The sequence below is a fragment of the Herpailurus yagouaroundi genome, unplaced genomic scaffold (genome assembly GCF_014898765.1).
Source record: "Herpailurus yagouaroundi ecotype Mexico unplaced genomic scaffold, PumYag 196, whole genome shotgun sequence".
In the NCBI taxonomy this organism is placed as follows: Eukaryota; Metazoa; Chordata; class Mammalia; order Carnivora; family Felidae; genus Herpailurus; species Herpailurus yagouaroundi.
The window spans coordinates 12348695-12418199 of NW_024412427.1; the positions used below are offsets into that span (position 1 = coordinate 12348695).

At 47.0% G+C, this 69505-nt stretch overlaps 4 protein-coding genes and 1 long non-coding RNA gene across 8 annotated transcripts in view; 1 reads left to right on the forward strand and 4 right to left on the reverse strand.

Moving 5' to 3' along the window:
- The window catches only part of BPIFA1 (BPI fold containing family A member 1), a 4442-nt gene extending 495 nt beyond the window's left edge, over positions 1-3947 (reverse strand). The window contains exons 1-4 of the mRNA XM_040447329.1: positions 2971-3947; positions 2631-2790; positions 1051-1158; positions 759-908 (exon numbers count right to left, since the gene is read on the reverse strand). Of these exons, the coding sequence (XP_040303263.1) occupies positions 759-908; positions 1051-1158; positions 2631-2790; positions 2971-3130 (578 nt within the window). The 5' untranslated portion in view covers positions 3131-3947. The remainder of the gene's footprint in view (positions 1-758; positions 909-1050; positions 1159-2630; positions 2791-2970) is intronic.
- A 7925-nt stretch (positions 3948-11872) lies between these two features.
- Positions 11873-20991, reverse strand: BPIFA3 (BPI fold containing family A member 3). Of its 2 annotated transcripts, none has more exons than XM_040447331.1 (7): positions 20668-20991; positions 17128-17278; positions 15184-15291; positions 14399-14548; positions 13072-13156; positions 12592-12655; positions 11873-12091 (listed from the first exon to the last, which is right to left on the reverse strand). In XM_040447331.1, exons 1-7 carry the CDS (start codon positions 20780-20782, stop codon positions 12057-12059), a joined length of 708 nt encoding a protein of 235 aa, XP_040303265.1. In that variant the 5' UTR covers positions 20783-20991; the 3' UTR covers positions 11873-12056. The 2 variants fall into 2 exon arrangements, with proteins under 2 accessions (XP_040303265.1, XP_040303264.1); XM_040447330.1 differs by having other exon boundaries at positions 15184-15315; positions 20668-20811.
- Positions 20097-47870, forward strand: LOC121012311 (uncharacterized). Of its 3 annotated transcripts, none has more exons than XR_005782046.1 (6): positions 20097-20601; positions 36309-36553; positions 38972-39090; positions 39264-39398; positions 43618-43792; positions 46619-47870. It is a non-coding gene; the product is annotated as an uncharacterized LOC121012311 (long non-coding RNA). The 3 variants fall into 3 exon arrangements; XR_005782045.1 differs by lacking the exon at positions 20097-20601 and adding an exon at positions 21057-21122; XR_005782047.1 differs by lacking the exon at positions 20097-20601 and adding an exon at positions 21057-21122 and having other exon boundaries at positions 39283-39398.
- LOC121012309 (latherin-like) lies at positions 32066-43188 on the reverse strand. The gene is made up of 8 exons (XM_040447332.1): positions 43089-43188; positions 41773-41902; positions 40065-40169; positions 39037-39186; positions 36568-36649; positions 35872-35935; positions 34673-34752; positions 32066-32158 (listed from the first exon to the last, which is right to left on the reverse strand). Exons 1-7 carry the CDS (start codon positions 43186-43188, stop codon positions 34697-34699), a joined length of 687 nt encoding a protein of 228 aa, XP_040303266.1. The 3' UTR covers positions 32066-32158; positions 34673-34696.
- Positions 47871-56405: 8535 nt separating the features above from the next.
- Positions 56406-66323, reverse strand: BPIFA2 (BPI fold containing family A member 2). Its single transcript, XM_040447333.1, has 8 exons — positions 65566-66323; positions 63489-63633; positions 62719-62826; positions 61633-61785; positions 59204-59285; positions 58061-58124; positions 57151-57231; positions 56406-56595 (listed from the first exon to the last, which is right to left on the reverse strand). Exons 1-7 carry the CDS (start codon positions 65720-65722, stop codon positions 57191-57193), a joined length of 750 nt encoding a protein of 249 aa, XP_040303267.1. The 5' UTR covers positions 65723-66323; the 3' UTR covers positions 56406-56595; positions 57151-57190.
- Between the last annotated feature and the right edge of the window lie 3182 nt (positions 66324-69505).

Sequence of the window (69505 nt, forward strand, 5' to 3'; positions counted from 1 at the left end):
CCACTCACACCCTCATGCAGGTGAACACCGGGGGGTCCAGCCAAAGGGAGTGGCACCCTACACAGCAGTACATACAGTAGGTATGAATAGAATAAGCACACAGTTCCAGCATACAGTAGGTATTCAGTGAGACTTTGTAGAATCCATAAATGGATGAACAGTGCTTAGTACATCGTTGTCATGAGAATTCAACGAGATATGTGTGAAATACAACATACGTGCTCAGTGAATGTTAACCATGATGAGGACGACTTCTGCACATTATGCAGACTCAGTCTCCCCTGTGACAGGTAACTGAAATAAGGAAACCAGGTCGGCTGCATAGCTGTTTTACCCCATACTGGGACAAAGCATTTTCGCACCTGTTGTCTTAGTGGATTCAATCAAGAGCCCCAAAGTGCTTCTGTAGTACGGTGATCTGAGTACGCTGAGACTCTAACTGGGGAGGCACTGTCCATGTTCACACAAGAATCCCTCTACTTCTCCACATGCCCCTCTGGTAGGTGGGCTTGAACTCAGATTTTTGATTGCCTGATCTAGCATAAAACTGGTCAGCCCCACCAAAGAAAAGATAAGTGGCTGTTTACCCATCCATCCATCCATCCATCCATCCATCCATCCATCCATCTATCCATCCATCTTCCCACCCTTCCACCCTCCCACTCATCCATACTCCCATTGTTCTGTCTTCCCAGCCATCTGTCCATCATCTCATCAATATTGTTTCTGGGCAGGAGAAGCCACCCCTCTGGCCTCACCCATCAAGCAGAGAGATTTGCAGTCTCCCAGGGGAGTGAGTGCAGTCACCAAGAACCAGGTGGATCTTCCCCTGTTCATTTTTCACAGCTAAAATTTCTGCAGTGATGTTTAGCTTCACAGCCAGCTTTAACAGACTTCCGACCAGGGGCCTGCAGAGGAAACAGTTTGCTGCATCTGTATCTGAGTTGAAAACTCATATCTGTTAGACTCCAACACCCCTTTATGGCTATGCATTGCATCAGGGTCTCCTTTGGTGAGCCACCCTCCCCTTCCCCCTTGGGGTCCACTCACGTATTCACATTGAGGATCATGCCCAAAGGGATGGTGACATAGAGACGATGGCCATCAGGGCTCTGCACAAGGCCTAGTTCCAGGAGCTGGGGATTAGTGATCTTCAGACTGTCCAAGAAGCAACATTGGAGGGAGGAATATTAGCTCCTTCAGCCCCAAATCTGGAAACCACCTTTAATCCAAACTGTACCCATCCCAGAGGAGGAGCTACTCATGAGATGGGATGGGGGAGAAAAGAGAGGAGTCTTGCAGCAAAGGCCACGTGAGTTCTGAGTCACACATCAGTGTTTCCCAGCCTCTGCACTGGGTCAGATCCTAACACATCATGCCCCTCTCTGCATCTCATGTCTATGAGGTATTCCAGGGTGGAGGCTGTGTCTGGATTATATTTGCATCCTGTATACCAGCTCAGAGTCTTACAAAGAAGGGGCCTAGTCCATATTGGTTGACTTTGTGGATTGATGAGTGGGTGGGAGGATGCATGGGAGAGTAGCTGGTTAGATGGTAGAGAGAATGGACAAATGGATGGATAGATGAGTGGGTGAGTGGATGAGAGTAAGTGGAGTAAGTCCTTCACAAACATTTATGGGTAAGAAGCACTTACTGCTCTGGTTCTTGCCATAACCGTCAGTGGTGGGTCAATCAACAATGGTCACGATCAGATCAAGGAGCAGGAAGTCAGGGAGAATGGAGAGAGGATGGAAGCAAGACTCTCCTCTGAGCCGATCTTACAACCAGTGTGCCAGGTGATTACATCTCTCCTAATCTCCCTGACAGTTTTTCTCTGTGGGTACTATGATCTCATCTTACAGATGGAGAAACCAAGCCCAGGGAGACTGTGTGCCTTGGTTTCCTATCACCCAGCAAGTACATGGTGCATTTGGAAATCAAACTCAAGGCTATCTGTCTGTCTTCAAGTCAGGGCAAGCGCCTGGGTGGGTAGGAATCTTGGAAATGGCTTTGATCCAGCCCTGTCAAGGACCCAGGATTTGCCAGCTCCCCGGCATCAAACTTCCCATTGCCACTTGCTTAGAGAGCTCTCGGGTGTCTCGTGGGAACCCCACATCAGACTGCTCAGTGGACATCCACTGATGACATAATTGAGGAGAGTTGCGTTCACTTTCTTGCTTACATCAAGGGCCACCTGTGTTCTGAAGGATCCCACAGGTGAGGAGAACAGAATTACCACTGTGTGGTGGGAAAGCCTTGGCTTTGGACTTAAGTAAATTAGAGTTAGAGCTCTTGCTTAGCATCACTCTAGTTGTGTAAGCACAGGCAACTTTCCATGCTTCAGTTTTTCCATCTGTAAACTGGAGATTATTACTTCGACCTGAAAGGGTTGTGAGGGTTATAGATGATGCTGGGGACTCAAGATATTCATCAGGACTGGGGGCAATCCCCGGTTCAGGAGGGCTGGTGTTCCTCACCAGACTGTGAGAAGGCTGTCATGAGTCCTGGCCTCATGTTCAGACCACCCTCCCCCCACCTCCTCCTCCAGGGCCACTGCCTGGGGCTCCCAGATCTCCATGGAGGTTATCTGGTGGGGGTGGGGACCAAGGCCCTATTTTATGTCTACTTACTCAATGATGTTGTTCAGGACAGGGACCAATGAAGTCACTTTCCCAAGCAGGCCCCCAAGCAGGCCCCCAGAAGTGTCTCCTCCAGTCTTCAGGATGTCCAAGAGTGGAAGGTTTTGTAGAATGCCCAACAGACCCCCAGAGAGCAGGCCACTGCTGAGACCTGGAAATGGGTGTAGGGGTAGGTCCTTGGGGGGTCAAATCTGACAATTCCAGATCCTCAGCCCCTCTCTCCCAATCATCCCCCCTGCCTCCCTCCCCACACTGAACAGTTGGACACACACACACACACACACACACACACACACACACACACACCTGAAAGTGGTTGTCACAGACTCACCACTTGTTAAGCTTCCAGCAAGATCTGTGGGATGTGGGGCTTGGGGTGGAGTCCCAGCCAAAAGCAGGTTCTGGTCCAGGGGCAAGGGCAGGACTTCCAGCTGGGCTGTGGTATGGGCCAGCAGCCCACAGAGGACAATGAGGCCCCCAGTTTGAAACATCTTCTATCTTGGTATCTGTGGATAGAACAATGGGTCTAATGTAGCCCAGATACCAGAGAGGAATTACCCACCATCTGCCTCCTGGCTCTCGAACACCAGGAAGTGAATGGCAATAGCTAACAACACTACTCAGCATTTCCTCTGGCCCAGGCATCAGGGTAGGCACTCCAGACCTGGTAACTGATTTCATCTTAACCATCCCCTAAGATGTGGGAGCATATTACCTGCACTGTACAGATGAGCAGAGGGAGGTCTTGTGAGTGTAGGTAACTTCCCCCCAAGGTTTCAAGCACACAGTAGGGGTGGGATTTGAAGCCAGATCTGTCTGACCCAAAGGCCTTAAGTTAAGTGACCATCGGATTTACTCTCCAATTGGGCTTGCTTGCAGTGGCCTGCCCCTAGTTCTTGCTGTCCAGACAAGAGAATGGAAAGGCTGAGGGGCTGAACTGCTTTGCTATTATCCCCAGGAAGTCTTTTGGCCCAGGGCCAGCTTGCGATGGTTTGTGGAAACCCTTTGAAATCACAGAGGTCATGTGGCCATGGCCATCATCTCATCCAGTGCTGGGGAAATCCTGGGGCCATTCAGAGTCCTCATTGCATAAGGAGAATCAAGGGACCAGAGAGGGGTAGTGACTTTCCCAAGGTCACACAGCAACTTGATAGCAGAGTTGTAGTTGGAGGTAGGTTTCCGAGCCCCCATCCCCCAAACATACACACTATCTTTTCTACACCTTTCTCTTCTCCCTCAAGCTAACCTGAACAAAATTTGGAGGCAGTCCCTGACATCTGGCTGCCTTTTGGACTGTCCCCTCCCAGATATCACCAACCCTGTCACAGAGCCATTTGGCAGCCAGCAAAGGTGTCAAAAGCTGCTTTGGGCAAAATTCCATCAACTGGCTGATGCGGCCAAAGCACCCTCATTGCTGTGGCTGGCTGGAATCGAAAACGCTTTTTGGTCCCAAGAGCCAGTTGTGGCTCTCAAACTTAGATCGCATTCTCTGAACTCTTTTGGGAAACAGACCTTTTATGAATCCAGAGGAAGCTAAGGACCCTAGCTAAGGATGCTGGTCTGAATCCACAATGGCAACCTCAAGTTAACACTCCTGCCGTAGAGATTTTGATTTAGGGTATGAAGAGCACGCTCCTGAGTGAAGCCTATCATGGGATTTTGGCAGTGTGCAATGGCAGCTGCAGCCATACGCTCCCCATCGCCATCAAATTCTCTTTACATTTCCACATTCAAACCTTGCATCGATGTTACTGCCCTCTCAGGGAAGCAGAGTGAATGGCCATTCCCATTCCCCCGAAAATCCCTCTGAAAGAGACCCACAATGAGTGATCCTAAGTGCAGCCAGCCGGTGCCCACCACACAGGGAGGAGCCTGGCGGCCCTGCCACCCAGGGCCGCTAGCGGGAGTGGGACGGGCGTGGGACAGGCAGGTCTCACCTGGGCTTCTCAGAGGTCCTGGCGGCTCTCCCTGCTCTCCTCTCCCCTCGCCTGCTTGCTCCTGCCGAGGAGGTAGCGTCTTTTATAGTGTGCGAATCAGGAAATGTGCGATCAGATGATGGGTTTCTAGATAATTCAGAATTCTGCGATCCGGTGGTGTCTTTCAGGGCTCTCCAAAGTAAATAATTGCCAATCACATTAGTAGGTGGGACACTTAAGCCACTTGATGGACAAGTTAAACAGAGAAAAACTTGAGATGGGGATGTTACTCAAGACTTCATGGTTTCATGCGCAGGGCTGAGGCTGGGGGCCCACGCCCCCAGGTGGCAGATCACATTTGGAACTCGCGAGAGGCAGCCAGCTGGGGCTCGGGAAGAAGCCTCTCCTAATGAGGCTCTTTTCCATTCCTGGTCCAGTTCTTCTCCATTTGGAGGATTCTTGCTCCCAAAGTGTCAGAAGTTTCAAACTGCCTCTGACTTTCCTACATCTGGGGTCTCCTGTTTTCTGGGTCCCTGTTGCACGACGTGCCGGGGGCTACACATCCTCGCCAGAACCCTGGGAGGGAGAGCATGCCGCCCTGCTCCTTTGCACAGTGGGACAAGCGCCCAGACACAGTGAGGATGGGGCAGAGTCAGAATTTCTCTCCCTGGACGATCACAATAAAGCAGTGTCGACAGCTGACACTTGCCGAGCTCTTGCTGAATGCCAGCCTGGCATTGTTTTTCATATTCAGCAACCCCATGAATCCTCCCAGGGTGTGGGCTGGGAAGGAGTAGCCCTGTTTTACCAGGGGAGAACCGAGGCTTGGAGTGTGAGTGGACACGTCCAGATCTGCACAGCGGGCACGGGGCCGAGGCCTTCACACTCCAGCCCGTTCTCGGAGTCACTGTGCTGAGGCACGAAGACACCTTCCTCACACTCACTTGTGCATTTTGCTTTCCCACATCTCATGCTCTTATGAAATTTCACTTTTGTATCCTGGAAGAGTCCTTCCAGGTTCCCAGGCCTGAAGGATGCTGTGGTATCCTGGTCTCTGCCTTTACCCTTTCTTCTTCCCTCCCCCAAATGAAGTAATAAGGCATCTGTCCCCACCGCTTGGGCCTTTGAATCCATTTTGAAGATGAAACAGCTGAGACGTGGAGAGGTCAAGGTCGCAGACTGGTGAGAGCAGCTCTTGTCCTGTAAAACCTAACATCTTAAGAGCAAAAGTAAAAGAGGAGGAGGAAATGCATATTTATTGAGCACTTACTATGTGCCAGGTGCTCTCCCCACCTGAACCTCATCTTCATCAGCATTGGTAGGTATTGTTGCCCCTCAAATGTCAGATAAGGAGACTGAGGTTCAGAGAGGAGGACTACTTCCCAGGGACACACAACGAGTGAGTGGTGGAATCAGGATTCGGCCCTGTGAGCCATGCTGCCTTCCTCCAGGCCAGGCCCTCCCTGAATCTGCTCTCACTTCCTGTCAGAGTCTGACTGATGCCTCCAAGGGGCTAGGACCCTGGCTCTGGACTGACATATCCAATGAAACACTTTCTAGACTCTTCCCACAGCTTCTATGTTGTCAGTCGTCCTCAAAGTACCGTTTTTTGTTATCTTGGTACAACTCTTATGGGTTGGGTCAGGTTGTTGCTATCTTTGTGGGGAAACTGAGGCAGATAAGTCGAGGGACTGATTTAAGTTTGTGCAGCTAGTTACTGGACAGCTAACAGCCTCTGGTGTGGATCCAGGAGGCTACATATATTTTATGGCAGAGAGGGGATGGGTCTGGGTGCAGATTGCCCTGATTCAAATCTTGTGACTCCGGTCAAATCACTTTAATCCCTTGAACTTCAGTTTTCTCATCTGTAAGGTGGGAGGATAATATCTACCTCTCAGGGCTGTGGGAGATGATGTCTGGGGAGTTGGCATGAATCTCGGTTCATAAACTCGCATGTCTGTGTTTTTCTTTCTAATGTATCTACAGCTTAGTTACCATTTCAAATGTCAGTTTGCTGGGTAGCAGAAACTTCGCCATTTTCCTCTGGAGTTTTATTTCTGTTCCAGGGGTTTCACTTGTATCAATTCCTCTAAAGGAGGCTGCCTTGTCCCTATTTTGACTGGCAATGGAGAGAGATCCACATGCCATCTGGTCCCCCCTAATTGCCAGGAAATCTATGCTTCCCTCCCGCCCAGAAGCCCCCCACCCCCTAGATTTAGCATTTACTTCTTACTCTTTGTCAAACACTCAGCATAGTTCTTCGGTTTCTCAATTCTTTGGGTCTCAGGCAGAACTGTGGGAGTCCACCCCAGACCATCTGCCAAGACCCACCTAGACCCTCTCTGGATAATCTTCTTTCCCTGGGGTCCTATCACCTCTCATGGCTCTGGAAGGGCACAGATGTCCTCTGTTCTTGAATCCAGCACACTGACTGGGGGTTTCTGTTGTCCCTCCTCCAGTGCCAAGTTTTGCCTGGGGAGTAGCAAGGGAATTACTTCTTAGAACCCACTAGAACTGTGTTCTCTTCAATTTCTCTTGGGCTTTCACACTCCCCCAACCTGACATGGAGAATTTTATAGTCTTGGAGGCAGAAAACCTTGCTTCAATTCATTATATATGTGCGATTCTATGCCTTGAGTTTCAAAATTAAAGAACCCAGGCTTTGGATGCCTGGGTGGCTTAGTGGGTTAAGTGTCCGACTTTGGCTCAGGTCATGATTTCACGGTCCGTGAGTTCCAGCCTTGCATCAGGCTCTGTGTTGTCGGTGTGGAGCCCACTTGGGATCCTCTGTCCCAGTCTCTGCTCCTCCCTCGCTCACACACACTCTCTCTCTCACTCAAAAATAAATAAACATTAGGAAAAAGCCCAGGATTAAATTTTATTTTTTGTATTTTTTCTTTTTCTTTTAATTTATTTTTTTTAAAATTTACATCCAAATTAGTTAGCATATGGTGCAACAATGATTTCAGGAGTAGATTCCTTAATACTCCTTACCCATTTAGCCCATCCCCCCTCACACAACCCCTCCAGCAACCCTCAGTTTGTTCTCCATATTTATGAGTCTCTTCTGTTTTGCCCCCCTCCCTGTTTTTGTATTATTTTTGTTTCCCTTCCCTTATGTTCATCTGTTCTGTGTCTTAAAGTGCTCATACAAGTGAAGTCATATGATTTTTGTCTTTCTCTGACTACTTTCGCTTAGCCTAATACCCTCTAGTTCCATCCACGTAGTGGCAAATGGCAAGATTTCATTCTGTTTGATTGCCGAGTGATACTCCATTGTATATATGTACCACATTTTCTTTAAAACCATTCATCTGTTGATGGACTCTTTCCATACTTTGGCTATTGTTGATAGTGCTGCTATAAACATTGGGGTGCATGTGTAAAATTTTAAAAACATTAACCTACAGTAAAATTGGCTTTTTCTCCTTTTGGTGTATAGTTCTATGAATCTTAACGCATGTAGAGTTTTATGTAGCCACCGTAACAATCAGGACAAAGAAGAGCTCCATCGTTCCCCAAGCACCCTCCAGCTGCCCTTTTAGTGTCACACCCTACCCCCACCGGTTGGCAACCACTGCTTTGTTCTCTGTCTCTACCTTTTCATCAAAGTCCCAGGCTTTGGAAACTCACAAGCCTTCTCTTTGCTTCTGTTGGAGTTGCCCTTCCTTGAAGCCACAGGAGCTGCATGTCCCACTGCCCTGGGGAGGGCAAGGGGTTGTAGGGCATCAGAAACGTGGAAGGTCATGCCGCTAACATTTCAAGACAGTGTTTTCCGTGTTGGTGATGTCAGTGCCTTCCCAAAGTGTTTCTCAGAAACTGTAGGTGGTGCCCTTTGCTTCCCACAGATCAGGGGGGTGCTGGTTCTGTGGCTCAGGAGCAAGATCAGGTTGGAGGCTGGGTTCAAGGGAGATCTTCAGGTGGCCTTGGAAACCCCAGTGGTTTTGTTGAGGGGCAGTGGCATAAAGGGTTCACAGGGAGCTGGGGGCCCCCACTTTGATGAGAAAACTATATTTGGTTCAGCAGAGTTTGCTTTAAGTTGCACTTACCGTGGAGATTAATTTCCCACCTACCTTTGCAGTTAATGATAACTGTTTTTTATGAGAGCCTAGAGCACTGCATCATCTCTATACCATCCAGAACAACCCTGTGGGGGCACTGAGGCTCAGAGAACACAGTGACCTGGCTAGGGCCAGCCTAGCTGGGAAGACGTGAAGTCAGACTGTCGTCCTGGGCCGTCCAGCTTCAGTGCTCTTAACTTTGAGGGCAAGTTTGTGTCCCAGAATCTTCAGAAAATTCTTGTTCGTGTTCTCTGGAGCCTTCCCACTCCTGAGAAGTCAGACTTGGCTGATGACTCTGGGCAAGATGCTTTCCCTCTGGCCGCCCTGGTTTCCTCCTCTAGAACACGTGGCTGATGACGCCCACCTCCCGGAGCTGTGAGAGGGTTAAATGGGGGAAACAAATATAGCTTGCAGCCCAGTGTGTGGCGCAGTCAGAACTCTGTAATGAAAGGGCCTGAAAATTACAAGGCACAGATAGGCAGGACCTGGAGCAAGCTTTTGGCCACTTGGGGCTGAATTTCTGCATAAATCCCCCCAGACCCCATGATCATAATAGAGGTGCATTGTGCAACAAGCTGCCGGCAGAAAACATGATGAGTCCGTGGCTCTATGAACCTTAAAACAAAAAGAAAACAGAATCTGAGAAACCCAAGGAGGCCGCTGGAGGAAGGAGGCCCCTGAGCCACCCCGGAGGGGTCAGGAGGAAGGCAGACAAAAGCTGCCTTCACCAAGAGACAGGGCACCCTTGCTGGAGGATGGGGCCCAGCCCTCTGTTTGCTCTTTGAATCATGAGCAGGAACCCCCCCTCCCCCAGACTTGAGGCTGTCAAGGGGAATCCTCTGTGTGAATGAACATGGGCGTTTAGGGTTGCAAATCCCCAACGAAGCATTTCGGATTAGGCAGTCTGAATTGAAAGGAGACCTGAGGCTCCCTCACCCTATTCTCATCTCTGAGCTGTTGACACTTCCTTGTTTGAGCTTGTCAATCCAGCCGAACTCCTGTTTCATCATTTTTCCCTCAGTGTGTGTGTGTGTGTGTGTGTGTGTGTGTGTGTGTGTGTGTGTTGGGGGGGAGTGGTGGTAAGAGGAAGGGAGGGAGAACTGGAGGGGGAGCCACAGTGGTCAAGCGTGGAGTCTGGCTCTAGAGCCTGGCTGCCTGAGCACAGTCGACTTGATCATTTCCTTGCTGTGTGATCTTGGGCAAGTGGCTTTCTCTCTCTGAGCCACAGGGTCTTCACGCATGGATTTGCTGTGATGATTTGATGAGACGCTGAATATAAACTCTGAGCACCAAGCTTGGCACATGCCAAGTACTTAATATATGTGGGCTACTATTATTAATATGTGTGTGTTATTTCCCCTTGATTTCTTTCCTTCCCCTTGGGAGGAGGGCGGGAATCAACATTTCAGAAATGAATAGTCATTAATCAAATAATTAATGAGATAAATGACTTGTTTTTAAAATTTTTAATGTTGATTTTTGAGAGAGAGAGAGAGAGAGAGAGAGACAGCACAAAGTGGGGTAGGGGCAGAGAGAGAGAGAGAGAGGGAGACACAGAATCTGAAGCAGGTTCCAGGCTCTGAGCTGTCAGCACAGATCCCAACTCGGGGCTCAAACTCAGGAACTGTGAGATCATGACCTGAGCCAAAGTTGGACGCTCAACCAACTGAGCCACCCAGGAACCCCATGGGCTAAATGACTTTTAATAAGCATTTCCCATGGACCTAGCACATGCTAAACATATTGCAAATGCTTTTTCACATGCTCCCATAAATGTCCTGCATGGTAAATATTTTCTATTTTAAAAATGTTTGTTAAAGTCTAACATACATAAGAAAAGCGCACATAAGTGAATAGCTCAGTGAATTTTCACAAACTAAACAGCCTCCCGATAAGTAGCATCCAGATCAAGAAACAGACATTACCAGGGCTCCAGAAGCCCCCCTTGAGCCCCTCCCAGTCACTAACACTCCCCTCACGGGTAACCACTATCTTGATCTCTTGACAGCATGGGTTCGTTTTGCTGTTTTTGAACTTCATATAAATGGGAGATGTAACATGTGCTCTTTGGTGCCTGGCTTTGGTTTTTTTTTTTTTTTTTTGTTTGTTTTTTTTTTTGTTTTTATTTTTAAAAAAATTTTTTTTTCAACGTTTATTTATTTTTGGGACAGAGAGAGATAGAGCATGAACGGGGGAGGGGCAGAGAGAGAGGGAGACACAGAATCGGAAACAGGCTCCAGGCTCCGAGCCATCAGCCCAGAGCCCGATGCGGGGCTCGAACTCACGGACCGCGAGATCGTGACCTGGCTGAAGTCGGACGCTCAACCGACTGCGCCACCCAGGCGCCCCTGGTGCCTGGCTTTGTTATGTGCACAAGATCCACCCATGTGATCGTGCGTAGTTGTAGGTCATTTTCATTACTGTAGAGCATTCCACTGGGAGACTATCCCACGATATTTACCCACTCTTTTGATGGGCATTCAGGGCTTTTCCTCAGGGACTATTATGACCGTTGCTGCTATAAGCAGTCTCGTGCACGTCTTGTGGCGTCCACACACGTGTGTTTCTGGCACAGGGCGGGTCTATGTTGCGCTTCTGTAGCAACCGCCACCCGGGTTTATAACGAGGTGGTGCAGTTTACCTCCCACCAGGCAGTGCCCAGGTTCCTGTTGCCCCACATCCTGTAAGACTTCTATCCCTACTTTGCAGGTGAGGGAGGCCTGAAGGTAAAGTGCGTTGTCCCAAACACAGCGAGTGGGTCCTGAAACCAGATTCATCCACCACTTAACCACATATATTTGCTGGGCTCACACTCTGTGCCAGCCCTGCGCTGGTGGCCAGTGGGGAAGGAGGCATCCGTCACTCTGATGCACATGGTTCATACCCACGTGGAACTTCTCATTTGGCTGAATTGGATTTGAACTCAGATCCGTTTGGTGCCGACGTTTATGATTTTCCACTGTGTCAGCCTTTCTCTCCACTCCGTTGGAGCCTGGCAAAGTGCTTGGCACATAGTAGGCACTCAACAAATATGGCTCGAGTGAGTGATGGAATGGGAAATCTCAACAGGGCCCTCCCTGCATTGATAAGTAAATCTCCAGATGGGCTTTTGGCTGCAAATTACAGGAAAAGAAAGTGATTTCTCTGCTATTTCTGGGCTCATGAGCAAACCCAGGCATATTTAGTCTCAGGATGGACCTTCATCAAGTCTGACTTGTGGAACTCTAACCTCAGGACCCAGGAAGGGGAACCTCTGTACCCTTCAGAGCTAGAGTTTATTAGGGACAGGACAGGACTCTGCAGGGCCTGTGGTAAAGGATTTTGGGGCCGTGGAAGCCCCACTCTGAGGGAGGCTTAAGATCTCAACATGTGGAATCTCCTGATTATCAGTAGGTAGCTGGAGGACTCTCCAAGTTTGGCACATGGAAGCTTGGTTGGACTCACAGTTGGTTGAATTTATGAGCAACAGCCTGTTCTGTAAGGAGAAGAGACAAGATCAATCACCAGGGTGACTGCCTGTTCAACCCCCGAATGGGACTCCCATCCATCCAAGCTGACCAAGGGCCAGTGCCTGAGGCATTTGCGTTAAAACTCTTTCCAAATGGTACGTAGTTAGGCGCTTCTTGTTGGCTTCCCCGGGACTGTGTCTGTCTGTCTACATATGGAGGGTGGTCTCAGGTTTGGGGTGGGGCCAGCGGTCCCTGAAGGACTGAGTGGAGATCTTGGGAGGAGTTACAATTTCTGGTGGTCTGGAGATTCTGGTGACTTGGCAGGGCCCAGTCTTCTTGGTAGGGGTGCCCTCTGCTGTCCTAGCTCTCTCGGGAGACCGTAATGGTCATTATCATATGGTCACCTCTAAGTGTCCTCAGGGCACATGCAGACACCCCCCAGCAGGCCTCCCTGGGAGCTCCCCCCTGGGCGCCTCTCTACTTGCCCACCCTGAGTCCTCCTCTCTGGACAGACACAGACACTCACCCATGAGGCTTTTTAACAGTTTCACGTCCAACTGTCTGAGGATTTCGCTGATCAGAGGACACACCTGGGCCACCAGCATAGAGACAAGGGTCAGGCTGGGGGCTAGGAGAAGAAAGCTAGAGAGCCTGTGGCTGGAGCCTTAGACTCCACTGGATTTCCACAAGGAATCATGGCAGCAAGGGCAGCTCCCTTGTGCTGAGCGCCAACTAGAGGCCACGCACAGCACTTAGAAGTGTGCCTGAATCCTCATGATGACTCCATGAGATGGGGACTGTGATGGTTCCCATGCTACAGATGGGGAAACTGAGGTGTGGGGAGGCTAAGTCACTTGCCAAGGATACACAGCCAGCAGATGACAAAACTGAGATTTTTCAGGTTCTGAAGCCCAAGATTTGAAACTCTTTTCTGAATTGCCAATATATACATCCTGACCCTCAGACTCAAAGATACCCAGGGGGAAAATATTTTTCTCAAACTTACCTGACTTTCTACCAGGTGCGGGGTCACTTTTACCAGGTTCTCCCTGAAGTGGCGGAGAAAATGTTTCATCTTTGGTGAGATATCTCTGGAAAGAGAGGTAGATGTGTAGAACAGAACAGAGAAATCTCCGCAGTCCCAGTGCTGGGACTGACAGCTTGAGTACACCCTACACAGACATTTAATCATCGGCCAGCCCTCTACAAGAAGCATCACTGTTAGCAGTAGTTGAGGGGGCAACACAGAGAGGTGATGTGACTTGCCCAAGGTCACACAGCTAGTTGGTGCTGACTGGATTAGAACCAGGTCAGGAGAGCACCAGAGTTCAGTCCTTCCCCTGCACTGTCCTAGCCATGAATGCCCTGCATGATTTAGGCATTCAGTGAATGTCTGATGAATAAATGAATGAACACCTGCTGACGACCTGGTTGCTTTCAGCATTCTGGAATTACAGAGAGAAGTCACACCCACATATTGCCCTCAAGGGACTCATAGTCTGCTGAGGTTGACAGAGTTGGTCAGCCAGTATATATAGGTCTATTATACACTCTATTAATAGATGCACCATATAAATAGCTCTATTTTTTTTTCTCTGTCTGGTTCCCTACTGTATGGCTAACATCAAGTATGCCATGTCTGGCACCTAGTAAGTTCTCAGTAAATATTTGTTGAATGAATAAGTGATGAGGAGGAGTGCTTGAGAGAAGGGAAGGGCATTCCAGGTGAAAGGATCAGCATGTGCAAAGGCAGGGTGGTATGCAAATATATAGCATGTTGATGGAGAGGTGGGGCCTTCATTGACATGAGAGGGCAAAGGGCTGCAGAGTGGGGCAGGCGAGAGCACGAGGAGGGCCCTGACTGACATCTAGGGGTCTGCTCTTCATTCAGAGGGCTTTGGAGAACACCTGGAGGGTTTGGAGCAGGGGCACATTTCTGTGCTAGAAAGTTATTTCTGCTGCAGGGGCAGAATGCAGTGAAGGAGGTGAGGTCTGAGTCAGGGAGTGTCGAGTGGCTCCTGCAGGGGTCCAGGAAGTGGTCTATGAGCGGGAGCAGTGGCTGAGGGATGGAGAGAGAGGGAGCAAGCAGGGGCTGCCAGAAGGTCATTGAGGGGAGCCAGGGAGGATGGGCTGCGGGGTGTGGGGAAAGAGGAAAGGTCCCTCCTGGAGGGTGGCCGCGCCATCACTGGGATGCTGGCTCAGGAAGAGAAGTCGATGCTAGGGAAATGGTGAGATCTATTTTGGGCTCACCCAGGAGGTGTTGGAGACATGTGGTCGCACCTAGGGCGGGTTGGGAAGGGGCCCGGCCTTGGGGAGGGCAGCTGGGACCTTACTCAGTTAGAACTGTTGTGTAGATGCTGCTTTGCTCCACACCGCAACTGCCTATCGCCAGATCCCTCCGGCCAAATTCGTCTTTCTCCAGCCAGAACTCCATAACGAGGTTCATGCATACGTGTATCTTTATGATCTTGTTATTGAAGGACCTGGGGACAAGAGAGAGGAGGAGAAGAGAAAGGGCCAGGGACGGAGGAGGAGGTGGAACAGCCAACACCAAGAGAAGAGTGACCCTTTCAACAACTTTTTCAACAACCACTCCTGCGGCCGGCGACAAAGGAGAAAATGCTGTCAGACAGAGTGGCTTCTGAAAATTCTTTAACTCGACCGGCTTAGGGGCCTTTGGAAATTCAGAAGTTGAGAGTTAGTCTTATTAAAAAAAAACCTTTACCGTTTAGCTGTGGCCTCCCTTTTCTTGGGGGCAGCTGATGTTAAAGGATAGTCTGACAGACGGAGGGAGGGGTGATGATAGAAATAAAATGTTTCTCTCTTTTCTTTCCAATCAGTGTCATGAACTCACATAGGTTTAAATGAGCAAATGATCTGCCTCCACTGACCAGGAATTGCCATCCACATTTCAGCTGAAGAAACCAAGGCTCAGAGGTGTGAGGTGACTTGCCCCAGGTCACACAGGAAGTGGGTTCAGAAACCAGGATTTGAACCAGGTTGGAGTCAGAAAGATCTGGGTTCCTTAGGTTGCCAAATTCCACCCTTCCCCCACCAGCTCCCAGATTCCTGCTGGGGAGGAACAGCGCCCCACTGCCCCTGCTGAGGTATGACTCACAGTCTCAAGTCAATGTCAAATTCAAGTGAGATGTTGGCCGAGAACCACTCCTTGTGGAAAGACATCTGGATCCCACCATAGTCCAGCTGAATGTTGGTGACGTTGGCGCTACACAAGGAGAGAGCAGAGGCCCTTCAAGGGTAAGGAAATCTGGACATCAGGACCTTAGGCTGACAAACAGTGGGCTTTGGAGTCAGATCCTTTTAAAGATGGTTGGAGGGCAAGAGCCACCTGTAGGAGCCATGGCCTGCAAGCTGTCCCTGAGGGCCCTCAACAGTTCCACACAACAAATGTGTACGACCCACAGCCAACTGCAGATCCAAATCCTGGGACTGTTCTCAGACCCAGCAGCTGCCTCCCAGCACAGGGCCCCGCTGTCTGCCCAGGTGCCCAGGCCCAAGGCCTGGGAGCCGCCTCTGCCTTCCCTCCATCTCTCACCTTCACCTTCAACTCATCTGTGAATCACACTGGCTCTGCTTACAAAATATACCTGGGATCTGGCAACTTCTCATTACTTCTGTCCCTTTCCTCTGGTCCAGGTCACCATCACTTCTTGCCTGGGGATGCTCTAGTTTCTCTCTGAGTTCCTTGCCATGAACTGGGCCTCTCTACGAACTCTTCTCCACACGGCAGCCGATAGGCAGCCCTGTTACTTAACATTCTGCCTGGGTTTCTCACTGCTCTTGGAATAAAACCCGAACTCCATACCATGGCCTCTAAGACCTGCAGGGTCTGGCCCCACCTGCCTCCACAGCCATGTCTTCTACCCCCTCCCCCCCCCCCCCCCGGCCTTGCTCACCCACCACACAGGACTTTTTCTCTTCTTCTGACACACTGGTCTCTTTCCTTCCTCAGGGCCTTTGCACTTACTGCCATATCCTTCTTGTCGCTTGCTTCCTTCTCTTCATTCTTCCTAAGGATTATCTCTTGAGCAAGGTCTTCCTGATCAACCCCTCACTGTCACCCCTTACCTTGCTGAAGTTGTCTTCCTAACATGTCCGTCTCCCTGAAATTAGCTATTTCCTTTTGTGCCTCATCTCACTAACTAGGATGTAGGATCCAAAAAGGCAGTGACCATGTGTCTTGTTTATGGCCATATTGCAAGCACCCCAGCCCAGGTCCTGGTACATGGTAGGTGCTCAATGAATTCTTGTAACAACTAGGAAGGGAATGAAAGAAGGGAGGTGGTTGTGGACACACATCAGGGGAAACCCTGCTGGCTCCTTACAATGGCGAGAGTGAGGGACTGAATCAGGGAGACGGGGGCTCAGGGGCCCAGCCAGCTGGAACCGCAGTGGAGCGGCTGGGAGCCTGGGAGGCTGAGGAGGCCGCGTCCCTCGAGAGGAAGGAGGGAAACTGCAGGTGAGCAGCCCAGGCCGGCTCTGCTGGGTTCATCGGAGGGCCTGCTGCCTCTGCATCCCTATGTGGGGCAGAGAAGGCTCCCAGCTCCCAAGGCAGGGACGGTTATTATGCCCATTTCACTGATGAGGGCTTAAGGCTGCAGCTCAGAGACCTCAAACACCTCGCCAAGAGTCACACAGCCGTTAACAGTAGAGTGGGGTTCAAATGTCTGACTCTAGACCTGGGTTCCTTTGGCACCCCAGATGTTTGTCCAGGCTGTGCTCTGGGTACCCACGTTATAGATGAGGCCGGAGTGGTCCCACAATTTCCCTAAGGTTGGTGGCAGCCCCAGGATTTAAACGCAGAAGCTTTTATTCCTGAAACTTTGCTTTCATTATCCTGCTTTAATTATGCTCCCTCCCCAGTGGTTCCTCATAGTGCCTTCTCCCCGCCACCCCGTTCCTTGTATTGGACCTTTTATCCCCTCCTTCCAATCTTCCTTCTTTCCCTCTTCACAGCCTTGTGCTTTCATCCCCTCGGCTCTGCCCTCTGACCCAGAGTTTCCTAGAGTCCCAGGGCCAGGGGCGGGGTTCAGGGCCTCACCTGCTTTCTCGCTGTTGCTGGAGGCTCATGCTGCTGATTAGCCAGCCCACCATCCCTGGGGCCATCTGCCCTGAGGCATTCAGACTTTCCGTGAGGCGGATGTTCTGGATTCGGTGCTCTGCGTTGTGCTTCATGAGGCCCTGGGCAATAACTGGAAATGGACAAGGGACCAGGGACACTGCAAGTCAAGGGGCCTACGTTGCAGGCTGGGGCATCCACTTCTTGCTGAGTGATCGGTGCTTGTCACCCTCCAACTCCACTCTCCACACTGAAACCCATACTCCTCATCTGGGAACCTGTGCTTTGCAGGGTTGATGGGACACACATGCAGTGGGTCTGACAGGTAATAGCTGCTCTGACGAGATGATAGTAGTTGAAAGTTCGCCCAGTGTTCTATCTCTGAATCTGGAACAGAGAACCTGACGCACGGGATGTACATCACAGCAAATGTTGGTTGAAGAGAAAAATAGGTGAGTAAATAAGAAGAGAATAAATGTAATTTCTCCCACACTGTGTCCAGAACAAGCTGCAGGACTATGTGGAGCTACCAGCAGAAACGAATGAATTCCAAAAAGGAAGGGGATTTTAAATTTTTTTTTTTAACGTTTTATTTATTTTTGAGACAGAGAGAGACACAGCATGAACGGGGGAGGGGCAGAGAGAGAGAGGGAGACACAGAATCGGAAGCAGGCTCCAGGCTCCGAGCCATCAGCCCAGAGCCCCGACGCGGGGCTCGAACTCGCGGACCGCGAGATCGTGACCTGAGCTGAAGTCGGACGCTTAATCGACTGAGCCACCCAGGCGCCCCAGGAAGGGGATTTTAAAAGTGATGGGCATGCTTCAGTCCTGCCTATTAGCGCTAGACCCTCCTGCCCAGGATTGGGCCCAGCTCATGAACCTCAGAGGGTACACAGGACACCTTTATTTCACTTGCCTGACCCTCCCTGTGGTCAGAACCCACACTGCAGAGCAGCAGAAACCATGGTTCCACCTCACTCTCCTCCCTCCTGCTCCCAGACCCCCTTTCAGTATCCCATGTTTCTGTTGTCGCCTGCAAAGAGAAAGTGTGTTTGGAGTCATAGATCTGGGTTCAAATCCTGGGTCTGTCACCTTCCTGAGTCCTGATTTCCTCACTGGTATAACAGAGGCAGTAATAATACCCATCTCACAGGATTCTTGTAAGGAATATTGAGATAATTTATCCAAACAAGAATATTATTGAGCATCTATTGGGTATCAGGCCTTGCGGTACATCATAAAGACACAAACCAGTTTTCTGTCTAATAAGAGAGACATACATTGACCACATAGTTTCAAAGATAGAGTGATAGCCTAGAACTCTTATCAGTTCTTGGTTAATGATGATGGCAACACTTGGAAATTTGTGACCAGTACACATTAGTAGTCACCAGTCCAATATCCATCCATCCATCCATCCGTCCATCCTCCATCTAGCCATCTGTCCAATATCCACCCATCTATTCATCTATCCATCCTCCCATTCATCTATCGTATCATTCTCATCTGAACCTTGTTCAGATTCATGCTCTCTCTCCAATTCCTGATCCAGATTAAAGCCTTTGATTATCTGAACCATCATTGCTTGGTAACTCTTTCAGGTTTAAAGTGGGCATATCACCCAAGTTGGCCCTATCAATCAGACTAAACAGAAGATCTTATGTTTCCTGTTAGAGGGGAAGTTTCTTTCCTTGTCTCCTATTGGAAGGGAGCAAGGCAGGCTGTAGCTCTGATGGCCACTGGCCACCATTTTCCTGCCACACTGGGAACTAGTGGCCTGAGGATGAAACTATGCTGATAGCAGAGGTAAAAAAAAAAAAAAAAAAAAAAATTGGACAAAATCCAGTTCTGAATGGCACCTTTGAGTTGCTGATTGAATCATACCTGGAGCTTGTCCTACCTATGATTTTTGGTTCTGTGACATTTTTTTCATTGTTTCGGCCATATTGAGTTGGGTTTTCTATTATGTGCAGCTAAATACTCTGATAGGAGAGGTGGTTATAGTGATAAATATATTCACAGTAGAAAAAGCACTTGGCACGTGCTTTCCTTTGTTTAAATATCAAAAGCAGCCCCATGAAATACCATTCTAACTGCACCATTGTAACCATGACGATGCCTAGGCCCACAAATACACGTGGTATATATTTCCTAATGTAATGAAATGGATACATTTGTGGCAATCCATAAAATACCAAGTAGTGATGAGGGAAATGGGAAATACTGATTATCTAGAACCATTAGGAAATAGAAATAGTAGTTGAAGATTTCATTCCCCAAAAGTTTTTGATCTGGATGGTTTTGGGGAAGAGTTTTACCGAACTCTGTGAAGAGATAATTGTGAAAGAAAAACAGAAAAAGAAGATGCAAAATTCATTTTATGAGGCTAGTACAACTTGTCTAGCTCAAGAAAAGCACCAGGAAAGAAAGTTACACAACACTTTCATGTATGAAAACTTTGCTAACATCCTGTAAAATTATTAGCTAATAAATCAGATAGCTAGTAGTACATTAGCTCTCTATAACTACATTACATTACATTATAAAGTATATTTTTAGTATGATACATTATAATACATTCTATTACATTATAAAAAATAGTACAGGATAGGGGCGCCTGGGTGGCGCAGTCGGTTAAGCGTCCGACTTCAGCCAGGTCACGATCTCGCGGTCCGTGAGTTCGAGCCCCGCGTCAGGCTCTGGGCTGATGGCTCAGAGCCTGGAGCCTGTTTCCGATTCTGTGTCTCCCTCTCTCTCTGCCCCTCCCCCGTTCATGCTCTGTCTCTCTCTGTCCCAAAAATAAATAAACGTTGAAAAAAAAATTTAAAAAAATAAAAAATAAAATAAAAAAAATAGTACAGGATAAATATATCATTATGGTAAATTATAAAAAATATCATATTTATTCCAGAAATGGGTATATCCCAGAGAAATTCTTCCACAGCTCCTAACAGGGACACATGCGTGAGCACATGAACAAGGATGTTCATCTCACTGTAGTTTAAAACAGTGGGGAGTTAGAGACAAGTCAAGTGTCCATCCCTAGGGAAATGGCCGCCTGATGGTGAAGTGGATGAATCTCATGGACTTGTAAGTACCAGCCTGAAGCAACAGATGTCAACAGCACAGCATCCAATGAAAGCAATAAAGAACAACAAGATCTACATGGCAGTACCATTTATACAAATCAAAACACTGCACGTTTTATAAGGACATGAGCATATGTAAACAAATATTAAACACACCGCAGGGCCTGCCAAGGAAGAGGGGATGGGAGTGAGAATAACAGGTAAAGGGGAAAATGACAAAATAAAACACAAGAGGACCTTCATAGTAACAATGATGTGCTATGAACTGGCATATGATCAACTGAACCTCAGTTTTCTGTACTTAAAGGTCTAAGAGAAAAAGGAAGAAAAGAGGATGACTGACCCGAGGTCACCCAGCAAGTCAGTGGTGGGACCCAGATGACGCCTCCCCCACCCACCCTGTGACAGTAGGCAGAGCATGGGTTGAACTTACTTCTTGCCAGAGCTGGTTTGCTGTCCACATGGGCTTTGGCCAGGCCCTGCTTGTGCAGTGCTGAGGGCAAAGATAGCAAGCTGAGGAGAACTAGGAGCCTCCAGATTGGGCACATCTCAGGTTCTGGGACTTGTAGGTGTCAAGAAGGGTCAGAAGGTACCCAGATGGGTGGCTGTGGGGGTGGCTGCCTGAGTGAGTGGACTCATGGTTTCCTGTGGAAAGATGACACCAGAGTTATCCCTGAACATGCCGTGGGGAGGTGTTGTGATGGGCTCTGGCAGCTGCCACTGGGATTTGCTCCCATGGTGAGGGCAGAAGGTGGAACCCTGTGGGGAGGGCCAGAGATCCAGAGGGGGACCTTGTTGCTTGGATACGCCCAGGAGAGCCCACTGTTGGGTCATCCAGCAGGAGTTGTCTCCCAGACCCTGCGCAGGCTGGATCTTGGGGATTCTACAGTAAGTGAATGAATTAATGAGTGACTGAGGATGACTAATTTCAGGCTCTCCAATTGGACTAGGACTTATTTTAGTGTTTATTTATTAATTTTGAGAGAGAGAGAGAGAGAGGGAGAGAGAGAGTGAGCATGAGTGGGGGAGGAGCGGAGAGAGAGTCCTAAGCAGGCTCGGCACTGTCAGTGCAGAGCTAGAGACGGGGCTTGATCCCATGAACTGTGAGATAATGACCTGAGCTGAAATCAAGAGTCAGATGCTTAACCAACTGAACCACCCAGGCTCCCCTGGACTAGAACTTTCTCAAGGGCAAGATCATTCACAATGCCTACCATGATGCTTGCTTGCTAGGAATTGAGGGTTAACGAATGTTTGTTGAGTGACTGAATGACTAAATACATGAATGAGTGAGAATGGCTGATCTTTAAACCCCCTACCAAGTTATAAAGGCAGGGTGTAAGTCCAATGCCTCCCATGTTTACCGCATGGTAGTTACTAATGTTTGTTAAATGATAAGAATGAATGAATGATTGGATGGATGGATGGATGGATGGATGGATGGTTTATGGATAAGATTTATAGGGGAGGGACAGAGAGCCTGTCTCTTATTTCATTGTTCTGAAGTTGGGAGTCAGAGAGAATTCAGCACAAATCCTCCTGTCCTCAACATCTCAAGAAATGGCACCATAATCCATCCAGTTGCTCTGGCCCCAGCCCTTGGAGTCCCTCTTAACTAATCTTTCCTCATGACCCACTATCCATCTGTCCTGTCAACACTTCCAGAATCTGACCACATCTAATAACTCCTTCTCAGCCACCATTACGTTGGCCTGGATTATCGCATGGGGATCCCTACCTGAATTCGTGGCTTTTTTCCTTGCCCACCCACAATCTGTTTTGCACACAGCAGCCTGCCTAACCATTTCAAGACATTAATCAGATCACAGCCCTCCTCTGCTCAAAACTTCTAAAGCTTCCCACTGCTCACAGAGCAAATGTCAAACTCCATGCAATGCCTCCCAGGTCCTGCAGGGTCCCCTGGTGTTTGTTCTCTCTGACCTTACCTCTTAACACTCTGTCCCTCATCTGCTCCCACTCCTGGCAGCCACACAGGCCTGGGGGGTGGGGGGGAGCATGGTCTGGGTCCCACAATTCAGCTGCTGTGAAATCCCAAGACAAAGGTACTCTTGACTTCCTGTGCTCCGCAACCCTCCTCCCCGCCCCCCCCCCCCCCAAGAATGTTCAGGGTCCTTTGCAAATCTCATGAAACCCTGGGGCCATCCTTGGGCACTTCACATCCAGTTTTGTAAGAGATCATAACTAAAGCATTCGTTCAGGGTGATGGCTTTCCGGAATTGATGTCCTCTTGCAGGGCTCACGCTCCCCTTGGGGATGTTTGTAGAATATCAGTTACCTCAAAATGTACTTTTCCAGTCTTCCTGATCTTGTGTAACCAGTTGGGATTTTGTTATTTTTTTGTCAAGAAAATTAAAGAAGAGTGGGCACCGTTGGGAGGAACAAACCTGTTGTCCTTGGCTCTTTGAAGGTCTGAACTTGGGAGTGGGGAGGGCTGTCAGTCCTGCCCCATTGCAGGATGTGGTGCTCAGGGCCACTGAGTCTAAAGAAATGAGCAGGTGAAGGATGTAGACTTTCCAAGCCTGGTGCATGACGAGGGAGCAGAAAGGCACCGCTCTGGGACGAGCCCTGGATTTCCTTGTCCTCGTGGTGCTCCCATACCTGGCGGGGTGTGGGGGGTGGGGACACCAGACAAGTGCAGAGGGGGGTTATCAGAAAAACGGCCTCCCTGAGGAGACAGAGTGGAATTTAAGGGAAAGCCTACAAGTTAGCTGGTGTCGTGTTTCCTCTTCCCCCACGGCCTGCCTTCCTGCCCCAGGCAGCTACCTCTAGGGATGGTGCCGCTGACGTTTATTTGGTGGGCCTCATTCACTGTGCTAAGCCTGCTCCATGTGTGATCTCATTCCACACGTGAAGGGTTGGGGACATAGAGAAACCCAGAGGCCTACAGAGCTCTGGGCTGGGACCAGATCGAGCTGCCACCCGGCAGGCTCTCTGGCTCTCTGTCCCTGCCCAGAGGAGTAAGAGGTTTCCTTTGGAAGGTGGAGCTGCTGGCTGCCCCAAACCTCACCTAGTAGCCCTTTCCTTTACTATTTCAAATAACTTGCTTTAGAACAAGCTTCTTTACCTTTTTGGGGGGCATTTTCAAAATGTGATGACAACTTTGGTTTGTCCAGAAAAAATAATGTAAAAACTGGTTAAAAAATGTTGCTGATAGTAGCAGGATTTCCATCACCCTTTTAATCCGTGACCATTGACACAAGTTAAAACCCCTGCTCTCCTGGTAACTGGCTTTCAAGGAGTTTGACTTGGATAAAATTTATTTATGCAGTCAACCATTACTTCCTGTGGGCTTACAATGTGCCAGGCACTGTGCTTGGCTCTAGGCAATAACAGACACACAGCTTCTCTAGAGACTTATAGTCTGGGGAGAGAATCAGAATAAGACAAACTAAACAATACATGGAATAATTACAAATTGTATACCAAGGGGGGAAGTTTGGGTGAGATTGAGAATAGGAGGGAGGCCACTTTGAGCAATGAGTAGGGAAGGTCTCTCAAGAAGGTGACATTTGAGCTGAGTCCAGGAGGAGACAGAGCCTGCATTGGGTGTAGATGGAGGAACGACACATTTGGCAGATAGTACTATAAGGTCAAAGGGCCTGAGATGGGAAAGGGCTCAGCAGATTGGAGGAACAAAGGAAAATGGGTGTGGCTGGGTCTACTGGGTTAGAAATTGGTGCCCAGGTGCCCAGGCTCACGTCCATGGCTCTAGGGAGGGGGTGTCCAGCATGACAAGGAGGCAGGAGTTTCCCCTGGCTGACCCAAGGGCCAAGCAGGCTTTTGCACGTGAGCGCCCTCCTATAGCTGGGTAAAGACATCCCCCTCCTTGCCAACTCCAGACTCCTCCCACAGCTGCTCTCTGGGCTCAAAGGCAGCTCCAGGTCCCCAGCCAAAGGCAGAATTCCTGAAACTCCAGGGGGCAGTAGAATGGGTGGAAGCAGAATGGTGGAAGTTTCCTGTACCTAACGAAGCAGGGTGGACTGGTTTGGTTTATTTTTTGAGAATCACTCTTCTGTGGAATGGAATTCACTATTCATGTAGGCATTCATTTATTCCACTTTTTGTAGAAATATATATTTTTAACATTCATAGAGGTCTACGACTGGAACTTTAACCCAAAGACAAATTTACTTGAAAAGGGTGTGGAAGGTAGGCAGGGAGTGTGGTGCCATCTGAATAGAACATCGGGATTGAAAAAGGATGATGAGGATGTCTCTTCTGGGTTCTGGAGTGGCACAAAGTAGGGGAGTGGAAAAGCTGGCGTTTCTGGTGCATTGCAGTGCTTTTGAGAGGACAAATGGGACTTGTAAAAATGCAGATTCCTGGGCCACCCCTGAGCAACTGAGTCAGCCTCTGGAGGTGGGACCTGGGAATAAGCTTCTGGGAGATTCTGCTGTACATGGTGCCTGAGAACCACTGAGCTGAAATAAGAATGATGATGCCATTTGCTGAGAGCTGACTGTGCTCAAGGGGCAGTCGAAGTGCTTTCCTTTAATCGCTTCTTTAATCCCCCGCACAGCCCTCTGAGGTAGGTACTGTTGTGATTGGCCCCCCTTTGCAGAGGCACAGAGAAGTTGAGTCAGATCCCTGAAGTCACCAGCCAGGGCAGGTGGGGCTGGGGCAGGAGCGAGGCAACCAGACCCACAGAAGGGAGATCAGAGGAGCTGTCGCTCATTCCTCCTGGGCCTCCCCCTCCCACACCCCACTCTGCTCCCCAACACGATCCCACGGCCCTCACAGGCATTGCAAGGAGAGGCAGGAGGAACAGCAGCAGACTCCTATTTTGCCCCTCCCCTGCTCACTTTCCATCCTCGCTCTGCGCCAGGCTCTGCTCTAGGCTTTTGGTAGCTTAATCTCATGAATCCAATAGCCCTGGAGGGTTGTGAGGCACAGAGAGATGGACTCACTTGCCCGGGGACACGCACTGGTGAGTGTGGAGCCAGGATTCAAAGCCAGGCTGTCTGGCTCTGTAGGCTCTGTCTCGTCTCTGATAAATTCGCCCACAGCCCTTGCCCTTCAGCCTGTCAAAGATTGCCAGTGAGCTGGAGTTGACCTACCAGGGGGAGTGAAGACTGCAGGTCTCACCAAAACCATGAAGGCTCTGAACCACTAGGGGGCAGCACCAAAACCATGAAGGCTCTGAACCACTAGGGGGCAGGAACTGGCCCCGTGAAGCCCGGGGTCCTACCCAGTGGAGATGTTCTCAGGAGGAAAGGAGGGAGGCAGGCCCTTCACAGTGACCAGCTATTCAGAGGCACGCCTGCCTTAAATGTCAGCCAGTGGGGAGGAGGAAATGGGCTTGAGTCCTTCTTAAAGTGCACATCCGACCTTAGTATCCATTGTAAGAAATTTGATCAGAAGGAGTCAACTAAAAACAAAGCAAGCAGAAGCAAGGAAGTGATAAAGGTTAGAATGGAAATTAATGAAATTAAAAAAAAAAAACATTAGAGAAAATCAGTGAAATCAGAAGCTGTTTCTTCCAGAAGATTAATACAATTGATAAAACTCTAATCAGGTAGATTCAGAAAAAGAGAGAGAAGATGCAAATGACCAGCATCAGGAATGAGAGGAATGACAGCATTCCAGACTTTACTGTATTAAAAGGAAATAAGGAAATATTATGAATAACTTTATCTCAATTGATACTACAGCATTTGGAGATGTGAATTGTGAGAACAGCAAAGGAAATTGGAAAAGAGGGAGGCATATATTTCCTAGGGCTTTCCTGCAGTCCTGCTGGACCAGCTGACTGGGGTCTGGGGTCTCTTTGGACCAGTTGTGATGGAAGGCCAATCCTGTTTACTTTACACATCTCTGCACTGTGTGTTTTCATTTTTGTCTGTTTGTTTTTCCTTTTTTCCTCCATTCACCACACACTCACCACACCGAGCTCCTTGTGTTGAATGAAACCTCTGAGCCAAGATCAGTTGAATTTTTTTTCTTGCTGCTTCTAGGAACTTTTTTTTTTTTTTAAATAAATACACTCTAGAGGGTTTATAAGAGGTTTTAGGTTTATACATACACACACATATATATGTATATGTGATACACTCTAGAGGGTTTATAAGAGGTTTTAGGTTTATACATACACACACATATATATGTATACATATATACACATACATATATATGTACACACACACACATATATAAGTATATATATATTTGGGTTCATTCAGGAAAACTGAACTTGGAAAAGCACAAACTACTAAAGCTTCTCAAGAAGAAATAAATATGGGAATGCAAGCTGGTGTAGCCACTCTGGAAAACAGTGTGGAATTTCTCAAAAAACTAAAAATAGAACTACTCTATGACCCAGAAATTTCACTACTAGGCATTTATCCAAGGGATACAGGTGTGCTGTTTCAAAGGGACACATGCACCCCCATGTTTATAGCAGCACTATCAACAATAGCCAAAGTATGGAAAGAGCCCAAATGTCCATCGATGGATGAATAAAGAAGATGTGGCATATCTTTCAATGGAGTATTACTCGGTAACCAAAAAGAATGAAATCTTGCCATTTGCAGCTACGTGGATGGAACTAGAGGGTATGCTGCTAAGCGGAATTAGTCAGAGAAAGACAAATATCATATGACTTCACTCATATGAGGACTTTAAGAGACAAACAGATGGGGCGCCTGGGTGGCGCAGTCGGTTAAGCGTCCGACTTCAGCCAGGTCACGATCTCGCGGTCCATGAGTTCGAGCCCCGCGTCAGGCTCTGGGCTGATGGCTCAGAGCCTGGAGCCTGTTTCCGATTCTGTGTCTCCCTCTCTCTGCCCCTCCCCTGTTCATGCTCTGTCTCTCTCTGTCGCAAAAATAAATAAACGTTGAAAAAAAAAAAGAGACAAACAGATGAACATAAGGGAAGGGAAACAAAAATAATATTAAAAACAGGGAGGGGGACAAAAGAAGAGACTCATAAATCTGGAGAACAAACTGAGGGTTACTGGACTGGTTGTGGGAGGGGGGATGGGCTAAATGGGTAAGGGGCACTAAGGAATCTACTCCTGAAATCATTGTTGCACTATATGCTAACTAATTTGGATGGAAATTTTAAAAAATAAAAAAATAAAACAAGTTAAAAAAAAGAAAAAAAAAGAAGAAGAAATAAATAACCTGAGAAGCCCTGTATCTATTAAAGATATTGAATTTGTGGATAAAAACCTTAGGACACAGAAACTCTAGGCCGAGATTGCTCCATACCAAACACCACATTATACCCAGCTATTCCAGAAAACTGAAGAGGAGGGCGTACTTATTAAGTCCTTCTATGAAGGCAGCCTTACCCTAATACCAAACACAGACTAAGATCAATACTACAGACCAACATTTGTTATGACATAGAGACAGAAATCCTCAATAACATATTAGTGACTTCAACAGATTTAAATGTATAGAAAGGGTAATACATCATGACTATGTGGGGCTTTATCTCAAGAAATCAAGGTTGGTTTAGCATTTGACAATCAATGTAATACATCATATTAACAAACTTGATAGACCAGATTTCATGTAGTCAATGAAGGATATCTAAGATTGCATGGTTATTTGATATCCCATGCTAAGGTATTCATCTCTACCAGGACTCAGTAGCAAGACAGGAGCTATTTTTCAGTTAAAGCAGTTATCTGCAGACTAGGATAGGGCATTTATCCAAAGCCCTAGAGATCTGTGCTGTGTTTCTCCTATTAGAGCTGCCAGTACATCCAGAAACATCCTCACTTGCCATAGATACTTTGAAAGTATAATTGGTTCTGCCTAGGTCATAAGGACAAAGTGGTAGAGAAGTTTGCACTGCTTGCTGGAAAGCCTTTTCTTGTTCTGATTCCTACTCAAACTGGTCCCTTAAGAGTTACTCAGTAAATGCATCAGAATAATACTTTTAATTGTGGTATATATTACCTTAAAAGTTTTAAAAAAATTAAAATGGCAGTGAAACTTTGTGTCGTTTTGTAAGAATAAGCATTGCCATGGCACAGCAACTTATTTTTAATCTTGGAAGGGATATCCTGGCATGCTCCAAACCATTGTACTTGCAGAAACTTCATCAAAGTGGTGGGAATGTGGGCTTTTATGAGATTGCATCTCATCTTCTTGCTTGTGTGTATTTTACTGATGCCTTTAAATTCTTGCTAATTCCTACTCCTCAAGTTTATCAGCATAATGTTAATAATGTATTGGACATATGTGATGCTCTGTGATGTCAATATGACCAAGATTTTTGTAAACTATATTATGGTAGAGAGCAGGATTGCTGAATAGCACTGAGAAAAACTATGAAGGTGTGCTGATAGCCCTGCCAGGTAAGGCAAGCCAATTCTGATGGCCCCTACGTCGTGGAATAGAAGGAAAAATGTTTTCAAGGGCAATAGTGAATCCCAGGTGTCAGAGGCTGGATTGACTTTAAAGACAGTGAACAGTCTTGTTAAATGAGGATGGGATAAGTATTGTGAGTTTTTTTTTTTTTTTCTAGTGTGTCCAATTGGTTAGGCTACAGTCTCCAGTTATTTAATCAGATGCTAACCTAGGTGTTTCTCTGAAGGGAGTTTTCAGTCCATAATGAAATGACTTAATGTAAGGGAGAGTATCCTAGATAATGCAGGTAGGATTAATTCAGTTAGTTGAGGGGACTTAAAAGCAATGCTGAGGGCAGAGAAGGAGAAAGGGGGAGAGAGAGAGAGAGAGAGAGAGAGAGAGAGAGAGAGAGAAGAGGGAGGAGGAGGAGGAGGAAGGGAAAAAGAAGGAATATTTCCTGTGGACAGCAGCTTCAGTGCTTGATTTTCCCTTCCTGATAGCTTGACCTATGGATTTTGGTCTGGCTTAGTCAACCCCCATATTCATGTAAGTCGATTCCTTCTCATCCCTCTCTTTGTCTCTCTCTCTCTGCATTAATCCTGACTGATACAAGTATCAGCATCTTTTTGACTCTCAAACTAAAATGATGGTCTCTGTCTCTCCAGTTCCCCAGTGGTGTAGTATTGCTTTGGTTTATTATCCTGTTACAAGAGAAAGCTCCAGGAGTTTCCACTTGGCCTTTCCTCTCCCGAAAGCTCTCCCTCCATGGATCACAGAGCCAAGTGGGGATTCTGCCAGTTGCGAATTATTTCTATTCCAATTAGACATTAAAGAATTGGAGAAATAATCACAGACTGGGTCTGTGTAATTATCAGGCCATTCTGAATCAAACTTATGCCAAAACTCCACTTATCATTTGACAAACACAAACCTGATTTGCTAGACCATAAAGGTATTTTGGGTTCCTGGAAAATAGCATAAATTCAGAGATCCAGTATCTCATATCCCCAAAAGTTCCGGGTATTTTTACACAGTGCACTATGATTCTACTAAATGTCAACAGGCCAGTTTGGGAAATACTTGAAGGAAGATTTACAGCATATGCTGTGGCAATATTCCAGGATCCCTTGCCTCCCCTTCAATCAAGGGGTTCTTGATTCTGAACTGGCTTTTAACTGCAAATTGGGTGAAAGGCTCTGACTTTCAATTTTGGCAACCCAAGTCAAGTTTCTGGATTCCAAACCGGGAGATCCTCTTAATTAACATTCAGCAGGTGAACGATTTCTTTTCTAGGAAAACTGTGATCAATTAGCAATTGCCAAATTCTCTGATTACCAATTCATCCTTGCTACCCATTACAATAAGCATGCCCTCTTGTTTCTGCCAGTTAAGCTGCACCACTTGCTCTCTGTTACTTGTATATCTCACTGTCCCCCATTGAAATCAGGGAATCCTTTTCAGTGGCAGCATCTCCCAGATGTGGTGGCTCCCAGAAGATAGCCACCACAGATCTTTTCAAGGATGTGGGTACCCTTAACTAATGTAATTTTCAATATCTTAGTGAAGAGATTGTCCTTTGGACCCTCTCAGGAGATGTAATTTGGGGCATATGTGTTGGCAAAAGATCAATCCACTCCAACAGTCCAATCTCCCCAAGCCTTTAGATTAGTTACTTATATTGTACCTAGAAAGTTCTCAACCTTATTCAATGAAGGCCATTTTTTAAATGTTTTATTTTATATTTGAGAGAGAGAGAGAGAGAGAGAGAGAGAATCAGAAGCAGACTCCAGGCTCCCAGCTGTCAGCACAGAGCCTGATGCGGGGCTTGAACTCATGAGCAGTGAGATTATGACCTGAGCCGAAGTCAGACACTAAATCAACTGAGCAACCTAGTCGCCCTGAATGAAGATCATTATTGAGTTCAATTTCCAATAACCAACACGGTAAACTCTCAAAGCTATTTTTAACTATGTGATCTAATATTAAAACCAGAATCTTTGATAAAAGCACTCATCAATTAATTAGGAACAACCCAGTGTTATATTCTATCTTCCTTGGTCTAACATATTTAGAATCAATTGCTATATATATTCTTCATGTCTGCTGATATAAATCGGCAAAAAAGGTAATTATTTTGAGTATATAAGTTATTTTATCCTCTATTCTTGCTCCCCTGGAGCATGCTGAGGTTTGAACCTAGTTATGGGTCTAGTGACAACCAAGGGTGGTTGGGATGAGTTTTAAAGATCTTGGAGGAGAAACCTCATGGAACTGGGAAACAGACTTCTGAAGAAGGGACTCTTGTTGGCTGGTGCAATATTATGAGGAACATAATAAAGCTGGTTTGGAAGCATTAAACAAACAAACAAACAACTTGTACACTGAATCCACCTTTCCCTGATTGGGTGAAAAACCATTGCTGGGTGATGGTTAGAGGAACAGGAAGCAAACAGAAGAGAGGAGATTTATTTTCTCCTCTTTCAGCCTTGCAATCTCCCTCTAGTAAAGGATACTAATAAGGAGCAAGCCGGTAAAAAAGATAGGTGGTTTTCAGAGTCCCAGGCCCAGCATTGCAAATCAGAGTACAGAAAGATAGATTTGTAACCAAGAGCTAAAAGCTTAATAAAAACACAATTTATTTAAGAGCAAATGATGTAATGTATGTACGCACAGAAGAGTGCCAGGCATGAATCAAGGTAGTGATAAGGAAAAAAAAAAAAAAAAAAAAAAAAAAAAAAAGGAGCAGAAGCAGGTGGGGAGTAGATTGGAGTGATCTTCCAAAATTAATTTGTAATGACTTGAGGAACATGAACACTGAATAAGGGTTCACTGGTGTTGTCCATGAAGGAAGTTATAAATGACCTAAAGTAAGTTATTTTGAGTTGGGGAAATAAGCCAGATTATCCAAAATTGAGCACTAGATAAAGGTGAGAAGTTTGAAAGAATGAATAGCAATATGTCTCTTGAGAAGTTTGGTGATATAGGGAAGAAAAATGGAGTTACCAGGGCCAAGATATGTTTTCTTCCATAAGCCACAACTTTGTAGGTTGCCTGAAGGACTTACTGGATAAGACCAAAATTCTCACTTCACAGTGGGGAGATTGTGGCCCAAAGAGAGGAGCTACCTAAGGTCACAGAATCTTCCAGAAAACATCTCAGACAAGACAGGAAGTCTTATTCCTTAGTTTTTGGGAATCTCCAGACCAGAGTGTTGAAGTATTTCTGATATAAAGATTAAATTAACCTAGGCATCCTCCTCCACTGTGCAAATTTTTATCATCACGATCAGACCCACCACCATCTCTGACTATCTGTGCCCCTGTCCACATTGCACTATGGAGGCAGGACGGCCTACAGCTCAGAGCTGCAAAAAAATTTTTTATTGTGAAGATATTACAGGGAATCAGCACATGGATTCTGGTGAGAAGTTACAGGGAAATAGCCTCCATACCCAGAGAAGTATGGATCCTTGAGTCCAGGGTGGGTAATGAAATTCCAGGTAGCAGCTGAATAATCAACATGAACATCTAGGATCATCGCCATACAGGTGATGGTCTGAAGTGTGGAGGATATTCCAAAGAGATCAGCAAGCAGTACCTGATTCTGTGTGAGATAATCAAGATATTAGTCAATTGCATACCCTCCTTTTTTTGAGAGAAGGGGAAGGGCAGAGGGAGAGGATCTCAAGCAGGGTCCTCGCTGTCAGCGCAGAGCCCCATGGGGGAGGTGGGTGGGGCTTGAACCCACTAACCATCAGATCATGACCTTAGCTGAAATCAAGAGTTGAATGCTTACTCTACTGAGCCACCCAGGCGCCTTTTTTCTACCCCCTTTTAAGGAGGCTGTAAACCAGAGCTGAGAGCCTCTTCTCCCCATCTCACTTCCCTCTGGTACTGCTGTCCACTCTCCATGGTGCTGAACCATATTCCAGTCTGGACATCCATCCACTGCCTATCCCTGGACAAAAAAATTTGCTGTGTTCCCTGTACTCTCTCTCGTCAGATAAGATGAATCTTCCTTCTCACCTTGCCTTACTTCATGACACAAGGATGTAAAATATTGTCAGATGTCCTGCTTGATCAAAAGATATATTTCTTTTAATATTGACAACATAGTTGCATTTACAAAATACTTTCTAGGTTGAACCAAATATGTCTGTCGACTGAATATAACATGGGGGCACATTTGGAGCTGCTGTGTTAGATGGCAGCCTAGATGTTTTTGTGGGTACAAATGAAATGCTCTAGGCTTTTCAAAGTTTTGCAGCTGGCAGCAAGTTAGTTAGAACTGCACTGTCCAATATGGCAGCCACTAGCCATACATGGATGTTGAGTACTTCAGTTGCAGCTAGTCCAAATTGAAATGTGTTATAATTATGAAATGCACACCAGATATCAAAGAATTAGCACAAAAAAGGAATGTAAAACATTTCATTAATAATAATCTGTTTCCTTTTCTGTAAAAATTTCATCTCTAGAAAACTCTAAGCTACATGTGTGTTTTGTGTTATATTTCTATTTGGACAAGATTAGTTTAGAATCTTACATAACTAAGCTATCAGCCCAAAGACATAGATTCCATTATGGCATTGGCCATTCAGTTTTTTATGCCCCCTTTCATGGATTTCACCTTCTTCTCGGTGGCTCACTCCATCATGTGAACCTTTATTTTTAGAAAGCACATGTATAGTTCACTATACACTTCTCCTTGGCCCTCAGAAGAGGATGCCTCCATCCTCCATGACTCCTATGACCAGTCACCTAAAGCTTCTTCCCATTGTTTAGAGCATCAGGTTCTTTCCTACTCCTGTATATTTGCACATCATGTATCCTCTTCTTTTAATGCATTTTCCCATAAAAAACTCTCAACCATTCTTCAACATCGAGTTTAAATGCTGTGTTCTCTGTGAAGTCTTCTTGGAAGTCCTCAGGCACTGCTACTGGATCTTGCCTCCTTATTTCCAGAGAACTCCAACCAGAACACCTTACTGCATATGAAATTGCCTATTTATTTGTCTTATCCTTTACTAGACTTGGGACTCTTGAAGTCAGGGACATGTCTAATTCATTTTTTGTAATCCTGGCACCTGGGATAAAACAAGGAATAGAAAAAGTCCTTGCTGGGGTGCCTGGGTGACTCAGTCAGTTAAGCATCTGACTTCAGCTCGGATCATGATCTCATGGCTTGTGAGTTCAAGCCCCACGTTGGGCTTTGTGCTGACAGCTCAGAGCCTAGAGTCTGCTTCAGATTCTGTGTCTCCCTCTCTCTCTGTCCTTCCCCCACTCATGCTCTGTCTCTCTCTCTCCCTCAAAAATAAATAAGAATTAAAAAAAAAGAAAAAGTCCTTGCTTTCATGAAATATATATTCTGGTAGGGGAGACAGAAAAGAAACACATAATATAGTAAAAAGTCAGATAATAATGTATTTTATGAAGAAAAATAAGCAAGGAAGAGAGTGGCAGATATGCTTTTTTTTTTTTGAGAGATCTAAGAGGGTGATACTTGAGGAGAGTGTATTCAGCACAGAATAGTTGTAAATAAATACATGATGCATGAATAATAACATCTTCTTTTACAGAAACCTTGAAGGTTATCTCCTATAACTGAGCTCCTTCCACATCTTAGCCACATTGCTCCCCTTTCTTGCTTCCAAAAGGAAGACTCATTCCTGTCTCAGGGCTTTTGCACATGCTTATCTTCCTGTCTGTGATCTTGGCACAACTGGGTCTTGGCACAACTTCTGCCTTATCATTCAGGGCTCAGCTGAAAGATCTCAAAGAGCCCTCTGCCTGACTATATTCTCTTAATGTGATGCCTCCCTCTCTGCCCCCACCCATCACTTTCTCTCACACCCCACTTTGTTTTCTGCATAGTACCCACCACCCTCTGGAATTTAGCTGACTATACATTTATTTCTTAGTTCATTGTCAGCACACCCAACTAGGATACAAACTTCAGGAAAGCAGAGTCTTTGTGTTATTCACGGCCATATTCCTAGCAGTTAGCGCATAGTAGATGCTTAATTGAAATTTTATGAATGAACAAATGACATATTTATAATGGCCCTAAAGGCCAAGTGTCATCACTAAGGAATGGACATATGCTCTGATCTCTCACCAGATTGGTGCAAACATGGCTCCTTTACTTTGCGGATATTTCGACTGTGGCTTGGTATGTGCCGTGCTGCAGCAGCAGACCTAGAAGGCAAACAAATACCTTAGACAGTGGGAGTAAAGGAGGACCAGAGAGGCCAAAGGAGCTTTCTCCTGCTCCAAATGGGGGCAGAGCAGGGTCAGGTAATGAATCAAATGCTTGGAGTCACAAGGCTGGGCCTGGAGGCTATGCTTAGTTGCTGGTATCTCTGATCACCTCAGTGACAGTTATGGACCTTGGTTTCCTCATCCGTAAATTGGGAACAGCTACTCCCTTCCAAACTAATAACTGAAGATCTGTACATTGAAATGAGATGGTGGGGGAAGTTGGCATTATAACAGCTGGGTCCCCATTTGTCTGGTCACCTCTCCAGAATGCTAGCCCAATATCAGTATTGGTTGAGCTGCCCCACTCACATTTACTTTGGGTGAATCTGGGAACCAAACTTTGGGAGCTTTAATACTCATCCAGATTAACTGCCTCAAATTTCCTACTTCATAAATAGTGAGCTCCCTGTCAATAGAGGTATGTGAGGAGAGGCCAGAAAACCGCTTGTCAGGAGAGACATTTAAAGGAACTTTAGAAACTCCAGCATCTAGCACTTGGTAAGGACTAGTGAATCTTCAGTGAATGAAGGGGGAGTCCTTTCAACCCAGAAATTCTGTTGGTTTTCAGATTCCTGCTGGGGGCTTCAGCTGTCTGCTTTAGCTTCTGGCAGACATGGAAACTTTGGGTGCCTCGAGATAGAGACTATTGGAAGGAAGCAGTCTTTGGGTTGAAACCAGGTCAATTTTCTGCTCATAATGTAGCATCATCTAAGCTAGGAGGAAAGTTAAGAGGAATCAGGCAGCTTTTCTCCCCCAGAGTAGCTTCCATTTATATCTCATTTTCTCTAGGCTTTTGGGACCAGAATAGAATTGAAACCACCATGTTCTTGGCTAGTGGTGGAGTTTCAATGGCTAGTGAAGGCAAAGTGCTTAACCCTGGGAATAGCACACAGGACTTCCTCAGTAAATGACAGCTGAGTTAGTGAGGATTGTTATTAGTAGGGATGGGATGTTTTGTCTGGGGGAAGTGTTAGGGGAGAGGAGATTAAAAGAGTGAAGGAGGGGTCTGAGCTTTCTCCTTGGGTGTTCCTATGTCTTCTCACCACCAGCACTTACTAATCAGTTGGTTAGTCACTTGCGGATTCAGGTTATAAAGCCATGAATTAATGAAGGGACACATCTGAAAGACAAGGAAGTATGCAAGAGTCAGAAGGAGGACTCTACCAATGGTGTCTGAATATTCAGGGGGCAGTCAAGGCAAACTCTCCTTCTAAGCCAACCTAGTCAGAGAACGACCAGGTAGGGGAGTTTGGGCGACAGACTGCCTTGGGGTCACATGTCAGCTGAGCTATTTGGCAGCTATGTGACTTAGATAAGTCATTGGCCATCTCTGGAACTTTTTCTTAAATCTGGCAAATGGAAAGAATATTGTTATTTAGAGTATGAGACTGTTTGTAGGGTAAGAAAATTCATGTAAGATCCTTAGCACAGTGCCTGCGTGCTTAACGAATGTTAGCTGTTAATTTTCATGATTACTTATACTTATTTTACAGATAAGGAAACTGAGTCTTGAAGAGGCTTATCAACTTATCTCCAGTCGCACAGATGCTGATTTTGACTTGAAGAATTAACTAATATCCGTAAAGCACTTCACCAGTGCTGGCTGGAGAATGGGAGCTTCGTAAATGCCACTTCCTCTCTCCCTAACTCTCCTTCCTGGAAGATTTCCTTCCAGTTGATTAAGAAGACACAATCCGCCAAGCTCTGAGTCTCAGAGTCAAAAACTTAAGGAGTCTGGGTTTGTATACTTACTTTTGCTCCAAAATTATGGATTATCACGTTTCCCAGGGCTCTCTCTATGTTTTCCACAATAAAGTTTTTCATTGGGGTGATGCTAAATGAAGAATGAAAGTAGAACAGATTAAATTCTCCAAAACCTTCCTTTCTTTTTTTTAGAAAGTATTTATTTATTTATTTATTTATTTATTTATTTATTTAGAGGGAGGGAGGGAGGGAGGGAGGGAGGGAGGGAGCCAGTTGGGGAGGGACAGAGAGAGGGAGAGAGAGAATCCCAAGCAGGCTTCGTGCTGTCAGGCAGAACCTGATGCGAGGTTTGAACTCACAAACCATGAGATCATGACCTGAGCCAAAGTCAAGAGTCAGATACTTAACTGAGCCACCTAGACACCCCACCAAACCCTCCTTTCTTTTTTTTTAAATTTTTTTTTAACGTTTATTTATTTTTTTGGGACAGAGAGAGACAGAGCATGAACGGGGGAGGGGCAGAGAGAGAGGGAGACACAGAATCAGAAACAGGCTCCAGGCTCTGAGCCATCAGCCCAGAGCCCGACGCGGGGCTCGAACTCCCGGACCGTGAGATCGTGACCTGAGCTGAAGTCGGACGCTTAACCAACTGCGCCACCCAGGCGCCCCAAAACCCTCCTTTCTTTACATCACTTATGTATTTAGTTGACCCCACATTATTTAAACTCCTTGTTTCCATGGCGCTCCATACCTAGGCTTGCCCTTCTGCTCCAACCTACCTCTTAGGACTCCTTAAAATTAATCTTTTAATTTGTTTATTTTCTAATTTATTTATTATTTATTTTAGAGAAAGAGAGAGCACGAATAGGGGAAAGGAGCAGAGGGAGAGTGAGAGAGAGCAAGAGAGAATCTTAAGCAGTCTCCATGCTCAGCATGAAGCCTGACATGGGGCTCAGTCCCACGATCCTGGTATCATGACCTGAGCCGAAATCAAGAGTTGGGCGCTCAACCGACTCAGCCACCCAGGTGTCCCTGAAATTAATCTTTCAATTTAAATCACCTTGCCCTCATCATTGTTCCCCATCACCTCCCTTTCCTTGCCTATTTCATTCTTCTCTTCTGGAATGCTTTCAGCTTCTACCACCCTTTTCGATCCTGATCACTCTCTTTCTGGCTTTCCCATTCTTCTGATTATCTATGTTCCAATAGAACTTATCTCCTTAGCCTGATAGTTATGCTTTAATGGAAGGAATAGTGTAATATCATTCTTCAGTTGGGGGAGATGAGAAAAAATCAGGAAACAGCAGTGTAAATGTGTCTTCATGTTCCTGGCTCAGTTTGTAATCCTTACAAGTGAGGGTAAATCTCATTCTCAGGCAAAGTGTTTGTGTCTTTATTCTATAAAATGCTTACATAAAAATCAGCTGATCTATCACTTCCAGCCTGAAGACTCAGATTTCCCTCAAAGGAAAAACTGGTTTTCTTCAACATATCAAAAGATATGGAGCCACACTGACAGAGTTGGGCAGAATGGCTGTGAGTCAAGGACACTGTATCTGGAACAGAACAGGAGGACATTACCAGACCTGTAAGGGCTCAGAAAAGATTCCACACTCAGATCTTTCTTAAAACAATGAGCAACTGTGAAATGAATCAAAATAAAATTCATGAATGAAAAAGACACGGTGTACAATAGGTTGGTGATGACTATTGGATTCAGTTAATCATGGGGGGGTATAGCTCAGTGGTAGAGCATTTGACTGCAGTTAATCATAGATGTGAGCCTAAATTTTAAAAAATCTTACAAAGAATATTGTAAAAAAAGAGATTACAAATGTAGAAGGTAACTTAGTAAAAGGGCAAACCTCTGAAAACAGTTACTCTGAAGAGGAGAGGTCACAGACTAATACACAAATGATGACATCCTTGCTCTACTGATAGTCAAGAGAATGGCACCCATGGGATTTTCTGCTGAAATTTCCTACTGAAGAGAAAAGTTGTAAACATGAGAGTAATTGGTCCAGATTGGCTATAGGGTGAAAGTGACCGATGCCAGCCAGAAACACCTCACTTCAGTTCTATTGGCGAGGTATTTGGTAAGTGATGTGGAATGCCTTAAAACTATTATATACCTTCAAATTTGAAAGTCATAGAACTGTTTATACTTTTTCAATCATTTCACGAATCTATAATTTCCTGCACTAAAAGGTTCAGGATTATTTATAATAGCAAAAAATTCAGAAATAACCTAAATGTCAACCAATAATCAAGTGAGCCTGCTTTGTTTGTCCTTGGTGCTATTATTCAGTGAACCTCTTTTCATGTCAGTGAAAATATTATTTTCATGATAAAAAAATTTTTAAATTCTATGAAGTTCTATTTGTAGGACATACATCCCCATATGCACAAAAGACTCATTTGGAAGGTATGCTTTGGTGTTGACGTGTTTCAGGTGAAGCCTCCTTGGGACTTCATCACAACCAGTTGGACGCAGAGAGAGAAAAATGGAGAACTCACACATTTCCGGATTGGATCCATACAGTCTCAGGAACAATCCTGCAATGCCCAAAGGTGAGTTGGTATCTGTTGTCTACATCCTTCTCCAAGTAAAGTTGGACTTTCATATCTGTCCGTACATGGAATATGTAGGGATTAAGAGCCGGAAACCTGTGGGAGGGAAGTATTAAGGCTGGTGGGAGAGAACCTCAGAGCCTATTTTACTCCCATTTGTTTCTAAAATGAAGGTTCCCCTGGTGTGCGCAGGACTCTCAAAGTCACCCTGGTGAGATCATTTCCTCATCTTTCAAAAGAGATAATTCAGGACTGGAGAATGGGAATGGCTTTCTCCAAGTCAGCCATCCAGCCAGTGGACAAGCCAGGTAGGTCTGCATTCAGGCTGTATACCTAATACCCACTATCTCTGGCTTGGGGGGCAGTTAGAAAGGAAAAGGTTGATTGCAAGTATGGCATCTTATCAAAACTGAGAGACTGAATTTGGAAAGTACTCTTCTAGAGGTCACCAACTCCACTGCCTCCAGGACCAGGCTTGATATGGAAACGAATCAGATAGAGCAGGGGCTGGTTTCACAGGGAGAGGCGACAGCCATGGTGACCTGAGGAATGTCTGGTCTCTCTGAAGACACCAGTGCAGACCAAACAAAACACATCTGTGGACAATCTCTAGGCAATGGTGCCAAGGGGCATTGCTATCTAGAGCACATTCTGTGTTCTCGTCTTAAGTTGTATTCAGTCAGGGCTGAGTGGGCTCATGAAGTCCAAATAAATGAAGGTGGGGTTCTCTGGATAAAGCAGGGAAAGGAATCTGCTTTAGGGACCCCAGCTTGGAAGCATTCAGTTATTCTGCAGCCTCCAAATTCTACCCATAGAGTGACCCAGGTCTGGAGAGGGAGGGTGTTTTACCCCAACCACACAATGAGCCTTGCTAAGATTATACTGGACACCCTTTAGTTATGGCTACTTCCCAAACCCCCACACACCTGTGCAAAAGTACAGGATTGAACCAGTGACTTGCAGCTGTTACTTACTTTATTTGTATGGAAAACGCCAATGGCATCCGTAAATCAATCCCCTTGAAGTCAGGGGAGGTCTCAAGGAAGACCTGAAAAAGTCGAAGGTCTTTCATCTGTACCCTGTGGGAGAAAAGCAGGGAAGGTTGTGGCTCTAGCCACTGGGGGCCCCACTTTGTGTAAAGGCAGGTCCCCTACAGAGCAGAGGCTGAATGTATGCAAAGATAGTTACTGACTCATTAACCATGTTATTTATTGTACAGCTGCCATGTGAGATAAGCACTGAGAATATAGCCCTGAACAAAAAAACCTCTTGCCTTAATGCATCACAGAATGGTCATCATGTCTAGCCCTTTGGCCAGCACCAAGCAGGCTGGAATATGAATAAAGTAGAAGACTGAAAGCTATAGACAGCTCATGCTTGGGCAGAGTGTGTGTGTGTGTAAAACAATAAACCCAGTAAGTGAATGCATACAGAACGTGTCGGGTGATGGGTGCTGTGAAGAAAAAGCCTGGTGGGATCAGGTGAAGAGGGTAACACTGGGAATAGTGACATTTTAGACAGAGTGTCAGGGAAGGCTTCTTACAGGAGGTGACACTAGGGCAGAATCATGAATGAGTGAGGGTACAGGTAGATCATAAAGATGGCCAGAGGAAGAAAGGACCAGGGAGAAGACAAAGTGCATAGGCCCTGAGGCTGGATCAGCAACAGGCTCAGCATGGCAGGTGGCAGGTGGGCAGGGGGAAAGGGAGAGGGCAGTCAAGACCAGGTCACAGGGGGCCTTGTGGGACAATGGTAAGACTTTTGGGTTTGGTTCTAAGAGTAACTAGAAGACATTGGAGGGTTTGAGCAAGGGAGTTATAGTGTCTGGCCTACTTCTCAGAAAGATGCTTCTGGATACTGGTGGAAGGAATGGGGGAGGGTGCTTGAAGTGGAAACAGTGGAATCTGGGACCACAAGTCAGGGGAAGATGCTGGTGGTTCACACCAGATGAGGTGGAGAAAATGGTCAGACCCCTGGGTGTGTTTTGAAGATAGAGCTGACAGAGTTTGCAGACAGGCTGCATGGGGGTGTGAGTGAAGAGAGGGATGTTGGACGATGTCAGGAGTTTTGGCCAGAGCAGCACGATGGATGGAGCTTCATTAGCTAAAATGGGCTGGGCTGGAGGAGAAGCAGGCTGGGAGGCTGGGAATCATCAGTAGTTTTGAACGTGCTAAGACAAGGGACCTGCATCTTCTACACTCTGGTTGTCACATAGCATTGATTACTATGATTACCACATCGTTATTTGTAGAGGTTGTTGTAATTGGTTCTGCTGACTGGGGGCTTGCTGAGGACAGGGAGCTGTGTAAGCATGGTTCATGTGTTGTTTCATTTAATATTCACAACAGTCCTGTAGGGTTGGATGCTATAGTTCCCCATTTAATAGGGGCAGAAGTTGAGACTCAGATAGGGGAAGACACTGGTGGTGCTCTCACAGCTGCTGAGCAGCCATTCTCTTCCCAGACAAAGAGATTGGACCCCTGTCTTTAGCACCTCCCTAGCTTCTGCCTCTGCTCCCAGTGGGAGTTTCTCCCAACCATGGGTTCTTAGTCCATTAGAGTTGGAAAGGCTGTTAGTTGATGGAAGAGGCTCTGTAGAGTCAAGAAAATGCCAGAAGGCTGCTAATAAACCAACAAATCAGGACAGTCTGGACATGGGGGTTTGTGATCAAAGGCCACTCACATAAAATTGGCTTCCCCATTGGTGAGCTGGTGGCCCAGGACAAGGCTGAAGACATCCTTCAATGGCCCCTGGAAGTCAATTGTCTGCAGGGTGGGAAGAAAGTTCATACCAAGGAGTCCTTGTGTCAAAGCTGAAAAACATATCCCCCCCCCACCCCCCATTAGACATTTAGATGCCAAAGATTCTCGGACGCAACCTTGACCTCTGAGAATGTCCCACATGTGGTGTTTATTCTTCATTCACCTAGTTTCCCTGGTCTGCTTGGTGCCAGGCCAGGTTCCTAACACAATCATTCAGCAGTAAATATTTTTAGAGGCCTACTATGTGCCAGGGCCATTCCAGGCTGTACCAGTGAGAATAGGCAGCATTCTTTGCCCTTGTGGAGCCAGCATTCTGGTGGGGATGAGGGGAGAGAGATGATAAAGTAGTGAATAAAGGGACATGTGTGAGTCAAGTGCAGATAAGTGCCATGAGGGGGCTGGTTTCAAAATATTCAACAACCAGTTGGGCATAGGCACCAACCAACCAGAGAGGACATCAACCATAGTTCTGTAGCCTGGTTCTGTGGCTCCCGGGCTGTGCCAGGTGTTGACTCATTAGATTTTGGTTGGTGAGAAGCCTGGAGTCCTGGGATTAAGGTAGGATGGTTGGGGTGATGAGAGGGGGCCACCTAGGGAATCTCTGAGCAGGGGCTACTTTCCAAGGAGCTTAGAAAAAATTTTTCAGTATTTTAACCACTGCAGCCATACTGTGCATTCTACTGAAGCTATTTCTGTCATGAGGGAAAAATAAAAGGCAGAGTGAGGAATTGAGAATATTGAGTGAGGGTGGTAATTCATGCAAGGAGGTCAAGAAATGTCTTCTGCAAATGCAACATTTTTAGCAGAGACTTGAAAGAAGGGAAGGGAGACTTGATGCCAGAAGAGTGTTCCAGGCAGAGGGACCAGCAAGTGCTAAGGTCCTGGGATGTGCTTTATGTGTTGAGGAGGCTACTGTGGCAGAAGGGGAGCCAGTGATTGGCGGCGGGGAGGGTGGTAGGAGAGGTGAACAGGAGCCAGTCCAGGTAGGGCTGGGTCTTTTGATGGTGAGTTTTAATAGATAAATCAGGGCAAGGAGACAGGAAAGAGGGAATCTTGGGAACACAAGATTAAATATAGTAATGTGATGATCAGAGCAGCTAATGATTCATTATGTTAACTGTGTCCCAGACACTATGCTAATTAGAACTTAACCCACATTGGCTGACAGTCTAGAATTTTAGGAGAGGCCTATGGGTTTGATCAGTCCAGGTATGACCCAAGGCAAGACAATCTCACCATCAGTGATGTGGGAAGAAACTCTGGAGAGGACCTCTTGAGCAGAGGATGAAGCAATCAGCCCACAGAGGAGAATGAAGAGGCTGGAGACCTTTAGCATCTTGGGTCAGGTACCTGTAGGGAAGCAGGCAGAGAGGGTCAGCTATGGGGTCATTCTCTGAGGGGGTCTCCCCAGAGCTTGGGTCTGTGGTGGCTACAGAACTCATGTGGACCTACTTTACAGATGGGGCCAGTGAATTTCAGAGAGGAGACACGCTTTTCCACATAGTATAGAGCAAGAAATGAAAGGTACAAGAGATGAAGTCAGCTCCCCAAGGCCAATGGAGCTGGACATGCAGCTTTTCCTGCAGGGATACAGTCTTCCCCAGTACAGCTGCCCTCTGCCGCTGTGAGAGACTACACAATGTTATAGTTGCAAGAATAGTCTCTGAAGCCCTCCACTCCTTACCAGGTATGGGACTGTGGGATTTAGGGCAAGTTGCTTCACCACATGACATTGTATGGAGCACATATTATCCTCATTTTACAGGAGGCATTGGTGGTGATGTGCACTGGCTTCAGAGACAGACAGGCCTGGGATGGAATCCCAGCTCTGCCACCTACTACTTGCTGGACAATCTGGGCAATGCAGAGTTTTGGAGGCTCAATTTCCTCATCTGGAAAATGTGGATGATACACACCCATACCTTCCTCTCAGCCTTGTTGTAAGTACTGAGCACAGCACTCTGCATATTGGAAGTGCTCCATAAATGGTCACCATTATGCTGATGAGTTTTATGATGATAATGATTCTCATTTGGGATTCAACTCTTTCTGAGTTGGCAGGAAACAATACGTTTGATGGCATGGACATGTCCCTCAGAGTATGGACATGGTCTAGAGTATGTGGAGGGCATGCTTCTGGGTTGGAACTTTCTGCTTATGTGGCATGGGCTGGGATAAGTCTTCAGGATGTTGACACTTACTTCACACCCCCTTATGGGTCAAAAACATTCATGCAAATGTTGATGGGACTTTTTGGGGCTTCATCCAAATGACAGTGCAAATGGCCCCTTTTGGGACCTGAGACTAACAGGCAGATGCTGGTAGGGCCCAATCCTCCCTTTAGACACCTGACAGATTCAGGAAAGAGTCTGAGGCCGGTTCTGGTTACCAATCCCATGTAAAGTAGCCCATTTGGTTTAATTTTAATTTTGATGATCTGTTTTCAGACCAGTAGAAAAATTAGAAAAAGATATATACAAAGAAAGAAAAAAGTAAATAAAAATAAATTCTTAGAGATTAAATTCTGTTTCTACTTTCAAAAGTTTTTCTTTACACACTTGCATGTACATACACGCACATACATTCATGTAACATTATGAAAAACCAGGATTGTCCTGCCGTGCTTCTATAGAATCACTTGATCAAATAATGTCACATCATGACTGTCTTTCTACCTCCTTATCTGCAGAATATTCTAATGTATGGATTGACCAATGTTTATTTAATCAGTCTCCTCCTTTTGGCCATTTTTGTATTCAAATCCCAACAGCCCTGGGATGAACATACTTGGATTTTTTTTTTTTTTTTTTGGCTCACTTGCCATATTATATCCCATAAAACATTTTCTTGAAATAACCAATCTTGAAGTTGTTTTTGGAAGGTTGCAGCATTTCCTGTGTTGAACCTTCTCACCCTGAGCCCTAAATGGGTGGTTACAATGTTCCAGTGAGATATAAGGTCAAATTCTAGCTGCAGAGTTCTGGTTTTGGTCATGACAGAGTTACTAGACTAAACTTCCCAGTAAATCGAAACTATATAAGATAGAAATAGGGGCGCCTGGGTGGCGCAGTCGGTTAAGCGTCCGACTTCAGCCAGGTCACAATCTCGCGGTCCAGGAGTTCGAGCCCCGCGTCGGGCTCTGGGCTGATGGCTCGGAGCCTGGAGCCTGTTTCCGATTCTGTGTCTCCCTCTCTCTGCCCCTCCCCCCTTCATGCTCTGTCTCTCTCTGTCCCAAAAATAAATAAACGTTGAAAAAAAAAAAAGATAGAAATATATAAAACAGTGCTTCGAGGGTATCGATGAAAAATTACGCAGGTACAATATGAGAGCCTGTGATTCTTTAGAAAAGGGTGTCATTCAAGGTGAGCTCCACATTCACCCCAAATTCTGCTTAAGGTCATTTCCCAATTTGCCATATGGGGGAGTAGAGTCCAAACAAAAGGACCAGTCTTACTGGGCTGAGGAGGCGGAAATTGGACTAGGAGCTTTCAAGTTGGTACTTGAGGAACAAAATCCCACAGAGGGAGGTACCACAGGGAAAGAAACCTGAAATTGGTGCACAGATTTCCCTCAACTCACTGGACTTAAGCTCACCTGTGCAGTGTGACACTTGTGATATTATGATTTATAATAAGAAACAAATATTTGGTTTTTGTCCAGTTTCTGGCACAGAGCTCCTAAAACCTTTGGAATTTCCTAAGTAATGAGAGCAATAAAGGTGTCTTTTGTTATGTTAATGAGGTGACTTTTGGAAAGCACCTAAGGATGTGGGCTGGTTGCCAGAGGAACCAGCCAGGTGATTAGAGGGTTGGACCTTTCAGTCTTCTGGGGAGAGGAAAGGGGCTGAAGATTGAGTTGAGTCATTAGTGACCAGTGATTTAATCAGTCATGCTTGTGTAATGAAACCTCCATAAAAACCCAAAAGGATGGGGTCCAGAGAGCTTCCAGGTTGGTGGGCATGTGGAGATTCAAGGAGAGTGATGCAGCCAGAGAGAGCATGGAAGCTCCATGATTCTTTCCTCGCACATTGCCCTACGAATCTCTTTTGCCTAGCTATTCCTGAGTTGTATTCTTTTCTAGCAAACCAGTAATCTAGGAGGTAAAATGTTCCTCTGAGTTTTGTGAGCCACTCTAGCAAAGTAATCAAACCCAAGGAAGGGGTTATGCGAACCTTTGACTTATAGCCAGTTAATCAGAGACACAGGTAACCAACATGGACTTGCACGTGGCATATGAAGTGAGGGCAGTCTCATGGGACTGAGCTCTTAAGCTGCGGACTCTAATGCCATCTCTGGGTAGAGTGTGTCAGAATTGAGGTGAACTGTAGGACACTCAGCTAGTGTCAGAGAAATTTCTTGGTGGTGTGGGAGGAAAGGGAACATTTTTAAATATAGAAATGCATAAATGTGTATAAATGCACATTATATTTGGTGTGAAAATCATTAGACTTTGAGACATCAGCAGAAAATAGCAGCTGAAAGTTAAGAAGCTGAGCAGATTTCAGCACCTCCCCATGTGGTGCTGGGGAGACACTGGTTTGAATTCAAGCCTTATTAAGATGGAGTGCCCTTAATGGACACCTTGGTCTTTTAGTTAAGACTCAGAAGACAATTCTGCAGGAGAAAGGGACATGCCCTAGAAATAAAGGCTCCCCTGAAGAGTAAGAGCAAAATCAAAACATTTCCACCCTCATAAAACATAAATCTGAGCTTCAGCAGAATCAAAGCAATCCACCTATATTCTATCTCTTGACTATCTTCTTTCAGTTGGCTTTGGAAAAAGATGACATTGTTTAGAACCTCTATAATTTGTATCATGATGTTCAGCATCTAATGAAAAATTACAAGGCATACACACATGCACAAAAGGACAAATGGACTGAAATCCAAGAAATTAAAATATACAATATAACAGACTCACACATCATTCAATTATTCAAATATTGAGCGGACAACAGGGCAAGCAGCCTATAGAGGATGAGAAGGAGATCTGAGACTTTCAGCATCTTGGGGCAGTACCTGTGGGGATCCCAGGTAAGTAGAGTCAGTTTCAGGACCACTCTGATGCCCTGGGTCTCCGTCAGTTGAATCCTGATGGCTCTGCAGTAGGGCAGACTTTATAAATGGCGAATGGCCCCATTGCTGGGAAGACGTGGCACTAGGAAACTGATGAGAAGTCTTCAATCTCACCACGTCCATCCAATACCTCCAAAGCAAACATTCCTGCATAGAAGTCCTAGAGGATTAAGGAGATAGGGACTCACTTAAGACATTTGATGGAAGTGTCAAAAACATATTTCAAACTGCACATCACGAATGTCAGCAAATGCAGAGGTGTAGAGAATGTTGGGAGCCCTGAGAGAGTCTGGAGGCTGCGTTTATGACTCTCACTCATGGCCCTATCCGCTGGTTTCCTCATTTGTGCCATGAGTGAGGTGGACCTAAAGGACTGTGAAGGAGGAAGCCACTCAGTCTACTCTGAGTGGAGTCAAGAGGGGATGTATCCTGGCTTCAGTTCAGGGAGGCTTGAGTTTTACCCTGGCTCTACCTATGCTCTTTGATACTGGTCAGGCCTCATGCCCTTTCTTGGCCTCAGTTCCCCCATCTATTATAATTCCAGCACTGATAGGCAATTTTCACAAATGCTTGTGGAATCCTCATAGCAACCTTACCATGTAAAAACTATTATTAGCCCCAGCTTACAGAAAAGGAAACCAAGACTCAAGAGAGGAAAATTTTGCCCAAGATCATAGAGCTAGTCTATAGTAGAATCAGGTTGTGAATCTAGTTCTGCCTTATGCCCAAGCTTGTAACTTTGACACCACATCTCAAATTCCTCCTTTTAGAGCAGAGCTGAGGCCTTCTTATTGGGTAGGAGGAACAGTTCTCTGTTACACTGAGAAGGCTTGTTCCTCAAGGCCTGAAGGACAGATATGCTTCATCATTTGCTCCAAAAACTGGGACCCCACTCAAGCTTTAATTTCAAAAATATATTAAAACATATATTTCAGATTATTCACATGATCCCTGTTTACAAGGAAATGTTTGTTTATATATATATATATATATATATATATATATATATATTTATTTATTTATTATTTTTTAATGTTTGTGTGGGGGGGGGTAGGGACAGAAAGAGAGGGAGCCACAGAATCTGAAGCAGGCTCTAGGCTCTGAACTGTCAGTCAGCACAGAGCCCAATATGGGGCTTGGACTCATGAACTGCGAGATCATGACCTGAGTCGAAGTCAGATGCTTAACTGACTGAGCCACCCAGGTGCCCCACGAGGGAACATTTTTAAATATGGAAATGCATAAAGAAAACAATATCTCTATTTAGAGATAACCTCTACTAGCACTTTGGCTCATTGTTCTCTAGTCTTCGTTCTGTGCAACTGGACATACACATAGATATGGAGAATAACCAGCCAGCTAACCTCTTTGTGGCAGGTCTCCTTGAAGGGACAGCTGAACAGTACTTTCTTGTCTGCCACACTAAGTCATTTAACCATTCTGGCAAAGATCAGACAGTTCCACAAAGTCCAAGCTGTGGGGACCTTATGCTGATCTCTCGCCAACCATCCCTAAATGCAGCCTACGTCCAGTGCTGCCTACACATTGTTTCCCTGCTATGCCCTCCCCCTCCTACCTCAGGACCTTTGTTCGAACTATTCCTGTGTTCCTGGAAAGTAGCAAATACTCCATAGATCTGTGTGAAAAGAATGAATGAATTAAGGAGCCATTCTTTGAAGCCTTGTTCTAATCTCACTCACGCTTACCAAGAAGGTGTTACAGATTTCCCTGGTAGAACTTAATCTCTCTCTGGCTCCAAAGCTGGGACCATTTGTCCCCCTGTTCAGTTCCAAGTTTGAGGATTTCAGTTTCTGCTGCTAATGTGTCAGCTTTTAGGGGCTGTGTCTAAGTTCTTCTGCCTCCCTAGGCCTTGCACCACATGCTTTGCATACCTCACTCATTTCGTCCTCTCCAAACCCTATGAGGGGTTGATGCTCCAACGCTCACATTACTGGCAAAGAGGTGGTGCTCCAAGAAGCTGAGTGGTGTGCTTCCAGCCCTGGAAGAGCCAAGATCCACACCCAGGAGGTAGATCCTAGAGCCAAGGTCTTAATCACGACTCACTTTCATCCAGTATGTTTTCTGCCTATGGATACATGTTAGAGCCAGAAGGCCATCCTAATGTGGGTCATTTGAGAGCTCCTGGCCACCCACCAAAACATCACTGCATGCCTCCTCTTTGTAGAACATGGGCCAGGAAGCCCAGGAGAGGAGGCAGAAAGGCAGTCAGGGGTCAGGTTCTAAGGGAATCACAATGCCAGGCTTGGAACCTCCACCTTGAAGGGTTTTTTTGTTTGTTTGTTTGGAATAGACTTTTTCTGAGTACTTTTAGATTCACAGCAGATTTGAGCAGAATGTGCGGAGACTTCTGGTATACCTCCTGGTCCCTGTGCATGCACAGCCTCCATGATCAGCATCCCCCACCAGAGTGGGCTGTTGTTATGACAATGAGCCTGCACTGACACATCATTATCACTCAACGCCCACAGTTTACATTAGGGCTTGCGCTGGGGGTTGTACATTCAGTAGGTTTGGACAGATGTGTAATGATGTGTATCTGCTTCTACAGTATACAGAACAGTTGCATTGCCCTAAAAATTCTCTGTGCTCTGCCAATTCATCCCTCCCTCCTTCCAAGCCCCTGACAATACTGATTTTTTTATACTGTCTCTGTAGTTTTGCCCTTTCCAGAATTTCATATAGTTGAAATCATCCAGTATGCAGCCTTTTCACTTAGTAGACTTCTTTTACTGAGTAATATGAACTTAAGTTTCCTCTGTGTCTTTTCATGACCCGATAGCTCATTCCTTTCTTTTTAAAAATTGTTTAATGTTTATTTATTTATTTATTTATTTATTGAGAGAGAGAGAGAGAGAGAGAGAGAGAGAGAGAGAGGAGAGCACAGGGGAGGGGCAGAGAGAGGGAGAGAGAATCCCAAGCAGGCTCCACTGTCAGTGTGGAGCCCAACTCAGGGCTTGATCTCACAAACCACGAGATCATGACCTGAGCAGAAACCAAGAGTTGGGTGCTCAAGTGACTGAGCCACCAGGAGCCCCATAGCTCATTTATTTTTAGTGCTGCATCATATTCTACTGTCTGGATGTGCCACAGTCTATTTATCCATTCACCTGTTGAAGGGCATCTTGGTTCCTCCAAGCTGGGGAAGTTATGAATAAATCTGCTAAATCTGCTAAAATCTCCAAGTGCAGGTTTTTGTGTGGACACATCTTTTCAATTCCTTTGGGTAAATACCAAGGGGTGTGATTGTGGCATGGTGTGGTGAGACACTCTGGAAGCTTCGATCAAGGTTGTGAAATGTAGGTCCACGGATACCATTGTCAGTACAGCTGCTCCAGTTAGCAGTTGTGTCTGTAGGCAGAGGGTCAGTTGGATGGGCAAGTGCTTGCAGGACAACAGGGACAAATGTGACTTTGCCTACTGACCTTGGATATGAGATACAGAGAATCAGAACCAAAGGTGAGGTCTAGTGCCTTCCTGCAACACTCTCTCCTTCCTAAGCTGAGGATGGTGGGATGTAGGCTCCTGAACCATCAGCTCTGGCCCCAGAACCTAGTCTGGGGGGCCCAGGATAGCAAAGGCTCAGCATGATTAAGTTGCAGAATGGACTTCCCTAGCTGTACCTCTCTCATGGGCACCTCCTCCCTGGAAGCTACCCTCTCTCTCTGTCCACAGCCCAGCTCTCCACTCCAACAGCTCCTGCCCTGGGTGGGACCTTGACCAGCCATGGCCTTTGCCTCCTTTCAACCCACCCAACATATCACCTGTTAGAGGAAACTTCCTGAAACTGCTGAGATTGTCTCTCTCCTGTCTGGAAACTTTCCATGGCTTCCTAGTAACTAGCCCAGTGGTTCTCAAAGTGTAGTCTGGGGGCCCCCACCAAACTTCCAGGAGGTCTGCAAGGTCCAAAACAATTTTGTTTTTTGGGGGTTTTTTTTTTTGTTTTTTTTTTTTCAAATTTTTTTTTTCAACGTTTATTTATTTTTGGGACAGAGGGAGACAGAACATGAACGGGGGAGGGGCAGAGAGAGAGGGAGACACAGAATTGGAAACAGGCTCCAGGCTCTGAGCCATCAGCCCAGAGCCTGACGCGGGGCTCGAACTCACGGACCGCGAGATCGTGACCTGGCTGAAGTCGGACGCTTAACCGACTGCGCCACCCAGGCGCCCCAATTTTGAATTAATATGAAGACATTATTTGCCTCTTCTCTCTCATTTATCTCACAAGTGTAGAGCAGATTTTTCTGAGAACTCCATGACATGTGATATTGGAACTGACTGGAGGCAGAGCAGATGCGAGGATCCAGCTGTCTTCTGTTAAGCCAGTCGTTATGGAGATTTTTAAAAAATGTTTATTTATTTATTTATTTATTTATTTATTTATTTATTTATTTATTTATGTGTGTGTGTGTGTGTGAGAGAGAGAGAGAGAGAGAGAGAGAGAGAGAGAGAAAGGAGACCGAGAGAGGGGAGGGGCAGAGAGAGAGAAAAAGAGAATCCCAAGCAGGCTCCATGCTGTCAGCACAGAGCCCCATGCAGGGCTTGAACTCCTGAATGGTGAGGTCATGACCTGAGCCAAAATCAAGAGTTGAATGCTTAACTGATTAGTCACCCAGGTGCCCCATGAGATTAAAAAAAAAGAAAGAAAGAAAGTAAAACAGAGCTACTCCTCTCACTTTTGATGTTTTCTGGAACATGGAGTTATTTTTCATAAAATACGTCATTTTGTTAAAATGCGATGCCCCTCAGCCCCAGGCTGGGCCAGAAGCCCCTCCTACGAGTCTTTCTCTCACCCCCACCTCCCAGGGGGGCTATGAGCCTGAGTCCTGCCCTCTTCACTCCCAGACCCTGCTGTGGACTTGGAGCTTTGCAGGATCCCCTCTAGGCTGCTGCGCTCAGGGGCAGGGGGTCCTGTTTCTGTCATCAGGCACAGAGCCTGGCTTAGCTAGGTGCTCAACAACCCTCTTCTTTTTGGAAAATCCATGCTATTTCTTGAACAAACATTAACACAGAAGTGAGTCACCCCAAGAAATGAAATTTGTCAAATTTCAGCATCCCCGTTCAGTTCCCCCACCCAGTCCCAGTTTCTTGCATCATTGTGACACCAGCTCAGCACAGTTCTCAGAGCTGTATTTTCATTCAGCTGTAAAACACAGTATTTCCCCAAATTAAAAAAAAAAAAAAAGTTGAGAAAATAATCTGTTGAGTTGATGGAATAATTGACTCTCCTAACTTGGGACCTTCAGCTCTTCCAGGGCGATGAAGTTTATTCCACTCCCATTCAAAGAACAAATATTTAAAATAAAAGTGTCTATCTGCTGGCAAATATACGGTGAAATGTATATACTCCCTCATCCTAGCGTAAATAGAAAGATCCGGGTTGGTAAGTTCTATGATGTGTTCCTGGCATCCTAAAATGTTCCAAGGCATAAAGTAAATAATTTTGATCCTGAGATGTTATCCTGAAGGGATGGTGCAAACATTGGAAAGATCCAGCATTTATTTAATTGAATTAAACCTTTAAAAGAGCCTGGGCGACAGTTTTGCTCTCTGTTTTCTGGCTGATTCGGGGTCCAGTCAGGTCTTGCCTTCTTTCTTCCCATATATTCCCTCAGGCCAGTTCTTCCCTCTCCTCCTCCGTATGGCCTCTTTGTCCCCAAAGCCTCCTTCATGAGGTGTCACCGTCTCTAGGAAGCCCTCACCCCTCTTTGAGGTCTGAGCCAGAGCTGGTAGCAGGGGCGCCAGGCTGACAACAGAGCCCTCGTCACTTCTGCACCCTCTTTCCTTTCACCTCCATTGCCCACGTTAGTCACCGGTGGGGCCATGTGGCCTGGGCCCCACCCACCCCATGTTCTGGCTTCAATTACCTAGGAGCTCCGCATTTGGTCCTAGTCCATCACTTATGTCCTCAAGTCCCAGGTATCTGGCCCTGATTGACAGAAAATGATGACAAGTCTCCTGTACCCCCAGTTCTGGCTTGCTAGAAATTTCCTGTGCACCTACCCACTCAGGTGTCCTGGAGATGGTGTCTGATTGTATACAGACAGAAGAGATTCATTCATTCATTCATTCATTCATTCACTCACTCATTCAACATTTGTTAGTGCTTGTACTGTATCTGGTCCTTTTCTGGACGCTGGGGCTGTTGAGAGGAGCGAGGTACCTGCCTTCAAGGAGCTCATGGGGGCAGATTGATGAATAGGAAAGGTGAAAACCGGGGCGCCTGGCGGCTCAGTGGGTTAAGCATCCGACTTCAGCTCAGGTCATGATCTCGAGGCTCGCTGGTTGGCGGCCCCCATCGGGCGGAGCCTGCTTCAGATCTTTTGTTCCCCTCTCTTTGCCCCTCCCCCTCTCTCAAAAATAAATTTTAAACAAAAAAGAAGGGAAAAACCATACTAACCAGAGTTGACACTCTTTCTTCCTTTTTTTTAATGTTTATTTATTTTTGAGAGAGAGAGAGAGAGAGAGAGGGAGGGGGAGCAGGGGAGGGGCAAAGAGAGAAGACAGAGGATCCAAAGTGGGTTTGAGGCTGACAGCAGAAAGCCCCATGTGGGACTCAAACTCATGAATCATAAAATCATGACCTGAGCGGAAGTCGGACACTTAAACGACTGAGCCACCCAGGCGCCCCTGAGCAAAGTTTTAAGGCTGAGCAGGATTTAGCCAGCTGGGGAGGGAGGAGGAATGGTGTCCCCAGTAGACATAACAGCATGGACAAAGGCTTGGCAATGACTCCAGTTGGTTATGGCCCAAAGAAGCCCTGAATTTTGAGACCTCCTTTGTGTATTTTTTGTGGGAGGAGGGGTTGTCACAAAACAGCGAGAAAGGAAAACTCACCCTTCTTCCCGGCTCTGGAGGAGGGTGACTTTGGATTAAATCCAGTTTTGCCCCTGACCAGCTGTGTGGCCTTGGGCAAGTCACTTCACCTCTCTGAGCCTTACTTAGTTGCCACATCTTCCCCCAAGACCCATTCACTGCATCCCTCAGAAAAAAACGGAATTCAATGAGATAATGGGCATAAAGGTTTAATACAGGAATTCTCAACACTATTGACATTTTGGCCCGGATGATTCTTTTTTGTGAGAGGCTGTCCTGTGTATTGTAGAATGCTAAGTGACAATCCCCGGCCTCTACTCACGGCATGCCAGTAGCATCTGCAACAATCTGTGACAATTAAAATGTCTCCAGACATTGCCAATGCCCCTGGGGGGCAAAGAATCACCAGTCTAATACAGTGCCTGGCATGTGGTAGGGACTCAATAAATGTTTATTCTCTTTCCCATTCAAGTCTGGAGGGAGCACTAACTTTTGTCCTGTTGGAACAGGAAGGGCCTTTAGGGATCTCTGTGCAAATAAGAAAACAGGGCTCAGAGAGAAGTTAGCAGGCTAATGTCACACAGCACGTTACTGGCAGAAGGAGGCAGGTGGAATAGAGACAAAGTAGCCTTGACAAGGAGACCCCAAAACACACTGGTTTAAATAAGCTAGCTCATTCTTTTACTGCCATGGAGCCCAGAGGTGGGTGGTCAGGGGCTTTAGGAGCAGCTCTGCTGGCTCAGTACACAGCTTCCACCTCTAGGTCTCAGACAGTTCTGCTCATTCCCATTTCTAACTTGATAGAAGGAAGAAAGTAGAGGGACCCCCCCTTCTTCTTTCTTTTTTTTTTTTTTTAAAGCTCATTTCCCAATGTGGGACTTGAACTCACAACCCAAGATCATGAGTCACACGCTCCACACACTGAGCCAGCCAGCCAGGAACTCCTTCCTTTCAAACACATCATTTCTGCTGATATGCCATTGGTCAGACTTTAATCGCATGGCTACTGCAAGGGAGGCTGGGAAATGTAGTCTCTGGCTGGGGACGATGTGCCCAGTTAAAATCTGGGGAGGGGAGAGAATGACCACTGGGAGATCATTGGCAGTGTTGTGATAAAGACGGGGTGAAAACCCAAGATCTCCCAGGACCATGGTTTTCTCTACCACATCAGGGCTGTTAGCAGTCAATCAACAAACACTAGGGTGGTTGTGATAGCAATTTCAGCGTGTAGAGGGGACGCAATAGCTATCAGGCCCTAGTTAAACACTTCCCATCCTTGCAACAGCCTAGTGACCGAGGTTTTACTGTTAATTCCCTACAGGGGAGAAACTCCAGATTCTGAGAGGCTAAGTAAATTACCCAAGATTTCAGAGCTAGAAAGTGGCAGGGGCCATCTTGAGCTCAGATGTGCCAAACTCCCTGGCCCTCGCCCTGTGCCCAGCAGCCCCTTGGCACATCTGAACTGAGGTCCTCACGGGATCACTCAGGAGAGCTGGTCTGAGGCCCCTCCAGGCCACTCCAGGGACTCAAGAGTCCCTTGAGGTGACTGGACCCCATGAGGCAGTCCCTTTTGGATGGGGTGGCATCCTCCTCCCTGCAGGGCAAAGGGGAAACTGAGGCCTGCATGTAGGGAGGAAGACCAGCCTCGAGAGGCTCTCATGTGTCAGGGGCAGAAGAAAGCAGTGCCTGCTGGGGGCTGAGGAGGCAGCCAAAGTGCCTGGGCAACGGGATATCACTTCTCTGAGCAAAGGCTCTCATAGTTGTGTGTTCAAATCCAGATTTGCCACTTGCTTACTGTGTGACCTTGATGAGTCACTTTCCCTCTGTGAGCCTTAGTTTCCTCATGTGTCAAATGGGGACAAGAACAGTGTTTCCTGGCTGTTGTTAAGAACTGGTGAGGTCACATGTGGCCAGCAAAGGCAGCTCCCCAGGATGGCAGTGGTGGTAACATAAGCAGAGCGATGCTGACTCAACCATGGCCTGGCACAGCCTGGGGTGAGCTGAGCTCTGGAGTGTGGAAAGAGGGACCTCGGCTGGAGACAGCAGCTGGTCTCCAAGGGACCCTTGGCTTCACCAGGCTGGCTGGGCCTCCGTGCACCTGGCAGGTGGGCGCACAGGCTCTCAGGCTGGCAGTTGGAGGGGAGATGAGCCCTGGAGTCTGGGGACCATGGGTGTTCTCAGGGGTTGCTTGAATTGATCTCAGCTCCAGCCCTTCAGGGGGCACGGAGGGGCAGGCTGGGATGTGGCCTAGGCCCCTGACCCTACGTCATTCTGCTCTGTACTCCTGAGCCCATGGATCAGATGTCCCCAGTCCTCCACAAGGCCTCTCAGAGTCCCTGGAGGGCAGGGGACAAAAGCACTAGGTGGGGTCACCCAGAATGTGACTGTCGCATTCCCACTGCTTGCCTGGTCCACAGTAGGGACTCACTAAATACCTGCCGAGCGTGTGAATGGATGAATCAAGGGGTCTGCCACTGCCACCGACTGGCTGTGTGACCCTGGGTCAGTCTCTTGCCCTCTCTGTGCCTTGTGAAACAAGATGGATAGTCCCAAATATCTCTTCCAGATCCCACCCAGGTCTCTACCGCCCCAGTTGCCCCCTCCCCATGCCAATGGAGGGAATAAAAGGAGCCACACAGGAGGGTGCAGAAATTGTTTTTTTATTGCAGGGGGTGGAGGGCGGTGAGCACAGAGGCTGCTGTCCCAACCATGAGGAGAAGGATGTGCGAGGGCTCCTTCTGACTGAACTTAGGCTGTCACTCTGGTTGGATGGTGGCTGTACCTTACCAGATGGAGATGCTACGTGGGGCACAGTCAAGCCACTGGGAACTGAGCTGGAATGAGACCGCAAGGGCTTAGGGCACTGACCGCAGTGGGGTTGTTGTGGATCCCTGTCAGCCACCAGACCCTGCTGCCCGAACTCTTTTCCACAATATCCTACAGAGTCTCACGTCTTGGAGAAGGGACTGGCACCTGTGGTTTGGGGTTTGCCTCTGGCACCTGACACGGACCTATCCTCCTCCCCTCACCCTTCTCTCCCCTCACCTTAGGAGCAATGGCAGATGTGAAAAGACTGATCAGAGGCCAAGACTAGAGCCAGGGTTCAGGGCTCAGTATACGACCAGGATCGTGGATCAGTCTGAGATCAAGGTCAGGGCTCAGTCTGTGACTAGGATCCAGGCTCATTCTGGGTGTCGGAATAAGGTTCAAGGTGCAGAGTGTGACCAGGTCAGGGTTCAGGCTGGGGCCAGGGTCACAGCTCAGTCTATGACCAAAATTAGGGCTCAGCCTACTGCTAAAAAGAGAGAAGCCAAGCCTTGCTTTGGCTTCACCACAGGTGCCTGTGGAGGGGCCTCATCCCCTTAATGGGGCACAGAGCCACCCCTTACCTTTGGTTGGGCATCACAGAAGCCCTCCTCATGCCCCTCTTCAGGCAGCAGCTTGCGGTTTGCTGTCCTTTGGAAGTTTATCTGAAGGGACAAAATAAATAGCAGGCCTCATTCTCCAGTAGAAACCAGACCCCAATGGCTGCTGCTCTCCAGCGGGTCAGTCTGACAGCCATGGGACCTCAGGCATGTCAGTCCACTTCTCTGAGCCTCAGTTTGTTCATCTGTAAAATGGGTATAATGACAGCACCCACCCCACAGGGCTGTTGCGAGGCTCCGATGGGATGGTGTACGCAGAGCGTAGAAAGATCGCCCAAGGAACTGACCTGTGGCTGTTTCCATAGAGGGGCCACCTCCAGGACCCTGATACCTTCACCTACCCACTTCTACTGCTTGGCAACCCCAGCCACGCCTGGAGACCCAGAGAACAAAGAAAGCCACTCCCCCACCCCCCATGGCTGGAGGAGAAGCCACGGCTTTTCACAAGGAGGGAAAGAGGCCAGCTTTTCCTCTGAATCCACTCATCAGCCTCCGGTGTTTACAATCTTGGTTCACCCGGGAGGAAACCCAGGCTCAGAGAGGCAGACCCATTTGAACAAGGTCCCATAGCTGCTAAATAGCAGAGCCAGGATTTGAACCCAGATATGGCCGCTCTTCTCACATCTCACAGGCAGGTTCTGTGGGTTTAAAGAGGGATGATAGAGAGCTCTCAGAGGCCCACAGAACCCCCTCAGTTCTGCAAAGACTCCATCCAGCCACACTCCCCCAGCTTGCTCAGACGTTGGGTCCTCCTGCTTCTCCAGGGTCCCCTGGCCAGACCTACCATGGGGTGGGTGCAGGGTTCGTGCTTAACCTTAGAAGGCTGCAGAGGGAAAAGCTCCCCCCCCGCCGCCGTCCCCAGGCTGTGACTTACCAATGATGTCATGTAAAATATGTTCATCCACGGTGGAGACCAAGAGGTGGATCAATGGGCACACCTGTGGGGTGGGAGTGGGGGCGGGCGGAGAAACAGGGCAGAAGGGAAGGAGGGAGGGGGAGGAGGGCCAGGAACAGGAAGGAGGACAAATCATTATCAGCTGGGGAGAAACTGCCAGCTGCCCAGGAGTATCTCAGAACCTTTGACCCTTAGGATTCTAGAACAACAGAAACTTAGAAGTCTAAAACTAGAGAACAATAGGATGTTAGAATTCTAAAACCTTAGAACATTGGAACCCTAGAACCTTGAGAATCTAGAATGTTCACATCCCAGAACCCTACACTCTTGGAAACCTTGAACCTTGGCACCCTGGAATTTTAAGGAATCAAATGGGGCCCTGGGAACCATAGAGCAGAGTTTCTCACCATTCTGTGTGTACAATCCCCTGAGGAGCTCACTAAAATGCAAATTCTGACTCAGCACGTCTGGGTGGTGATGGGGCAGGGGGGCGGGTTGAGAGCCTGCATTTCTAGTAAGCTCCCTGGTGAGGGTCCATGCTGCTGGTCAGAGGACCACATTTTGAGTAGTGAGGCTCCCATTCAGTGAATCACAGAGCCACGTGGAGGATTTTTCTTTCACAAACCCAGATTCCCAGCCCCCTTCCAGAATGACTGATTCAGAATCTCTGGAACTTTGTGTGTACATATGTGTGTACGTATGAAAATGATGAAAATACCTATTTTTACAGGTTGGTGTTTATTGCTTTAATTAATTATCTAAGTGATACTAATTTCTAATTATGGTGGAGATATAGTTTTCTTTTAAGATAAATGTATTTAAATAAGTTTAAGTAAAATTGCATTGTTTAAAAGAACACATTAGCTAAAAAGGCCAGGTAGATATGGCCAGTGGCTCAAGTTTGGGACCCAATGATTTCAGCTACTGTCAGGCCCTGGTCCTCTCTCCTGCTCCCTAGGCTGAGTAAAGGGGTGCAGGTTCCAGCTGACAGCCCAAGGAGAAGTTTGCACCTTGGAAGAAAAGGTGCCAGAGAATACGATCAGGCCTGTGAATGGTAAACCTGCCTCCCTTCTCCCCCCCACCCCTCTCATGTCTCTGGGCCCCCAGGAGTGGAGGACTCACCTCCTTCTCTATTAGGTGGGACACAGTCTTTTCCAGGATGCTGGTCATGGAGTTCAGGACCTTGTTGATCAGTTGACTGTGGCTGGAAAAGAGAGGCAACTGATAAAGCCAGGCAAGTGGGGAGAACTGCCACATAGCAGCGGGGAGGAGGGTGGGAGATGATGTAGCACCTTGAAGTCACATAGACCCAGGGACACTGTGACGCCTTTCTAACCACAGAGTGCTGTTCAGGGGCACCCCACGTCTGACCAGAGGCTCACCTCAACCTGTGAGAGTCTCCTCACAACCTTAAGACTTCATTCATTCATTTATTCATTCAACACATATTTACAGATCACCACCTACATGCCAGGCACTAAGCTGGGCTGGGGCCACGGGGAGGAGCAAAACACAAGCACCATGCCTCCTGGTACCTAAGCATGAAACAAGTCTTGCTAAGTCTGGCTCCTTCCCACCTTCAGCTCTCAGCATGACCCACACCTCCTCCGAGCAGCCTTCCCTGACTGCTCGCCTAAGAGAGTGCTTTGCATCAGACCGCTATGTGTCTGACATTATAATCTGACATTTTCTTTGAGGGCTCTTTACAGATGGACTAGAAGCTTGTCTGCCTGCCTTTCCCTCAGGACAATAAACTCCAGGAAAACAGGGTCCTTGTCTGTTGTCATCAAAAATTCTCCAGAGTTCAGAGCCTATCTGGGACATAGCAGATGTTCAAGCATTTTTGGCTAAAAGAAGCAATGAAATAAATATAGAATTAAATATATAAGGACAACTTGGGACAAGTACTCTGAAGAGCTAGAGTAGACTATTTCGAGGGAGAATAGAAGGAAACTTTTTAAAATCTTTTTTTTTAAGTTTATTTATTTATTTTGAGAGATAGAGAGCGAGAGCATGTGTGCAAGCGGGGGAGGGGCAAAGAGAGAGGGAGAGAGAGAATCCCAAGCAGGCTTAGCACTGTCAGCACAGAGCTCGATGTGGGGCTTGAACTCACAAACCGTGAGATCGTGGCCTGAACTGAAATCAAGAGTCAGACGCTTAACCAACTAAGCCACCCGGGCGCCCCAGGAGGAAGCATTGCTAGAACCTGAAGGTTAAGAAGAACATGGAGGTGGAGGGGCAAGGTGTTCTAGGAGGCCGGAACAAGGACAGGTATAGAGGTGGGAGAGAGCTTCTCTGAGCCCAGAGTAAGGGCCAGGGTGCCTGGAACGCAGTGAGTGATGGCAAGAGCGCAGTGATCTGAGGGTGGGGCCAGCTCATACTGAGCCCAGACAGCTGTGGGGAGCACTTGGGGTGAGCAGGCTGGGGGCAGTAGAGAGGAATGCCATTTCACAGATGTGGACACTGAGACCCAGAGTGACAGGATGAATTCCCTGGGACCTGCAGACAAGGCCGTATCCAGCAGGGCTCAGGTCTGTCACTTTGTATCCCAGCCTTCCCAAATAACATCAGGCAGGAGAGCCTTTCTCTGGTTTGGGCGGGGGGAGGGAACTTCAGGCAACCTGCGGTCATATCCCTCGAGAGGGGTATGGTAGAGTGACCTCTGCTCATAGCCCTCACGGCTGAGAGCTGAGAAGCCAGCCTTGTTTCCTCCCAAAGCCAACCTGCCCCAGCCCTCAGCTTCCAGCCTTTCCTCCTCCATGAGCCACCTCCAGGGTCACCCTTCCTCTCCCAATCTTCTTTCCCCGCCAAACGTGCCCTTTCAAGCACAGTTTAAGGCATAGGTTTTGTGGATTAACAGGGATCGACGATTTTAATGGAGAGGATTGAGTTTTCAAGATCTCATTTTGGGAATTTTCCAGTGGGTGGAGGCCTCTCTGGGGGCAATCGGAACTTAGAGCCCATGGTAAGCAATGACTTCTCTTCTCCCCCCCCACCCCCACATGGAGGCAAGAAGGTGAATACAGTTTGTTGTTGTTGTTATTACGGGATATAACATAATGATAGAGGGGTCCATTTTGCAAGAAAAAGTAACAATCCTAAATGTGCACATGCACAAAACAACAGAGCTTCAAAAAGCGGGAAGCAGAATCCTGGCAGCACCGTAAGGTGGAACGAACAGATTCGTGCTCAGAGGTCAACACTCTGGTCTCGGTAACGGAGAGAACAAGGAGACAGAGTCCGTATGGGTATTATGATCCCTGAGAGCTTAGTGTGTGCCAGGCTGGGTGCCAGACACTTGTGTCTTTCCATCTGGTCGGCTCAGCAACTGAGGAGCAGGCATTATTATCACCTTCACTGAAGGGAAAACTGAGGCTCGGAGTTGGTCACAATGTTACAAGCTGGTAGCAGAGCCAAGGTCTGTCTGACTCCAGAGCGAAACTCCTTTTCGCTGCATGGTGCTGCCTCGTGGGTATAGGAATAGGGCTGAGATTAGGGGTCCTCAACTCCCCTGAGAGCCCAGCTCTGCTGAGGTGGAACAAGGGCCTTACCCGTCCAGCAAGGTGATGGAGATGCTGTCTGAGTCACTGAGGCATTCTCCCAAGACCACTTTGGGGATGCCAGTCTGGGCATCGGTTTCAAGTCTGAGGCTAGTCAGGAGGTCCAAAGAAACTTTCAGGTTGACCTTCTGGCCAATGAGAGGCCTGTAGGAAATAAGATTCCCAGTGAATGCAAATCGAGAAGGCCTGCTAAGCTTCCTCCACCGTGGGTACGCACTACCCAGGATGTCTATGGCTGATGTCAGTGTCATCTATATTCCTCATGAGACTGACATATTTATGTTAGGGGCGTCTTTGCCTGGCCACATGGATATGGCTCATATGACATTTTTATATAGCACCACTGTAATAATTAAAATAATAATAGTTAACAGTTATCGAGGGCAAATCATATGCCAGGCATTTCTAAAATGCCTGGATTAATCCATGTCATTACACAAACACCATGAGGGAAAAGCACTATTATCCCTATTTTCAAAATGGGGAAATACTGGTACGGACAGGCTAAGCAACCATCCCAAGATCTCATTGCCAATGAATGATGGAGCCCCCGTGTCCTCCATTTATCTGCTCCCACACATGCTCATTCTCCTATCTATCTTTCTTAAAGTCATTAATATACTTTAAAATTGTATTTGTCACACACGCCCTTCATTATATACTGTACAATACTATATGCATTAGGCACAGTGGTCCTTGCTATTCAAAGAGAGTCTCAAGAGAGCAGATAATGCTGGAGGAAATTTTGCCAAAGAGTTGTGAATGCTCATGTTTTCTCAATTTTTCAAATGTTACAATTAGATTGTAAAAGTTACAAATTTTACAATCGTACAAATGTTACGATTTCAGAAATATTTAACGGAAGGTTCTTTTAAAAGAGACCTGGTGATGGCCAAAGTTCATCAGAACATTTTAAGGGCTCAGATCTTAGAGCTGGAAAGGCCCTCTCATTTACAGATTGGGAAACTGAGGCCCAAGGCCACATAGCAGCATGGAAAAGTGCCTGGTTCCAATTTGGAAATCCCCTGGCCATGCTGCACTGCCACTCCCCAATCCCAGATTCGAATGCGTACTCACAGAGCCAGGGTGACATTAGCGGTGACGGGGACCCTTATGTTAATGCCTTCGCCATCAGGAGTCAGTTCAATTTTGATATTCAGGATGCGGGAGTTAAGGATGTTCAAGCTGTGCAAAAACCACGGTTTGCCTTTGTTATTCCTCGTGACAGCCATGCTACCCTGACGCCAGCATCACGCTGAGCATTTGGGCCTCACCACCCCTGCCTTCTTTGGCCTTCACGGTCGCCCTGTTTGGAAGTTTGATCCTCTCCGTGTTGGGGCGTAGCAAAAACGGGCACTCAGACGGATGTCATTTCCCCCACAGATTCCGGGGAGCAACAAGTGTCGGCATCAGAACTTGAACCCAGAACCGTCTGACTCCAAAACTCTATGTGTGGAGCCAGCTATGTGGTATGCATTCCAGTTTTCTCTCTCCTGAGGGGATCCAGACTTTTACCCTCAGCTATATTTGGAGAAGAAAGGTCTTATTCCTTGGAAGAGGGACTTCAGGCACCAGCAAGCAGGTGGGGGTGAGGATTAAAGGGACCTTCACTGGGATCCTGAAATTACAGAATGTGGAAGCCCAAACCCATGAGCTGCTCGGACTGGCCCCGCGGCCCTGCTTCTAATTTGCTCAAGCCCTGATGAACCTGGCCTCAGACGGCCTCAGCTCTATGAGGAGGAGCAAGATTTATCCACCCTTCTGTCTTTGATCTTAAACTCACCTCCCCAAAGGTGTGTGTTCCCTTTTCCTGAAGCAAAGCTCTCCACCTTGAAGCATCAACTCACCTCAAAGTCCCGTCCTTAAGTGAGAGGACCTTCGAAAGAGCATCGTTCACCAACTTCTCAGCTTCCTGCAGCTTCTGCTTGGCCAGCTGCCAAACCTTGGAATCCTGAAGCACCGCCACGTCAGCCTTCAGTTTCTGAAGGATAGCTGACAAAAACAATTGCCATTGAGAGTTGTGTGCCGTTTGTGGAGCAGTGACCATGTACGAGGCGCTAGGAAAGACCATTTGCCTATGTTATTTTATTTACTCTTCCTAACAATACAAATGAGGTAGATATTGTTATTATCTGCATTTTCAGATGAGGAAATAAAGGACCGAAAGGTTAAGAAATGTGCCTAAAGTCATGCGGCTGGGGAGACTTTGCTCCTTCCGTGCTGCCTTTGTACTAATACATACTCATCATTCGTACCCAGAGCAATCAATCAACGAACGAGGCAATTGATATCGATTGTACACCAGCTTCTAGTTGAGGTGGGGTGGGGGGGGGTGGTCTATTGCTCTGAATGAGATGTTCACACAAGTTTCAGAAACTGGGTCAAACAAAATGAAGAGAATAAACTAAGAAATGGAAAATCCAGAATCAAGGGAAAAGTATGGCTCCAACTCATAAAAGTGGCAAATGGGAGTTCGAGGATGAGAGCTTGGCAGCAGGCATTTAGAGGCATTCATAAAGGGGTGCCTGCGTGCCTCAGTTGGTTAAGGGTCCATCTCTTGTTTTCGGCTCAGAGCATGATCTCACAATTTGTGAGATCGAGCCCCAAGTTGGGCTCTGCACAGCGCTTGCTTGGGATTCTCTCTCTCTCCCTCTCTCTCTGTCCCTCCCCAGCTCCCACTCTCCCTCTCTCTCTGAAAGTAAATAGATAAACATTTACAAAACAACAACAACAAAAAGAAATCAGAATTAAAAAAGGAGACAAAATTAAATAAATTTAAAGCTAGGTAGCTTTAAAGCTACCTAGGCTTAGGGGCGCCTGGGTGGCTCAGGTGGTTAGGCATCTGACTCTTGGTTTTGTCTCGGGTCATGAGCTTGCAGTTTGTGGGATCAAGCTCCATTTTGGAGCTGTTAGCATTGCTGTTAGCCCAGAGCCTGCTTGGGATTCTCTCCCTCCTCTCTCTCTGCCCCTTTCCCCCTCCCCACTCAAACGTGTGTGTGTGTGTGTGTGTGTGTGTGTGTGTGTGTGTTTGTGCATGTGTGTGTGTGTGCTCTCTCTCTCAAAATAAATAAAGAAACTTAAAAAAAAAGCTACCTAGGCTGAGGGCTTAAGTATGGCTAATTTCCAATGAACTAATACAAATTAATAGGAACATTGAACAACGTAGCAGAAGAATAGGCTATGAATATGAACAAAATGTGCTAAAATATGTAAACAGCTAATAAAATATGGAAAAAATGAGTGGATTCTTTCATAATTGGAGAAATGCAAAGTGAAATGAGTCATAATCTTTTGTCTATGACATTAGCAAAACACTTAAGTTGCCCATACTAGTACTGTCAAGGGTGGGGGAGGGGAAGGCGCTCTCCCAAGACTAACGGAGAGAATGTTAATGTAAGGGATTATTTGTCAACAACGACTGTAATTTAAAATATGCATACCTTTTTTTAATTAAAAAAAATTTTTTTTAATGTTTATTTATTTTTGAGATAGAGACATAGCATGAATGGGGGGAGGGTCAGAGAGAGGGGGAGACACAGAATCGGAAGCAGGCTCCAGGCTCCGAGCTGTCAGCACAGAGCCCGACGTGGGGCTCGAACTCGTGAACTGCGAGATCATGACCTGGGCCAAAGTTGGACGCTTAACCGACTGAGCCACCCAGGCGCCCCTAAAATGTGCATACCTTTTGAGCTTTTGAAATCTCACTTTTAGGAATTTATCCGACGCATATATTAGGAAAAGTTTGCCATGATGTAGCGTGTAAAGGGATATTCATTTGAGCATCGCTTATTCCTAGAAAAATAAGTGAATGAACTACAACTGAATAGCCACCTTTCTCAGCAAACCACTCATAAAGAGCATCCCCTGGTGGCAGCCTCTGGTAATGCGGGCATAGAATTTAGGCCAATCATCTTGATAACTCACATTCAACTGTATTGTCAATGGTCTCAAGTCCTTTCTCAACAGCAGGTTTCAGCTTGTCCACAACATTATTCAGGTCGTTGCTAAGGTCTCCAAGAAGAGATGCCGAGGTCCCAGTGAGCAGGCCGCACAAGAGAACAAGTTTCCAAAGCTGAAGCATCTTGTCTTAACACTTTGACACCAGGAGGAACAAGAGTGAGAATTACCCAGAGAGAAAAGGATCATCTTTGATAAGCACCTGTTACTCTTACACTTAACATTCCTTTAAGGTAGATGTGGTCATCTGCCGTTTTACAGATGGGCAACCCAGATCAGAAAGCTAGAGCAACTTGCCCAGAAACACACAGCCAGTGAGTGGAGGAGCTGGAATTTGGCAAGTCACACTTAGTTCCAAGTCTATGCTCTTTACACAAAGGTCCTTTGCACATGCTAGCTCCTCTGCCTCCTTGTCTTTGCAATTTTACCTAAGTTATTTCCTACTGACTCTCCAGCTTCAGTAAGACATCATGCCCTCTGTGAAGCCCACTCTGGCCCCTTCCCAGAGTCAAGGTTAGGGGGCAGCCCCACACACACACCATCTTGCTGTCTTCGTCCTCTGATCAGAGTTCTGGATGTCAATAATAATGCTACACTCAAAATATTAGCTAATCCAAGTGGCCCCATCCTTCTGTCTCTTGCCCCCCAAACATTCTGAAGATCACCACGTGGGGTGCCATCAGGGGGAAAGCCCACCACTCACAGGTCTGGAGGAGGATGTCCGCAAATCCTTGCTCCTCTGCACAGTCTCCTGGGATCTGCTAGGGGCTGGTGGCCTTTATGTGGTGGTGACAGGATGGGAGGCTGTGCACAGAAACAAGCCCTGGTTCCGGGGCCATCCAGAGCGATTCCAAAGAAAATAACCCCTGTCCAGGATGAGCAGAGAGATTTCCAGCCCAAAGGTCACCCAGGATGCTTGAACTGAAATGGATGGACATGCAGAGGACTTTCTGCCAAGACTAAGACCAGGTTCTCATGGAGCATCCAGCTGCCAAGACGGTGGCCATTGTGAGTGGGGGTTGGGGTAAAGACTGAGAATGGATGAAGAGGAGAATGTTCTGGTGGGAGGACCAAGAGTGATCATCCAGCTAATTCTGTCCTCACTTGGGAACTGAGGCACGGAGAGGGGAAGTAACCAATTTGAGGTCACCCAGCAAGACAGGTCCAGAGGTAGGGCTAGAATTATGGCTCACAGAGAGTCAGGGTCAGCGACCAGGGAGGTCATTCTACCCAACCCTCCTCTGTGTCTGAATGCTCTTCACAAAATCTCGCGTGGTGGAGCCAGCCTCAGTGTGATGTTTGTGCTGACGGAGAGCTTCCTATCCCCCACAGCCTGTTCCATCTAGCTGGTCGGGAGCTCCTCCTGGGAGTGAACAAAATTTGCCCCACATTACCTCCACATATGTGGGCAATAGTGAAGCCCAGAAAAGTCGAGCGTCTCACCTGAGGCTGCACAGCCAGTGTCAGGAGATACGCACCAACAGCCTCATCCCTGGTCTCCCTCTGCCCACTTGCCTCCATTCGCTCTACTCTCAGCACAGCAGCCGGAGGGGTGTTCAACTCAGCCTACCCCCAGAGTCCTCGCCATGGCTCTCGAAGCCTGTGTCCTCTGTGCTCTGCCTTTCAGAATCATCTCCTACCTCTCCCTCCCCAGCCCCTACTGGCCTTCCTTCTGTTTCGGAAAGGTGCCAACCTCTTTCCTGCCATGGTCCCTCGCAGAGGCTGTGCTCTCATCCCCAGCTGTCCCCAGCCCTTGACACCCACCTCCCCAGAACTTCCCTGACTGTCCAGCTGAGGGAGCCAGCCGCTCCCACCCTCAGCTCCTTGTCGGCTTCTTTCACTACAAATCATCACAATTGGGTTTTTTTTTGTTTTAACTTGTTTCCTGCCCTCCAGCAAGTTGTTACTGTCCTGTGCTCTGGGCCTTCCTCTCGCATGGGTCCCTAAGACACTGACCTGTCCTTAGAATGTTCCGGGCCTCTCCCTGGAGCACAGCCACCCACCTGGGCAGGTGGTGAGGTCCCCATCACCAGAGATGCGCAGAAATTGGACTAGGTGATTGCTGAGGTCCCGTGCAGCTTCATGTGGCTGGAGCTGTGGTTCCAGATCTCACTGACCTAAGTTTAAAGAGTGATGTGCATTTTCACGATTCTTCCCTTCAGGTTCTCTTTCTGCCTGGGTCTGGCTGCCTTCCTGGGGATGTGGTTTCGTCAGGCTTCCTGCCTCTTTCTTTTTCTCACCTGCCTGGCCCCGCTGTGGCCTCCTGGAGCCACCGTAGCTGCTGTGGCACCGTTCCTCAGCACAGAGCACATCAGGACAAAACCAGCCTCTCCCCCTGGCAGAGCTGCCTCTCACAGCTGAGCTCTGAGGCGATGTTGACTAGAAGCTCCTGTCCCCTGGGGTGCTCCTGGGGTGGCACAGAGACAGGCGAGTGAGTAGTGGGCCCTGCACTTCCCCTGTGCAGCTCAAAGGTCCTGCTTCCTAAGGAGCCGTATTCTCCGGATCATTCTCTCCTCTGCTGCTTCACTGGCTCTGCTTACAGGCCCTCGCCACACCCTTAAGGGCTCCCATCTGCTGGAGCATTTGGGGGAATCCCCCAAATCTGGTGTAGACCAGGCTAAATCTATCAAAGTGGAGGGAACTCAGGCCCTCTTCTTCCTGGGGCTCTCCAGATCCTACTCCTAACAGTGGTGTGGGACTCTTGAACAAGCACATTTACATACGTGTGCATACATGCACACATATGGGCGTGCGTGTGCACGTGCAAGAACAAGATGGCACAAGCTAGACTCCTCTGAAGAAAACAGATATGTTTCCCTGCCTGCAACGAGGAGAACTTACAGAAGCCTAGAGATCATGTTACCACAGTTCTGAATGAGAAGAGCTTACTACCCACAAAGCGGGGTTTGGGTCTCCACAGGTTGCCTGGGTCTGTTTTTTCCTTTAAAGACTTTAGATACAGGGGCGCCTGGGTGACTCAGTCGGTTAAGCGTCCGACTTCAGCCCGGGTCATGATCTCACGGTTCGTGGGTTCAGGCCCCACATTGGGCTCTGTGCTGACAGCTCGGAGCCTGGAGCCTGCTTCGGAGTCTGTGTCTCCCTCTCTCTCTGCTCCTCCCCTGCTCGCAGTCTGTCTCTCAAAAATAAGTAGAAAACATTAAAAAAAAAAAAGATGAAAAATAAATAAACAAATAAACAAATAAGGACTTCAGATACAATTATCTGGTGAAGACCACTGGAGAATGAAACCAATACTAAGGAAATGAGAAAGTTTGTCATTTGAGTGTCTAGATCCAACTGTACCTGAAGTCACGTATATCTCTGGACTTTTCGGTTCAAATAAATTTCTTCTTCCTGACTCACACCTGGGTAGGCTCACGTTGGCCTCCTCCCTTCCGATGGCTACTTGAGGGTTCCACCCTATACTTAAAACACTGCAGACCCCGAAGCCAGAGGGGGCCGAGAGTGCATCAGTTTCACCTCCGTGCTGGGAAGTCTGGGGAGCCTGTGGCCCAGAAAAGGAGAAGGACTGTGCAGTGACCTTGGACCCCTCTTATCTTCCTCTTTTCTTGTATGGCTTTCAGTTTTGTTGGAATTTTCTAATTTGGGCAATAGCCTTAGAAAAAGAAAAGATTAGGGGCGCCTGTGTGGCTCAGTCAGTTAAGCATCCAATTCTTAATTTTGGCTCAGGTCATGATCTCACGGTGCGTGGGTTCGAGCCTCATGTCAGGCTCTGGGCAGACAGTACGGAGCCTGCTTGGGATTTTCTCTCTCTCCCTCTCTCTCTCAGCCCTTCCCCCGCTCATGCTCTCCCGCTCTCTCTCAAAATAAATAAATAAACATAAAAAAAGATTAAACAAAATTACTTAGGAAGCATGTTTAACGTACAGGTACTTGAGTCTCATCC

Bases quoted from the DNA above. Each gene is read 5' to 3' on its own strand.
- BPIFA3 (XM_040447330.1), bottom strand. From the start codon at position 20,782: ATGTGCCCAATCTGGAGGCTCCTAGTTCTCCTCAGCTTGCTATCTTTG. The intron at 13,157-14,398 runs GTAAGGTCCCAG...CTCTCTTTCCAG, and splicing joins TACACAACAGTTCTAACTGA to AGATATCTCACCAAAGATGA. The intron at 12,656-13,071 runs GTAAGTTTGAGA...CTGGTGGCCCAG, and splicing joins CGCACCTGGTAGAAAGTCAG to GTGTGTCCTCTGATCAGCGA.
- LOC121012309 (XM_040447332.1), bottom strand. From the start codon at position 43,188: ATGCTAAAGGTCTCCAGCCTCTTCATTCTCCTCTGTGGGCTGATTGCT. The intron at 36,650-39,036 runs GTGAGTTCTCCA...TTCTTCATTTAG, and splicing joins TGGATCCAATCCGGAAATGT to CATCACCCCAATGAAAAACT. The intron at 35,936-36,567 runs GTAAGTATACAA...CTTGTCTTTCAG, and splicing joins TCCATAATTTTGGAGCAAAA to ATGTGTCCCTTCATTAATTC.
- BPIFA2 (XM_040447333.1), bottom strand. From the start codon at position 65,722: ATGCTTCAGCTTTGGAAACTTGTTCTCTTGTGCGGCCTGCTCACTGGG. The intron at 58,125-59,203 runs GTGAGTCCTCCA...CCCACCCCACAG, and splicing joins CCCACCTAATAGAGAAGGAG to GTGTGCCCATTGATCCACCT. The intron at 57,232-58,060 runs GTAAGTCACAGC...TTGTCCCTTCAG, and splicing joins TATTTTACATGACATCATTG to ATAAACTTCCAAAGGACAGC.